General features: G+C 51.4%; 3 protein-coding genes across 4 annotated transcripts; all 3 read right to left on the bottom strand.

Annotated features, from left to right (window-relative positions):
* Nucleotides 1-3,646: 3,646 nt before the first annotated feature.
* LOC128827191 (cathepsin S-like) lies at nt 3,647-12,557 on the bottom strand. Of its 2 annotated transcripts, XM_054010982.1 has the most exons (8): nt 12,423-12,556; nt 11,280-11,420; nt 10,997-11,119; nt 9,213-9,362; nt 8,909-9,133; nt 7,311-7,476; nt 5,258-5,360; nt 3,647-5,016 (listed from the first exon to the last, which is right to left on the bottom strand). In XM_054010982.1, exons 2-8 carry the CDS (start codon nt 11,409-11,411, stop codon nt 4,917-4,919), a joined length of 999 nt encoding a protein of 332 aa, XP_053866957.1. In that variant the 5' UTR covers nt 11,412-11,420; nt 12,423-12,556; the 3' UTR covers nt 3,647-4,916. The 2 variants fall into 2 exon arrangements, with proteins under 2 accessions (XP_053866957.1, XP_053866958.1); XM_054010983.1 differs by lacking the exon at nt 8,909-9,133 and having other exon boundaries at nt 12,423-12,557.
* A 4,903-nt stretch (nt 12,558-17,460) lies between these two features.
* On the bottom strand, nt 17,461-30,567 carry LOC128827192 (cathepsin S-like). Its single transcript, XM_054010984.1, has 8 exons — nt 30,440-30,567; nt 29,580-29,720; nt 27,391-27,513; nt 25,641-25,790; nt 25,337-25,561; nt 22,911-23,076; nt 19,051-19,153; nt 17,461-18,809 (listed from the first exon to the last, which is right to left on the bottom strand). The coding sequence occupies exons 2-8, from the start codon at nt 29,709-29,711 to the stop codon at nt 18,710-18,712; spliced, it is 999 nt and encodes a 332-aa protein (XP_053866959.1). The 5' UTR covers nt 29,712-29,720; nt 30,440-30,567; the 3' UTR covers nt 17,461-18,709.
* A 28,764-nt stretch (nt 30,568-59,331) lies between these two features.
* CTSK (cathepsin K) lies at nt 59,332-69,608 on the bottom strand. The gene is made up of 8 exons (XM_054011202.1): nt 69,449-69,608; nt 67,315-67,441; nt 65,444-65,566; nt 64,361-64,516; nt 63,811-64,029; nt 62,031-62,196; nt 60,441-60,546; nt 59,332-60,261 (listed from the first exon to the last, which is right to left on the bottom strand). The coding sequence occupies exons 1-8, from the start codon at nt 69,457-69,459 to the stop codon at nt 60,162-60,164; spliced, it is 1,008 nt and encodes a 335-aa protein (XP_053867177.1). The 5' UTR covers nt 69,460-69,608; the 3' UTR covers nt 59,332-60,161.
* Between the last annotated feature and the right edge of the window lie 158 nt (nt 69,609-69,766).

Here is a 69,766-nt window from a genome sequence, read left to right on the forward strand (position 1 = left end):
GACAGGGGCAAACAGTCGCTGGGACCTCCCTTTGGGGGTTTAAGTGATCATCAGTATAATGGTAAAACCTAGAGATCCCAGCTGAGATCAGGGCCCCGTTGTGCAGGGTTCTGCATGAACACAGAGGGAAAGACAGAGCGTGCCTCCCTGAGTCACAAGCTAAATAGACAAGACGGACAAAGGGAAGGGGGAAACTGAGGCACAGACCAAGGAAGCAGTTTGCCCAAGGTCACACAGCAGGGCAGTGCTAGTGCAGGGACTAGAACCTACATCTCCTGAGTCCCAGTCCAGTGCCTACTTCATTGGCATTTGGGCACCCAGCATGCTCTCTGAGCCAGTGTCTGGTTTAACCTCAACTGCCTGAGCACCCGACATGGAGTGGGATTGTCAGAGCACCCATGCACTTTCCTAGGGGCGCAGGGCTGAGCTGAAATGTCCTATAGGTGCATATTAGCATATGGATATTGGCACTTTCAATATGCTAATACGGCCTAGAATCCCAACCACAGCCACTGACTTTTGTCTTTGCCGGCGGGTGCTCCTCTCCGCCCCCTCACCTCCTTCAAACGGCAGGCGGGGCCTTGGGAGGGAAGAGGCCAAGTGCGAGTGGGATCTGGTGTGCAGCGTAGACAGGGCCTCTGGAGGAAGAGGCCGAGTGGGGCGTGGCGTCAATATGGAGCAGTGGACAGAGCTGGGAGTGGGGCCACGGTTCTGGCGCCGTGGCCCACAAAAGATTAATCTGGTCCTGCGGATGCTGAGATGGACCCTGAGATCCACAGATGAAAGGTTCTATACAGTGCAAAGGCTAGTCGGGCCAGATCTTCAGTTGCTATAAATCAGCATCGCTCCTATTGTGAATAACCCTCAGAACACAGACTGCACAGCAATGACATGCTTGTGAGGATGAATATTTGCCTACTGCAGCCTCTAAAGGGTTACAGATGTAAGCAGGGTCTGAATGAACTGAATGAATGCAGGGGGGAGACTTCAGGAGCAAACTGTATTTACATGAACACACCTACGCTGCTTAGATATCCAGCACATAGAACAGTGTTGCTCAAAATAATCAACTTTGGCTGGTGTTGGGTTACAAATCACTTTAGTACTGAATGCAGAGTGGGGAAATGCTGTTATCCATGTGTTGTCATTATGATATGAATGAAGGGGAGCAGAACTGTGCTTAACCCTGCCCCAAACGAGAGGGTCTGGGGGTCAGGACTGGTTTAACCTGTTCCTCCCCACTGCTGTAACGGCAACGTGCTGGTGACTGCTGTACGCACCTTGGGGGCACCTGTTCCCAGGCAGTGGCATCCCTCCCCAGGGGACCCCTGCTCTCAGCAGGGGGGCACAGCAATGCCCCACCCCACCGTTCAATGGTTGACAGAAATGAAGATTAAAATCTATGAGCACAATCCCCACTCACCCAGACCTCCCGCTTCCTGCTCTACACCTCCCCCATTCCATCTACCCCATCCTCCATTTATTTCCTCTGCTTCCTTTCTGCCTTCCAGCCCCCCCTTCCACCACTCCCTTTCACCATAAGAACGGCCGTACTGGGTCAGACCAAAGGTCCATCTAGCCCAGTATCCTGTCTTCCGACAGTAGCCAATGCCAGGTGCCCCAGAGGGAATGAACCTAACAGATAATGATCAAGTGATCTCTCTCCTGCCATCCATCTCCATCCTCTGACAAACAGAGGCTAGGGACACCATTCCTTACCCATCGTGGCTAATAGCCATTAATGGACTTCACCACCATGAATTTATCCAGTTCTCTTTTAAACGCTGTTATAGTCCTAGCCTTCACAACCTCCTCAGGTAAGGAGTTCCACAAGTTGACTGTGCGCTGTGTGAAGAAGAACTTCCTTTTATTTCTTTTAAACCTGCTGCCTATTAATTTCATTTGGTGACCCCTATTTCTAACTTTTCCTTATCTACTTTCTCCACATCACTCATAATTTTATATACTTCTATCATATCCCCCCCTTAGTCTCCTCTTTTCCAAGCTGAAAAGTCCTAGCCTCTTTAATCTGTCCTCATATGGGACCCGTTCCAAACCCCTAATCATTTTAGTTGCCCTTCTCTGAACCTTTTCTAGTGCCAGTATGGTGCCCCTTCACTCTGGAAGGCAAAGGAGAGAGGGAACTGGTGAGATGGAGCAGTGGAGGAGATCCCATGCTGGGGTAGTGGGAGCTAGGGCACCCCATCTTTTTGAGGGCTTAGGTGGGATGTGACTAGGGTTGCCAACTTGATAATATTTAAAAACCAGACACTCCGGCAGGAGTGCCAGAACCTCCCCTGCCCCGTCCATTCCCCTGAGGCCCCACCCCATCCACTCCTCTTCCCCCCACCCCTGTCGCTCGCTGCTTTTCCCCTTACACCCCTCGCCACCCGGGTCAGGAGGGACTCACCTATACACTGCTCTACCCAGTGCAAAGAGGCCATAGTGCAAATGGGAACCAGGCCCATAATGTGGCTGGGTCCATCCTACAGAGGGGTGTGTGTATGTGTGCGCCGCAACCTCCCCTGCCCTGCCTATTTCCCCCAAAACCCCACCTTTGCCCTGACTCTTCCCGAGGCCCTGCCCCATCCACTCCTATTCCCCCTCCCCCCCGTTGCTCGCTGCTTTTCCCCTTCCATCCCCTGCCGCTCGGGTCAGGAGGGAGTCACCTGTGGAGCTGGGACTGGGCTGGGAGCTGCAGCCACCCAACGAAGGTAGGAGGCAGCCACGGCTGAGTAGAGGCTGGTGCGGGTGATCACCTGGCGCCTCCCCGCCTCCCTCGCCCGCAGTAACCGGACTTTGTAACTCTTTGTAAACTAGACTCAGTAAATCTGACCGGACACTCTCTGGTCCCCTTTCAACCAGACTTTCCAATCAAAAACTGGGCTCCTGATCATCCTAGAGTGGCGTCTAGACCTTGTGCTGGCCCTCTGCACAGGGTGATTTCACCCTAAAAGTTCAGGTAACAAACAGTACATAGTCAGACATTGCCTAGCAACTGGGGCTGCCCAATATCCATCAGTCACTCACCTGGCGCGCCCCCCAAACGAGGGGAAGCAGTGACACAAGACAGCCACATGGAACCGCCCAAGTACAACTGCAAATTTAGCCCAGGGCAAGAAATGCTTTGGTGGTTGTTGCAAATCTCGTGAAATTTCACCATGAGGCAATGGTGCTCAGTTGTTCACATTCATCCACTAGTGGGTTCTTTTGGGTTTGTCGGGGATTTTTTTTTGCAACTGACGGATTATATTTTGCCAAAACCAGCCACAAAGATAAAGACATAACTGGGGACAAGCTCCCTAAATGGTTACATTTTCACAAAGATGTGATTTCTCACTCCTGTCCCACCAGTGATCGTTTTTCTACCTGGCCCTGCAACACACTGATGGATCCCACATTTTTGCCAGCTTCCCTCGGATTAACTAAAGCCCTGACCTCGTAACCTGATTAATTCAAGTGGACCCCTGTGCCCATATGGATCCCTCTTGGGGCTTTGCAGAGATTCAGGGCTCCACCCTCATGAGTCAGATTTTGAAGCATCAGGGCCCGAGAGTTTGTTTCGTCTGTAATCAGGGTGGCTTTGCATTTGTGTCGCTCGCTAAGTATCCCACACCAGGTCCAGCTGAACAGACTGAGCCTAGACTTCGCAGACAATTGAATATATTTTTTTCCTTTTGGAGGAGGATGTGTAATTTCTATTACATGCATTGTTTACAGATGAGATTAGATCTGGATCATCATAGCAACCTCACTGCTGAATTGGAGAGAAGAGAATGCATTTCATGTGCTGTAGAGATGTGTGACCTCACTCTGAAACTGTATCCCGCAAGGATTCGGTCAATAGGTGTCTGCAAATCATATTCCGAAATAGGGCAAAGCAGGTCAGATCCGGAAGCAGGGCTCCCCCGCGGCCTGTGGAGTAGAGCAGGGCAGCAGATGTGATTCCCAGTGCCGTGCTGGCACTTGCAGCTGGGATGTGGATTCCAGGTTCACCCTTTCCCTGCATTCTTGCTCATTCAATCGCTCGTCCCATACCTGCAGTTACATTTACAGCCTTTGGGCCTGACTCCCTGCTACTGTGCATCATGTGCAGTCATGGATACCTCGGCTGAAAACTGCTGCTCTTCTGATTCAGCAACATTATACACCTACTTTGCACAGGGGTAAACGGCTGTGCAGTGGAAGAGAGAATCAGGCCTTTCATCTCTGCATCGTGTCCTTGGTCCAAGCGCTGCAAGTGCAAAGCCTGACCTCACTCTGTAGGTCACAATTTATAACAGCAGCAGCAGCATTTGTTCCATGGCTGGCCTTCTCCATGGCTTCTGACTGCTGGCGTGCTAAGGTCTTCGCATAAGATACCAACCCAGTTTTGTGTAGCCTTGGAAAACACGTTATTCCCTGCAACAAATGTCCATAGTTTAAGTGATCTCCCAGGTTGCTAATGATTGCTTTGTGACCTGTATTGTGGAAAATTGATACGTGTGTCTAGGATGTATTGCTCCATCTTCTTTGCCTCTCCACCTCTGACGTGGCTTCGGCAACTCTACCACATGGACTAGCTTTATCCGTGTGACACGGCCTTCACTCCAACACATTTTGAGACAGCGGCAGTGACAATACTTGGCACTGAAATAGCACTTCAAATGCACAAAGCAATGCATAGACATTAATCAATTACAGTCACCCCTGCAGGATAGGGAGAGTGAGCTAAAAGTGCCCAAATTCTGGACCAGACCAATCATGATCATTCATCATTTCAGCTGCTTATCTCAGATCCGTCAGATGGATCTGATGGGAGGATTTTGCCATTAGAACCCGTACATTGTTCTCAAACAGAGCAGATTTCAGCAAGGCTAAGATTAGTAGTTTAACAGACCACATCTCCAGAGTGCAGTCTGAAGCACAGCGTCCCTCTATATTTGTGGATAAGAACCGTAGCTGGCAATCCCGCAGTGGTTTCCTTTGTTCCTGGACATTCGAATGTACCCTTTGTCACCGAAATATTCACCCCAGCTGTTGGAAGGAGAAATAACACAGAATTAAACATTAAGAGAATAAAACACCTTTCTTTATATGCAGGGTTCCCCTTCCCCATTTTCTCATGTGTTTCAAGCTGTTTAACAAAGTGCATCCAATTCATACTAGTACAGACACATACATGCACAGCTCTACACAGCTCACTCATGCCACACGCATATCCCAGGAGCATGTTAGTCTATAGATATATACGGCTCAGTATTGGATTTTCTTTTACCTGTTTTTCACAAGCCAAAAGTCCTTCCCGTCCAGGGTGCCATAGCCAATAACTAGAACCCCATGATTCACGTCATCAGTGCATCGTGGATCATCGTAGACTCCTGGAAGGAAAGAATGCGCAATCACATGGGAGAAAAAAACCCAGCAGGGACTTCTCTGCTCAATAAAGTTGTTGTGAGCAACAGCACCCACATGGTACCAACATGCCTCTAACCTGGTCCCCTGTAAGAGGGTAAGAATAACAATCCCTCACTCTTTTCATCAGTAGATCCCAAAGCAGGTCAGTCTCATTATCTCCCATTGGGGAAACTGAGGCACAGAGCAGACAGTGACTTGCCCTCAGAATAGAACCCAGCTCTCCTAAGCCCCAGTCCAGTGCACTGTCCACTGGGAAGTTTAATTTCCATGGCCTGTAAAATCATTGAAAGACTCCATTACCCCACCCATCCCGTGAGTTATTTCAGTATCCCAACTCCCATAAACACCGGGAAGGAATCTTCCTCCCGCTACGGTCCCCCCACAATGTTCCCTTAAAAGCCCCAAATCCAGAATTCCCCCAGCACAGGAACCGAGTAAGACAGTCACAAGCTGTCTTAGGAGGCCCCCTCCCAAAAGCTCTGGCCTAGGGGACATGCCAGCCAGCCAGCGTTATGGTCTACAGCAATTCTGTCTGGTGCTTGGGAGCTTGCCATAACTTATGCACCATCCAAGGCTGCCTAAATTACGCTAGAACTGGGCTGAACGGCCATTTTAGAGCCGCCCTGGGCTGAGTTTGGTGCCGCACAAAATTGCAGCCACAATATCTGACAGTGCCTGGAATACAACCCAGTCAATATTCATTTAAAAAAGCCCAGGTTAATGTAAGCCACGCCGACTTGGTGGGGCGTTCTGTCCCCCTCTAGTGGTGCCTGGGCCACAGAAAGGTTGATGAGCCTGCCACAGCCTTGGTTAGAAGAGGTTGGGTCTTTCAGAGCATGCAGGAAAGGCTCATGCGTTAAGATTCAGAAGTCCCACGTTCGCTCCCCGCTGCTCACCCCGGCACACTGACATTACATTAACATGAGTGAGGGGTCCAAACTGGGGTGCTATTTTAATGACACACATTAAGACATCAGCAGGAATTGAACCTGGGGCCTTTAGCCATTGAACCACCTTTAATCTGTGTTACAGGAGCACCTGCCAGACCCAGACATAGTCCAGGGCCCCATTGCGCTAGGTGCTGTACAAAACGCGGAACAAAAAGATCATCCCTGCCCCAAAGAGCTTCCAATCTAAGGGTATGTCCACACTGCACAGTCCTTATGGCAGCGTATAGACTATACACACTACACACACACACCACACAGGTATAAACAGCAGTGTAGACGGCTTAGGGGAGTAAAGACACACCTGAAGTCTTAGGGTATATGCCCTACACGGCTCTCTACAGGGCCTCCCGCATCTACACTGCTATTTTTAGCAGTGTCATATGTCACTATTGCCCCACTGTTGTGGCTTTTTTCTGCCACAGGGAAAGACTCCAGCAGCAGGAGGTCGTGGGGAAAATCTCTGACAGCTCCCACTGCCTCCAGCGCTAGAACCTTCCCACTGCTGTGCATTGCTACACAGCGCAGTGCGGACACAGGCTGCTTTTCACTACCATGTGTAGCTACACCTACCCTGCACGCCACCACCACCAGTATGCAGTATAGACATATCCTACGTATAAGACAAGAGACATTAGCTTCTAGCAGTAGTAGGCTTATATCCTGTGGCCAGATGCTAGGGGGGCTGGAGCACCCTTTGAAAAAAATAGTGGGTGCTCAGCACCCACCAGCCACACATGATGGGTGGCACTGCCGAAGGCATCACTTATCAGCTGTTCGGCAGCTGGGGGAGGCACTTGGGGAGGGCAGAGAGCAGTGAGCAGCACGGGGTCTCGGGGGAGAGGTTGGAGCAGGGAGTGGGAATAGGTGGAGCGAGGGCGAGGAGAGTCCACAGAAAGCAAAGGCATCACTGCTTCAAACTATGTACAGCACCGGGCGCGAGGTGTTGTAGCTTAGAGAATGTACCTGATCTGTACAGGAAAAACGAAGGCTGTTTCGCATCTATGGCGACGGACACAGGTCCGATATTGGCTACGGCATCCTTCAGGGCTGCTTCATTGGCATACGGGAGCTCAACGAACTTGGAGCAGGTGGCGGCTCGCGTGGCAGGGTTATAGTGACACGTTCCGTTCTGGCAGGGGCAAAGAGCAGATGAAACAGGGACATTTCAGCTTCTGCCATAAACATCTGTTTTTATCTCCCTTCTATTCCCCTCCGTTGTCTGAATCCCTCTCATTTCTTAGATCACTGCTGCTCCCTCTGGAGCATTCCTTCTGCCTCTGGGCATCGAGATCAGCGCTGAGGGACTAATGGATTTTTCAGTTCAGTGACTTACCCAGAAAAACAAACAAATGGAAGAAAACAAAAACCTAAAAACACCCACTGGTTTCTTTCAAACCAAAATTGCATTTTTTTTCAGGTTTTTTTGCTGAAACGAAAAATCGAAAAAATTTCATTTGGTTCAAATGAAACATTTCGAAGGTCATTTCAAATTGACATTTCATTTCCGAATGAGCTCTCAAAATGGTTCTTTTTGACATTTCCTGGGGGGAGGAGGGGGAAATCAGGAGGGTTTGGGGCCGAAAATTTGCCAAATTTAGGTCAAATTCACAAATAGTTTTGGTGCCCTGAAAAGAGCATTTTCAGCCCATTTTAATTCACCCAGTGTTAATCTCTTTCCTCTCCCATCACTCAGGTAAGAAGAAATATGAGGCTTCAGCCACCAATGACAGCAACGAAAATTTGCAGTACATATTTCATCTGTGGATTTATGAGCCTCCATGTCTCTATGATAGAGGGAAGTGTCATTAGCTGGGTTTCACAGAGAAGATCGAGGAACAGACAGAGTTAAGATTACAACCCAAGTGACCTGAGTACAAGTCTCTCTGCTCTAGACACTATGCACCACTCCCCACCCAACATTGGGATTAGATGCCAGGAATCCTGACTCCAAGTTCTACTGCTCTAACCACAAAAGAGAACTGCCTGCAGACCTCTTCTCTTGTTCTTTTTGCTGACACAAACAGTGCACGAAGACCCAGCAAAACAGGCCACAAAGAACAGATTGCTACATACTCGCAAGACGAGATGCCAGCAACAGTCTAAGAAAAGGACGATGGAGTCTCTGTGTTTTTGGGGTTGTCCACACTGCATTTTAAACCTGGGTCTGGGGGACTGGGGCTTGTAGACTCAGTGTTTCTAAGCCCACCTTGAGCATCCACACTGCACTGTAAACCTGGGTTTACAATTGCTGGGCCCAGGTCTCACAGCTGTGCTAATGTGTCCATACTGCCCTGCACGGACCTTCTGACTCGGGTCTGCAGCTTTTGTTGCGCCCGCTCTGCAAAATGACAAGGCTTGGACCCAAGTCAGCAGGACTCGGACTCTGACCCACCCCTCTAGCAGTGTCGTAGGACCTGGGCCCTGAGCGCTTGCTGACCTGAGTCAGGCTGATTTGTGTGTAGATGTAAGGGGAGCCTGGGCTCAAACCAGAGTCAGAACCCAGGCTTAGTGTGCAGTGTAGACAGACCCTCTCTGTGTCTGTCTGAAACTTGGATACCAACCTGAGCTGCGTATGGATAGGAGGAGTCCGAATCAATGCCGTCATTATCAATGATATACTGGAAGGCTCTGGTTATATATCCGCCGTTGCAGCCGTAGTTCCCGTACATAGTGGAACAGTCGACTAGGTTCTGTGCACTGAGAGACACCAGGTTTCCAGTTTTCAGTTTCACCTGGGCTTCTAGGGCACCGACAGCACTGAAAGCCCAGCAGGCCCCACAGGCCCCCTGAAAAGCCAGAGAGATGCGCTCAGCCACTGCTGTGGTGGGCACCCATGTCAGGAGGGGAACAGATTGAGCCTCCCACCTGATTTTTCACATCCGTAACACATCCTTTGTCCCTCCAGTCCATGGAGTCAGGCACTTTGCTGCCAGGCCGTGGCCTGTAGGTGGAATTCCGGTCAGGTCGGTGGGGAAGTTTCAGTCCAGTTAACAAAGCAGCCACTTCCTTGCTGGTCTAGTTAAAAGAACACACACACCCCTTCAGACTGACGTCCCCTTCGATGTACAGACTGGCCCCGAACACTGGGGACATTCGGGTACAAACTCTGCGGCTCAGGTTCAACTCTTGGTCATTGATACAGTGTTTTCCTTTATGCAGTGAAAACTATGAGCACGTTTGAATGCTGGGAATCAACCCGGCTGTAGCTTTGTTTGCCGGGAACTCTGGATTCTGTGATTCTCCACGTGCTAATCCTCCTCCCCCAGGACATTGCTGGGGACAGAACACAGGACTAGCGCTGCCGGAAAGTTTTCAGACAAAAACAAATGTTTTTTATCTGAAAAATGCATATTTGGGTCGACTGAAACATTGCGTGAACTCACCTTGAATTTGCAAAATTGTTTCAATCGGAAAAAAAATTCAAAACTGGTCCAAATGTTTGGATTCAAAATGACTTTTAAGATCAAATTTTACTTCCATTTCATTTATTTAATTGTTTAAAAAAGGTAAAATAATCTAGAAAACTAAACAAAATGTGTTGTCCGACCCTAAATGAATGGTTTTCATCTTTTTTTCATTTCACCTTTGTCATTTCAGGTCCATCTGAAACTAACTTTTTTATTGATTGATTGATTGATTGATTTTTCAGCCACCAAACCACAAAAAATCTCTTCTTCACATAGCTCTACCCAGGAGCACCAGCATTGCCAAGTCTCTTGATTTTATTGAGAGTGTCACAATATCTGTTGTTTTCCTTAAAGCACCAATGTGCGGGGGGAGGGGATCAGATTGCACAAGAATTTCAGCTTGTTTTTTTTTCCATCTCTCATATAGCTGTGGAGAACTGCAGGAAAACATAACCCTTAAAAGTGTTAAACCCAGAGGCAAATAAAAAGAGCCCCCAGACTTAGACTTTGTTTTTAATCCCAGAATTTTTAAGCCACCCCATGATTTTAGGCGCCTGACTCCTGAGTTCTGAATGCTTGGCGTTGGCAGTAACGGGATCTGAAGCACAAGCCCCATTGAATTTCAGTTAAAGGAACAACTTCTTTAACCAGCAATGGCCTAGGGTGACCAGACAGCAAATGTGAAAAATCAGGACAGGGGGTGGTGGGTAATAGGAGCCTATATAAGAAAAAGACCCACAAATCGGAATGGTCCCTATTAAATAGGAACATCTGGTCATCCTACAATGGCCTAGCAGACAGGTTGTGTGTTATTCCACACGTGACATTTCTCATAGGGGTAAGGGAGGGTGGCAGACATAGTAGGGTAGAGAAGCAGGGTGCAAGTTCACGCTGCTTGGAGGATGCCATTTGATACAGAAACATGCTGGGGGGGTGGGGTCACACCAGCAGTGGGCTAGCAGGGGGAGGAGCACCTGCACTTAAAAAATCAGGACATGGCAGCTTTCCCACACATACTCCTGACCCAAGCAAGTAGAACAAAGATTTGCACAACTCTCCGAAGTGGTGGGCAGGTTACTGCTGGAGGACGCAGAGGGGTGCTGTGGTTTGTGGACCTACCTCTGCAGGGCTCATAGAGAACCTGGATTGGCTGGAGCTTATTCTGCCCCTGATTCATGGCACCCCCAGGGAAACACAGATAATTCCCAGATGCCCTGTCACTTGGTCTATTTTTTTACTTACCATGTCTGCCAGGTGGTTCATGCCCAGCTCATAGGAATGCAGCCCCAGTGAGTGCTCGAGGTTATGCAGCATAACGACCTTGAGGTTCTTTTCCCAGGTCACGCGCCGTTCCCCTTCCTCTTTCTGGAACCAAAGCACAGCCCCCACGTTACTATGCAGTAGCACTGCACATCTGCAGTATAAATGGGTTATAGTTCTACAGCTGGATACCTGCTGACCTGAGGGGAGATGGTGATGGAAATCCCCCTCCCAAACTTTAACCCCACAGCTGCACAGAGCCCACCTTGTGGCTGTATTGTTTGCCATAGGTTTTCTTCCAGAGCTCCCAGTGGTTATCCAGCGTCGGGTCTGTGTCTAGATGTGCAGTAGCAGCCGCAGCAAGAGAGGCCAAGACGATACAAGCCAACAGCTTCATTCTGCTCAGCTAGGGGGAGAAAAGAGCACGCTGGTGAGAGATAATATCTGTGTGGTGAAGTCAAGTGTCTCAATTTCCTCCACTCAGTGATGGTGCAAGAGATCTGACACTGACTTACTGAGATTTCTCCACTCTCTCTGCCATGAGCAAAGTGTCAAGAAGCAAACCTTGACCCTGCAGCAGTTCTCACACTGAGCCATCCGGCAGCTTGTACCTCTTGGGGGCGATGGGGCAGGGGAAGGGGCTTCCTTGAACCCCATATGACAACAACAGACTTGAAAGGAAAACAGAGCTGGGTCAATGGATAATCTCACCCGGCTACTTCTACAGCTCCTGAACTGGATCTTGGACCTGGCCATGGGCATCAGAGCCTGGGATAAGGTGATCCGGGGCGGGAGGGAGGGATAGAGCTAGCGAAAGTCAGAGACGTTCCCAGCTGGGGTGGGAATTGATGTAGCTTCACTGAGGTCAATGAGTTTGATCCCTAGCTGGTGTAAACTGGTGTCACTCCATTGTGGTCACTGGAGCGAAGCTGATTTACATCAGCTGAGGATCTGGCCCAGAGGGATTTCGGTGAAGAGGACTTGGATTTTCAAAGGAGCTCAAGCAATTTTCAAGGGAGTTCGGCACCCAAATCCCATTGACTATCACCTAACTCCCCTAGGTTCCTCTGAACACTCCAGCCTAGAAAGGAAGATGGAGGAGTGTATGGGGCTAGAAAGAAAGAGAGAGAGACAGAGAGAGAGTATGAGAATAGATATATAGAGAGGGTGTATGGCGAGTGAGAGAGAGGGTGTTGAATAGATAGATAGAGGGGGTTATTGGAAGAGAGAGAGGTTTATATGGGGATAGAAAGACAAGACTGATACATGCGGGTGTCTGCAGATGCAAACTCTTTACAAGCAAAATACAAAACGCCATTTCTTGATTTTACTTCCTCAAACACATTGTTCCAAACAAAACATAGAGGAGATTTAAAGTACAAGGGGAAAAAGAAAAAGCCAAACATACCTGATGGGAGTTCACCCAGTGGAGATTTCTAGGCAGGAATCCTGAACTGATCAGCAGGGAGCAAGAATTCCCCTAAATTCTCCTCCCAAGGTTGGTTCCTGAGTGAACCCAACACCCTTCCTGCTCTGACTGAATGCCAAGAAGAAGGAGTTCGATTTGTCTTGCCAGGCTCGTCACATGGGACTGTGAATGGGGAAATGGCAGGACCTCTGGTTTCACGTTTACTGTGACTGTATCAAACTAGGGATATTCACTACGGCTACAGGCTGATTTTCAGTGCCCAGCCCCGGAGCACTAAAATCAGATGTTTTTCCTTCCCTTCCCAGACCCTACAGCACATGATTTGGAGAGTTAAAAAATAAACTAGTTGGGTCAACATTTTCAAAAGCTCAGACAGGGGCAAACAGTCGCTGGGACCTCCCTTTTGGGGTTTAAGTGATCATCAGTATAATGGTAAAACCTAGAGATCCCAGCTGAGATCAGGGCCCTGTTGTGCAGGGTTCTGCATGAACACAGAGGGAAAAATAGAGCCTGCCTCCCTGAGCTCACAAGCTAAATAGACAAGACAGACAAAGAGCAGGGGGAAACTGAGGCACAGATCAGGGAAGCAATTTGCCCAAGCTCACACAGCTGGGCAGTGAACATGAACACACCTACTCTGCTTAGATATCCAGCACATAGAACAGTGTTGCTCAAAATAATCAACTTTGGCTGGTGTTGGGTTACAAATCACTTTAGTACTGAATGCAGAGTGGGGAAATGCTGTTATCCATGTGTTGTCATTATGGTATGAATGAAGGGGAGCAGAACTGTGCTTAGCCCTGCCCCAAATGAGAGGGTCTGGAGGTCAGGACTGGTTTAACCTGTTCCTCCCCACTGCTGTAATGGCAACGTGCTGGTGACTGCTGTACGCACCTTGGGGGCACCTGTTCCCAGGGGGTGGCATCCCTCCCCAGGGGACCCCTGCTCTCAGCGGGGGGGCATAGCAATTCCCCACCCCACCATTCAATGGTTGACGGAAATGAAGATTAAAATCTATGAGCACAGTCCCCACTCACCAAGACCTCCCACTTCCTGCTCTACACCTCCCCCATTCCATCTACCCCATCCTCCATTTATTTCCTCTGCTTCCTTCCTGCCTTCCAGCCCCCCCTCCTCTCCACCACTCCCTTCACCCCTTCACTCTGGAAGGCAAAGGAGAGAGGGAACTGGTGAGATGGAGCAGTCGAGGGGATCCCATGCTGGGGTAGTGGGAGCTGGGGCACCCCATTTTTTGAGGGCTTAGGTGGGATGTGGGTAGGGTTACCAACTTGGTAATACGGTAACTCCTCACTTAAAGTCATCCCGGTTATCGTTGTTACGTTCCTGATCAATTAGGGAACATGTTTGGTTAAAGTTGTGCAATAAGGTTGTTTGGCAGCCGCCTGCTTTGTCCACTGCTTGCAGGAAGAGCAGCCCATTTCAGCTAGCTTCTGGGAGCTTGGAACCAGGGTGGACCAGCAGCCCCCCATCAGCTCCCCCATCAGCTCCCCGCTCTCCTAAGTTGCCGGCAGTTCAGCTGTCCCTCCCGCCACTGCCATGTGCTGCTCCTGCCCTCTGACTTGGAGCTGCTCCCCGGAGCCTCCTGCTTGCTGTTGCGGGGGGGGGCAGAGGGGGGCTAATGTCGGGGTGTCCCCCTCCCCCCGCTCCTGCACCCCACTTACCCCATCTCCATGGTGGGCGGGGGGGAGCAGGATCGGCTCTAGGCACCAACTTGGCAAGCAGGTGCTTGGGGCGGCCACTCCGGAGAGGGGCGGCAGGTCCAGCTATTCGGCGGCAATTCGGCGGACGGTCCCTCACTCCCGCTCGGCGCGAAGGACCTCCCGCCAAATTGCCGCCGCAGATCGCGATTGCAATCGTGGCTCTTTTTTTTTTTTTGGCTGCTTGGGGTGGCCAAAACCCTGGAGCCGGCCCTGGGGGGAGACAGGACAGGGCTCAGGGCAGAGGGAGCTTCTTGGGGGCAGCTGCTGTCTCAACTTGCTGATCTACTTTAAAAGGCAGTGTACTTAGAGTGGGGCCAGCGTTCTTAAAGGGGCAATGCGCATCTCTCTCTCTCTCTCTCTCTCACACAGGGTGTGTGTCTCTGTCTCTGTCTGCCGTGCTGTCTCCTCTCCCTCCATTCGTGCTGCCTTGTCGAGTGTGAGGCTACATTAACAACAATGTGTTAACCTTTGAGGGCTCAGCCAAGTGCTAGTTCATCATTTAGCAGTAAGGCTCCCTGGGAAATATCCCACCCTCTGACTCCACCACCTCAACCAAGCTTCACAATCATCATCGCTGTGTACAGTATTAAATTGTTTAAACCGTATACTGTGTGTGTGTAGATCTGTATAACAGGGGTCGGCAACCTACAGCACGGGAGCCAAACACGGCACACAAGCCGATTCTGAGTGGCACGCTGCCTGCCCTGTGAGAGGAGGAGGAGGAGGGGCCGGAGGGGCCGGAAAGTGCCACGCTGGGGGAAGAAGCGGGGGAGGGGGAAGCTTGGCTGCCACAGAACCAAGCTTCTGCCTCCTGCCCCTGCAGGGGAGAGCGGTGGGGGGGTCCTGGCCCCCCGCCCCACTCAGCCCCCCTGCCCACCGCTCTCCCCTGCGGGGGCAGGAGGCAGAAGCTTGGTCCTGCAGCATCCAAGCTTCCCCCCTCCCCCGCTTCTTCCCACAGCTTGGTGTGTTCCGGCTCCTCCTCCCCCTCCCCCTCCCTCTCCCTCTCCCTGCACCGATGGCCCTTGCAAGGGAGAGCAGAGCAGAGCCAAGTGGCAGCGTGCTCCCTGCTCCGTAGAGGAGGCAGAGAGAGGTAGGGACGGAGCCTGGGGGAAGGAGGTGGAACAGGGCATATCCCTCCCAGTCCCCCGCCATGAGCCGCTCAGGGCAGGGGGCTGGGAGCACCCCAGCCCTGAACTCCCCCACACCCAGCCTTCTGCCCTGCACCTCCACACACACCCCAGCCCTCTGCCCTGACCCCACACACACACCCAGCCTTCTGTCCTGAACCCTGAACTCCCCCACACATACCCAGCCTTCTGCCCTGTACCCCCACACACCCCCAGCCCTCTGCCTTGATCCCTGAACCCCCCCACACACTCCCAGCCTTCTGCCTTGACCCCCCCCCAGGTCTGGGGTCCTGGCTGCCAGCCCCTTGCCTGTCGGCGTCCCGGCCGCAGGCCCCGCTCAGCCCGCTGCCGGCCTAGGTGAACAGAACCCCAGGCTGGAAGCGGGCTGAGCAGGCTGGCGGCGTAAGATCAGCCTTTTAATTTAATTTTAAATGAAGCTTCTTAAACATTTTGAAAACCTTGTTTACTTTACATACAACAATAGTTTAGTTATATAATATATAGACTTATAGAGAGAGAGACCACCTAAAAAACGTTAAAATGTATTACCGGCACGCGAAACTTTAAATTAAAGTGAATAAATGAAGACTCGGCACACCACTTCTGAAGGGTTGCCTATGCCTGCTATATAATATAGTCTTTTGTCTGATGAAAAAAATTTCCCTGGAACCTAACCCATTAATTCTTATGGGGAAATTGGATTTGCTTAAGATCGTTTCGCTTAAAGTTGCATTTTTCAGGAACATGACTACAATGTTAAGCGATGAGTTACTGTATTTAAAAACCGGACACTCCAGCAGGAGTGCCAGAACCGCCCCTGCCCCGCCCATTCCCCTGAGGCCCTGCCCCATCCACTCCTCTTCCCCTTTTCCGTGTTGCTCGCTGCTTTTCCCCTTACACCCCCCGCCACCCGGGTCAGAAGGGACTCACCTGTACATTGCTCTACCCAGTGCAAAGAGGCCATAGTGCAAATGGGATCCAGGCCCATAATGTGGCTGGGTCCATCCTGCCGAGGGCTCTGTGTGTGTGTGTGTGTGTGTGTGTGTGCCAGAACCTCCCCTGCCCTGCCTATTTCCCCCAAAAGCCCCATCTCTACTTTGACTCCTCCCCTGAGGCCCCACCCCATCCACTCCTGATGCCCCCCTGTTGCTCGCTGCTTTTCCCCTTCCATCCCCTGACACCCGGGTCAGGAGGGACTCGCCTGTGGAGCCGGGGCTGGGAGCTGCAGCCACCCAATGAAGGTAGGAGGTGGCTCTGGATGAGTAAAGGCTGGGGCGGGTGATGACCCGGCGCCTCCCCGCCTCCCTCGCCCGCAGTAACCAGACTTTCAGTGATCGTTTTTCTACCTGGCCCTGCAACACCCTGATGGATCCCACATTTTTATCAGCTTCCCTTTGATTAACTAAAGCCCTGACCTCGTAACCTGATTAATTCAAGTGGACCCCTGTGCCCATATGGAGCCCTCTTGGGGTTTTGCAGAGATTCAGAGCTCCACCCTCAATCAGATTTTGCAGCATCAGGGCCCAAGAGTTAGTTTCGTCTGTAATCAGGGTGGCTTTGCATTTCTGTCACTCACTAAGTATCCCACACAGGGCCGGTGCCCTAGGCGAAACTTCCACCTTGCACCACCCCCAGCACCTAGCTAACCCTGCCCCCATGGCAGCTAACCACGCCTACCCGCCTCCCCCCACCAGAGGAGGCCCCCCTGCGGCAGCTAACCCCGCCTGCCACCCCCACACACACCCAGGGAGCCCCCAACCCAGGGAGCCCCCTCTGCAGCTAACCCCACCCAGGGAGCCCGCCCCAGCTCACCTCCGCTCCGCCTCCTCCGCTGAGCACGCCGGCGCCGCTCTAATTCTCCTCCCCTCCCAGGCTTGCGGGGCCGATTGGAGGAGAATTAGAGAGGGGGCTCTGTGCTCAGCGGAGGAGGCAGAGTGGAAGTGATCTGGGGCGGGGAGCGATTCCTCTGTGTGCTCCCCCTCCGTTACTGCAGGCGGCCCTCCCCGCACCCTCCCGCCCCAGCTCACCTCCACTCCACCTCCTTGCTGGAGCGGGCTTTTAGGCGCCATCAACCACTAGGCGCCCTTGGCGGTCGCCTAGTTCGCCTAGTGGTTGCACCGGCCCTTATCCCACACCTGGCTCTGCTGAACAGACTGAGTCTAAACTTCGCAGACAATTGAATATATTTTTTTCCTTTTGGAGGAGGATGTGTAATTTCTATTACATGCATTGTTTACAGATGAGATTAGATCTGGATCGTCACAGCAACCTCACTGCTGAATTGGAGAGACGAGAATGCATTTCATGTGTGACCTCACTCTGAAACTGTATCCCGCAAGGATTCGGTCTATAGGTGTCTGCAAATCATATTCCGAAGTAGGGCAAAGTAGGTCAGATCCGGAAGCAGGGCTCCTTGGAGTAGAGCAGGGGAGCAGATGTGATTCCCAGTGCCGTGCTGGCACTTGCAGCTGGGGTGTGGATTCCAGATTCACCCTTTCCCTGCATTCTTGCTCATTCAATCGCTCATCCCATACCTGCAGCTACATTTACAGCCTTTGGGCCTGACTCCCTGCTACTGTGCATCATGTGCAGCCATGGATACCTCGGCTGAAAACTGCTGCTCTTCTGATTCAGCAACATTATACACCTACTTTGCACAGGGGTAAACGGCTGTGCAGTGGAAGAGAGAAACAGGCCTTTCATCTCTGCACCGTGTCCTTGGTCCAAGCGCTGCGAGTGCAAAGGCTGACCTCACTCTGTAGGTTACAATTTATAACAGCAGCAGCACTTGGTTCTGTGGCTGGACTTCTCCGTAGCACAAGGCGATATCAGGTCATTTCTGACTGCTGGCATGCTAATGACTTTGCATAAGGCTTATGGGAGCAGCATTGCAAGATACTAACCCAATTTTGTGTAGCCCTGGAAAACACGTTCCCTCCTCCAAGGACTGTCCATAGTTTGCTTGATCTTCCGGGTTGCTAATGATTGCTTTGTGACCTGTATTGTGGAAAATCGATACCTGTAGCTGCCTCTCCATCTCTGATGTGGCTTTGGCAACTCTACCGCATGGACTAGCTTTATCAAGGCAACACGGCCTTCACTCCAACACATTTTGAGACAGCGGCAGTGACAATACTTGGCACTGAAATAAGCTTCACATGCGCAAAGCAATGCATAGACATTAATCAATTACAAACACCCCTGCGGGATAGGGAGAGTGAGCTAAATGTGCCCAAATTCTGGACCAGATCAATCATGATCATTCATCTTTCAGCTGCTTGTCTCAGATCCGTCAGATGGATCTGATGGGAGGATTTCGCCATTAGAACCCGTACAGAGCAGCTAGATTACAGCAAGGCTAAGATTAGCAGTTTAACAGACCACATCTCCAGAGTGCAGTCTGAAGCAGACAATCTCGCTATATTTGTGGATAAGAACCGTAGCTGGCAATCCCACAGTGGTTTCCTTTGTTCCTGGACATTCGAATGTACCCTTTGTCACCAAACTTTACGCCCCAGCTGTTGGAAGGAGAAATAACACACAATTAAATATTAAGAGAATAAAACACCTTTCTTTATAGGCAGGGTTCCCCTCCCCCATTTTCTCATGTGTTTCAAGCTGTTTAACAAAGTGCATCCAATTCACAGTAGTACAGACACATACATGCACAGCTCTACACAGCTCACTCATGCCACACACCTATCCCAGGAGCACGTTAGTCTATAGATATATACGGCTCAGTGATGGATTTTCTTTTACCTGTTTTTCACAAGCCAAAAGTCCTTCCCATCCAGGGTGCCATAGCCGATAACTAGAACTGCATGATTCGGCTCTTGAGTGCAACGTGGATCATCGTAGACTCCTGGAAGGAAAGAATGCACAATCACGTGGGAGGAAAAAAACCCAGCAGGGACTTCTCTGCTCGGTAAAGCTGTTGTGAGCAACAGCACCCACATGGTACCAACATGCCTCTAACCTGGTCCCCTGTAAGGGGGTAATAATAACAATCCCTCACTCTTTTCGTCAGTAGATCACAAAGCAGGTCAGTCTCATTTTCTCCATTGGGCAGATGGGGCAACTGAGGCACAGAGCAGGCAGTGACTTGCCCTGGGAATAGAACCCAGCTCTCCTAAGCCCCAGTCCAGCACGCTGTCCACTGGGAAGTTTAGTTTCCATGGCCTTGTACAATCATTGGCTCTCCTACTGAGGCGGCCAACATGGCTAGTGTGAGGTGGGCACCTGCCCCCAAGAACTGGACTCAGACTCTCTACAGGCCACCAAAGAGATGTCAGCTAGAGAAGGCCGTCTGACTGGTACAGCTGAACTATGCCCCGGTAATGAAAGGCTCCATTTACCCATCCATCCCTTCAGCTATTTCAGTATCGCAACTCCCATAAACACCGGGAAGGAATCTTCCTCCCACTATGGTCTCCTCACAATGTTCCCTTAAAGGCCCCAAATCGAGCCAGGGGAGAATTCCCCCAGCACAGGAACCGAGTCAGACAGCCACAAACTGTCTTAGGAGGCCTCGTTCGGGAAGCTCTGGCGTAGGGGACATTCCAGCCGGGGTTAGGGTCTATAGCAAGTCTGTGGGGTGTTGCTCCCATTAGGTAGCTTGACTTGGGCTGCCATATCTTATGCAACACCCAAGACTGCCTAAATTATCCCACGAGCCGTCTCAACCCCAGAACTGGGCTGAAGGCCATTTTAGAGCTGACCTGAGCTGAGTCTGGTGCAGCATAAAATTGGCCCCACAATGTCTGACGGTGCCAGAGGTGCTGGAACTAGGGGTGCTGGGGACCCTGCCGCACCCCCTGGCTTGAAGTGGTTCCCATCATATACAGGGTTTACAGTTTGGTTCAATGGCTCTCAGCACCCCCACTGTACAAATTATTCCAGCACCTGTGGACGGTGCTCGCTAGGGTGAAGGTAAATACAACCCACAAAACGAATAAAAAAAACACAGAATAATGTAAGCCACGCCGACTCGGTGGGGCGTTCTGTCTCCCTCTAGTGGTGCCTGGGCCACAGAACGGTTGATGAGCCTGTCACAGCCTTGGCTAAAAGAGGTTGGGTCTTTTAGCTCCAGCAAGAAAGGCTCATGCATTAAGATCCAGAAGTTCCAGTCCCTGCTGCTCACCCCAGCACACTGGCATTACATCAACATGAGTGAAGGATCCACACTGGGGTGCTGTAGTAGGTCCTAGCCGGGGCTCGACCCTTCCGGGCAGGAGGGGAGCCACACCGACTCACTACTCTGGGAATAAGCAGTCAGTTAGTCCTGAAACTCCGGCTCTTTGGTGCAGAGTCGGAGCAACCACAGTTAAAGCTCAGGAGCCCAGGCCCTGGATCAGGGCGGGGCAAACACAGTTAGCTCAGACCCTTGCTTGCTGGGCTGAGCGGGCAAATAGTTCAGAGCCCAGGCCCTGGATCAGGGCGGGGCAAACACAGGCTCAGGTCCTTATGGCAGGGGCTGAGCGGGTAAATAGTTCAGCGCCCGGGCCCTGGATCAGGGCGGGGCAAACACAGTTAGCTCAGGCCCTTGTTGCAGGGGCTGAGCGAGCAAATAGTTCAGCGCCCAGGCCCTGGATCAGGGCGGGGCAAACAGTTAGCTCAGGCCCTTGTTGCAGGGGCTGAGCGAGCAAATAGTTCAAAGCCCAGGCCCTGGATCAGGGCGGGGCAAACACAGTTAACTCAGGCCCTTGTTGCAGGGGCTGAGCGAGCAAGCAGTTCAAAGCCCAGGCCCTGGATCAGGGCGGGGCAAACACAGTTAAGCTCAGGCCCTTGTTGCAGGGGCTGAGCAGGCAAATAGTTCAAGGCCCAGGCTTCTGTAGCCGAGCGTTGGGTGAGGGGGAAGCCTGCCACCCGTACGGAGGGTGGCAGGGGGGAACGCAGGCCCACCCACTCCACTGCGTTCCAGCCCGGGGCCCTAACAGCGGTTGCTGCCGCTGCTGGTCAGTGGGGTATCCAGACCGCAACACACTGACATAGGCTCACACTCAGTTGCAGCCGGACCGGGGTCGGCTATCCCCGGGCTACTTCCGTGATCCCCCTCCCAGCCTACCTCGGTCGTTGCGCCGGGATCGGGCCAGTCCACCTGCATGGGCTCCTCTCTGCCCGGGCTCGGCGGCAAGTCTGGTAGCTCTGCCGGGAAGTCCAGCCAATGGTCCTCAGGCGGCTCCTCTGGATAGCAGCAGGGGCTGAGGGGTTCGGGTCCAGTCTCACCCTCAGGGTTCGCGGGGTTCGGTTCCCAGGGGTTCTCCCAGTGGCGGGCGTGAACGGGCTCCGGCGGCTCCTCCTCGTAGCGGGCCCGGGGTAGCTCAGGCCAGCTAGGGTCTTCGACGGTCTCCTGGCCGGGAGCTCCCGGCCGCACGTCTGCTCCCTGTGGTGGCTGGCCGCCAACTGAGCTCTGGCGGCCGGCCTTTATACTTCCTGTCCCGCCCCTTGACTTCCGGGGGGCGGGGACAGGCGGTGGTGGTCCCACCCACTCTGGTGCCGGCACGTGGGCTCCCTCTTCTGGGCAGGAGGGGAGCCACACCGACTCACTACAGGTGCTATTTTAATGACACACACTAAGACACCAGCAGGAATTGAACCTGGGGTCATTAGCCCTTGAAGCACCTTTTGAGCTAAAGGAGCATCTCCGGTCATTTGTTGTTATCATTAATCTGTGTTACAGTAGCACCTACCAGCCCCAGACATAGACCAGGGCCCCATGGCGCTAGGCGCTGTACAAACGCAGAACAAAAAGATCATCCCTGCCCCAAAGAGCTTCCAATCTAAGGGTATGTCCACACTGCACAGTCCTTATGGCAGCGTATAGACTATATACGCTCCACACACACTCCAAACAGGTATAAACAAAGGTGTAAACGGCTTAGGGGAGTAAAGACACACCTGAACCCTTAGGGTATATGCCCTACACGGCTCTCTACATGCCCAAGCAGGGCCTCCCCTGTCTATACTGCTATTTTCAGCAGTGTCATATGCTGCTACCTCCCTGCTGCTGTGGCCTTTTTCTGCCGTAGGGAAAGTCTCCAGCAGCGGGAGGTAGTGGGGAAAAACTCCGACAGCTCCCACTGCCTTCAGCATCAGAACCTTCCACTGCTGTGCGTAGCTACACAGGGCAGTGCGGACACAGGCTGCTTTTCACAGCTGTGTGTAGCTACACCTATCCTGCATGCCACCAGCAGTGGTGTGCAGTATAGACTTACCATATGTATAGAACAAAAGAGATTAGCTTCCAGCAGTACTAGGCTTTTATCCTCTAGCCAGCTGCTAGAGGGGGACATGTAACACACATTGAACCAAGCAGTCACATGATGGAGCCACTCACAAACAGCAAAACGTGCTTTCACCCGCCTGGGGCTTTTGTTTTATAATTACTGCAATTTACTGAGGGTCCAAAAGATTCCAGGAAAAAACAAGGAAACGAAAGCCAGGTCTCCATGGGAAGAGCACGATGTGCGCGTCTCCTCAGTAACAGGCTGCAGATCAAATAGCAACTTCCTCCACATTCCTCTTCCAATTTAAAGAGACAGTCCACAGAAAGCAAAGGCATCACTGCTTCAAACTACGTACAGCACCGGGCGCAAGGTGGTCTAGCTTAGAGAACGTACCTGACTTATACAGGAAAAACGAAGGCTGTGCCGCATCTATGATGACTGACACCGGTCCGATATTGGCTACGGCATCCTTCAGGGCTGTTTCATTGGCATGCGGGAGTGTAACGAAGTTGGAGCAGGTGGCAGCTCGCGTAGCAGGGTTATAGTGACACGTTCCGCTCTGGCAGAAGCAAAGAGCAGATGAAACAGGGACATTTCAGCCTCTGGCATGAACATCCAACCCACTCGCAATATTTGTTTTTATCTCCCTTCTATTCCCTTCCATTGTCTGAATCTTTCATTTCTTAGACCACTGCTGCTCCCTCTGGGGCATTCCTTCTGCCTCTGGGCATCGAGATCAGAGCTGAGGGACTAATCGATTTTTCAGTTCAGTGAGTTACCCGGAAAAATAAAATTTAAAAAATCTGTTTGTTTCAAATCGAAGCAGAATTTTTTCATTATTATTTTTTCACTGAAAATAAATAAATAAATAGATAAAATTCATTCGGGTCAAATAAACCTTTTGAATGTCATTTCAGAATGAGGGGTCAAAATGGTTCATGTTGGAAATGCCAAAACAGTGCATTTCGACATTTCCGGGTGGGGGGGAATGAGGGGTTTTTCCCCCCCAAAAAAATTTGCTGAATGTGGGTCGAATTTATAATTTCAGTGCCCAGAAAAATGAATTTTTTGGAAAACTATTTGCCAAAATTTTTTTACCCAGCTCTAATTGCGATGCCCCAATGCTGGTATCTCTCCTTTCCCATCACTCCGGTAAGAAGAAATGTGAGGACTCAATCTATGACAGCAATAAAAATTTGCAGCACTTGTGTAGCATCTTTCATCTGCGGATCTACGAGACTTATACAAACATTAATTAATTAAAAGCCTCCACCACCCCCGCTGAGATGGAGTGAAGTGTCATTATCTAGGTTTCACAGAGTAGCAGAGTGAGGAACACACAGAACTCAGATTACAACCCAGGAGTCCTGACTCCAAGTTCCACTGTGCTAACTGCTAGACACCATTCTTCGCCAGAGCTGGGATTAGAACCCAGGGGACCTGACTCCCAGGCCCCCTGCTCTAACCACTAGAGAACACTGCCTTGAAGATCCCTTCTCCTGGTCTTTGTGTTGATACAAACATCAAAGAAAGACCCATTAAAACAGGCCACAAAAAGATATGTCTACACTGCAATAAAATACCCGCAGCTGGCCTGTGACGCCTAACTCAGGCCCTTGGGGCTCAGGTACAGGGCTATACAATTGCAGTATAGACCTTTGGGCTCAGGCTGGAGCCTGGGCACTGGGACCTAGCAGGGGCAGGGTCTCAAACCCTCTGCAATGCAAGCCCAGAGTTAGTAGAACTAGAGTTAGCAGATCCTGGGTTCGGTAACCTACTGCTTGAGCGTCTACACTCATTTGTAACCCCAGGTTAGGAATGTCGAACCCTGGGTCCCAACCTGGGTCTCCAGCATCTACACTGCGTTATGCAGGGTAGAGTCCAAGCACCGTATCCCACACTTCCTAGCACCCTCACAAAATGTGGCCGCTCCAGCCCTTTGTTCACAGTGCACCACGGGAAATCTTGACTGTCCACCCAAACTTGACTGTCCAAAGGACAAAAAATGTGGGCCTGTGGGATTGTGAGATACTTTGGGTGGACACCCAGAGCAAGAATCCAGTGGGGCTGCATCTATGCTGCATAGGGGGGAGGGATAGCTCAGTGGTTTGAGCATTGGCCTGCTAAACCCAGGGTTGTGAGTTCAATCCTTGAGGGGGCCACTTAGGGATCTGGGGCAAAATCAGTACTTGGTCCTGCTAGTGAAGGCAGGGGGCTGGACTCAATGACCTTTCAAGGTCCCTTCCAGTTCTAGGAGATAGGATATCTCCATTAATTTTTTTTTTTTTTTTTTTTTTTAAAGCAACAGGGCTTGAACCCTGAGTCCCAGCTTGACTCAGGCTTGGAACTTCCTGGGTCCGAGCCCTCGATTATCTCCATTCCTGTGTAGATGGAAGGGGGGTAAGGCTTGAGGCTGAGTTCAAACCCTGCGCTTACATTGCAGTGTAGACATACCCAGTGTTTCCAAGCCCAGGCTTGAGCATCCACACTGCATTGTAAACCTGGGTTTACAGTTGCTGGATCCAGGTCTCACAGCCATGCTAACTGCACCATGCAGACTTTCTGACTGCGGTCTGTGGCTTGAGCTGCGTCCACACTGCAAAAGGACATGGTTTGGACCCAAGTCAGCAGGACTCGGACTCTGACCCACCCCTCTAGCGGTGTCGTAGGACCTGGGCCCTGAGCACTTGCTGACCTGAGTCAGGCTGATTTGTGTGTGGATGGAAGGGAAGCCTCGGCTCAAACCTGAGTCAGAACCCGGGCTTAGTGTGCAGTATAGACAGACCCTCCATGTGTCTGTCTGAAACTTGGATACCCACCTGAGCTGTGTACGGATAGGAAGCATCTGAATCAATGCCTTTATTTTTGATGATGTACCAGAAGGCGTTGGTCATATATCCGTCCAGGCAGCCCTGGTTCCCATACATAGTGGAACAATCGATTAGGTTCTGTGCGCTGAGAGACACCAGGTTTCCAGTTTTCAGTTTCACCTGGGCTTCTAGGGCACCGACAGCACTGAAAGCCCAGCAGGAGCTACAGAACCCCTGAAAAGCCAGAGAGATGCGCTCAGTCACTGCTGCGATGGGCACCCATGTCAGGAGGGGAACAGATTGAGCCTCCCACCTGATATTTCACATCCGTAACACATCCTTTGTCCCTCCAGTCCATGGAGTCAGGCACTTTGCTGCCAGGGCGTGGCCTGTAGGTGGAATTCCGGTCAGGTTGGTGGGGAATTTTCACTCCCATTAACAAAGCAGCCACTTCCTCGCTGGTCTAGTTAAAAGAACACACACACCCCTTCAGACTGACGTCCCCTTCGATGTACAGACTGGCCCCGAACACTGGGGACATTCGGATACAAACTCTGCAGCTCAGGTTCAACTCTTGGTCATTGATACAGTGTTTTCCTTTATGCAGTGAAACTATGAGCACGCCTGAATGCCGGAGATCAGCCTGGCTGACACAATAGCCCATGCTGTAGCTTTGTTTGCCGGGAACTCTGGATTCTGTGATTCTCCACGTGCTAATCCTCCTCCCCCAGGACATTGCTGGGATAGAACACAGGAGTAGTGCTGCCGGAAAGTTTTCAGACAAAAACAAATATTTTTTATCTGAAAAATGCATATTTGGATTGACTGAAACATTGTGTGAACTCACCTTGAATTTCCAAAATTGTTTCAGCCGGGAAAAAAAAATTCAAAACTAGTCCAAATGTTTGGATTCAAAATGACTTTTCAGTTCAAATTTTACTTCCATTTTATTCATTTATTTTTTTTAAAAAGGTAAAACAATCTAGAAAACTAAACTAAACATGTTGTCCGACCCTAAATGAATTATTTTTATCTTTTTTTCATTTCACCATTGCCATTTCAGGTCCATCTGAAACTAACTTTTGATTGATTGATTGATTGATTTTTCAGCCCCCAAACCAAAAAAATCTCTTCTTCACATAGGAGCACCAGCATTGCCAAGTCTCTTGATTTTATTGAGAGTGTCACAATATCTGGTGTTTTCCTTAAAGCACCAATGTGGAGGGGGGAGGTTGTGAGATTGCACAAGAATTTCAAGAATTTCAGCTTTTTTTTTTTAAAGTTTCCATCTCTCGTATAGCTGTGGAGAACTGCAGGAAAACATAACCCTTAAAAGCACAAAACCCAGAGGCAAATAAAAAGAGCCCCCAGACTTAGACAATTTTTAAATCCCAAGATTTTTAACCCCACCATGATTTTAGGCGCCTGACGCCTAAATTCTGAATGCTTGGCGTTGGCAGTAACGGGATCTGACACACAAGCCCCTGCAATTTCAGTTAAAGGAGCAACTTCTTTAACCAGGAACGGCCTACCAGACAGGTCGTGTGTTATTCCACACGTGACATTTCTCATGGGGATAAGGGAGGGTGGCAGACACAGTAAAGTATAGAAGCAGGAACCTACGGGAATGAGAGTCCCACACTTTTGACCTCACATGCACTGTATGTGCAAGATCACGCTGCTTGGAGGATGCCATTTGATACAGAAATATGCTGGGGAGGGGAGGGGGTCAGCCCAGCAGCGGGCTATCAGGGGGTGGAGCACCTGCACTTAAAAAATCAGGACTACCCCCCGATGGCAGATTTCCCACACACAGCCCTGACCCAAGCAAGTAGAACAAAGATTTGCATAGCTCTCGGAATGGTGACGGGGGCAGGTTGCTGCTGGAGGACGCAGAGGGGTGCTGTGGATTGTGGGCCTACCTCTGCAGGGCTCATACTGACCCTGGATTGGCTGGCGCTTATTCTGCCCCTGATTCAGTTACATTCTCTGGCCACAGCACCCCCAGGGAAATACAGATAATTCCCAGATGCCCTGTCACTTGGTCTATTTTTTTAACTTACCATGTCTGCCAGGTGGTTCATGCCCAGCTCATAGGAATGCAGCCCCAGTGAGTGCTCGAGGTTATGCAGCATAACGAGCTTGAGGTTCTTTTCCCAGGTCACGCGCCGTTCCCCTTCCTCTTTCTGGAACCAAAGCACAGCCCCCACGTTACTATGCAGTAGCCCAGAGGAAACCATCTGCAGTATAAATGAGTTATAGTTTTCTACAGCACTTTTTTATCCCCCAGGAACCCACAGTCTTCTTGCCAGCAAGTTAAAGAAGTATGGGCTGGATGAATGGATTATAAGGTGGATAGAAAGCTGGCTAAATTGTTGGGCTCAACAGGTAGTGATCAATGGCTCCATGTCTAGTTGGCAGCCGCTATCAAGCGGAGTGCCCCCAGGGTCGGTCTTGGGGCCGGTTTTGTTCAATATCTTCATTAATGATCTGGAGGATGGCATGGACTGCTCCCTCAGCAAGTTTGCAGATGACACTAAACTGGGAGGAGTGGCAGATACGCTGGAAGGCAGGGATAGGATACAGAGGGACCTAGACAAATTAGAGGATTGCCCAAAAGAAATCTGATGAGGTTCAACAAGAACAAGTGCAGAGTCCTGCACTTAGGATGGAAGAATCCCATGCACTGCTACAGACTAGGGACCGAATGGCTAGGCAGCAGTTCTGCAGAAAAGGACCTAGGGGTTATAGTGAATGAGAAGCTGGATATGAGTCAACAGTGTGCCCTTGTTGCCAAGAAGGCTAACGGCATTTTGGGCTGTATAAGTAGGGGCATTGCCAGCAGATCGAGGGACATGATCATTCCCCTCTATTCGACATTGGTGAGGTCTCATCTGGAGTACTGTGTCCAGTTTTGGGCCCCTCACTACAAGAAGGATGTGGAAAAATTGGAAAGAGTCCAGCGGAGGGCAACAAAAATGATTGATGAGGAGAGGCTGAGGGATCTGGGATTGTTTAGTCTCCAGAAGAGAAGAGTGAGGGGAGATTGGATAGCTGCTTTCAACTACCTGAAGGGGGGTTCCAAAGAGGATGGAGCTCGGCTGTTCTCAGTGGTGGCAGATGACAGAACAAGGAGTAATGGTCTCAAGTTGCAGTGGGGGAGGTTTAGGTTGGATATTAGGAAAAACTTTTTCACTAAGGGGGTGATGAAGCACTGGAATGGGTTACCGAGGGAGGTGGTGAAATCTCCTTCCTTAGAGGTTTTTAAGGTCAGGCTTGACAAAGCCCTGCCTGGGATGATTTAGTTGGGGATTAGTCCTGCTTTGAGCAGGGGGTTGGACTAGATACCTCCTGAGGTCCCTACCAACCCTGATATTCTATGACTCTATGATTCTAAGAGCTTTGCAAAAATGTTGCCCAGATCCTGCAACACTCACTCAAGCAAAACTTCCTGGGAAATCAAGAGGAGTCTTAACAAGTTAAGCGTGGCAAGATTGAGTCTTTCCCCAACCTCAAAATGCAGCCAGTTCTGGAGTGGTGTGCAGAAACTTTTTAACAGCACACAGCAACACTACACAACAGGGTAGGACAAAAAGAGAAGAATCACACTATATCCAATTAAATCATATGGGTGAATTATAGGCTGGCAGAATGTAATTGCCAGCAGGACAGTGATGACACCTTGTAGCCAAACGAAACAATGTTTTGAAAATCAGTTGAAGATTTTTGGATTTGGGTCAAACGTTTTGTTTCAATTGGGGTTTTTAAAACCTTTTTATTTAGTTATTGTTAATAGAATGGAGGGGAATTCCTACACAAAATGGCGTTCCAAAAGGACAAGTCAAAACGGTTCATTTATTAAACGCTGAAATGAACCATTTTTTCCCACCTTTCCATCTTATTTTTTTTTAATTTGAGCGAAAAAAATTGCCAAAACCGAAGAAGAAGAGTTTCGTGAACAATGTCACCTGGCTCTAATATATCCCAAACACAACACGCTTGAAGAAATGAGCTAACCCCCGGGATGGTTTAGGCAAGGTGGAGGGTACATACAGGGCCCAATTAAAACTGAATACACTTCTGAAAGCAGAGAGAGCTTTGCAATCTCCAGGAGAAGAGCAGGAGGCAGCGTTTTCAGTGAGAGCTGGCATAGGACTGGCATGCCAAGATCCCGGATACCTGCTGACCTGAGGGGAGATGGTGACGGAAATCCCCCTCCCCCACTTTAACCCCACAGCTGCACAGAGCCCACCTTGTGGCTGTATTGTTTGCCATAGGTTTTCTTCCAGAGCTCCCAGTGGTTATCCAGCGTCGGGTCTGAGTGTAGATGTGCAGTTGCAGCAGCAGCAAGAGAGGCCAAGAAGATACAAACCAACAGCTTCATTCTGCTCAGCTAGGGGGAGAAAAGAGCACGCTGGTGAGAGATAATATCTGTGTGGTGAAGTCAAGTGTCTCAATTTCCTCCACTCAGTGATGGTGCAAGAGATCTGACACTGACTTGCTGAGATTTCTCCTCTCTCTGCCATGAGCAAAGTGTCAAGAAGCAAACCCTGACCCTGCAGCCGCTCTCACACTGAGCCATCCGGCCGCTTGTCCCTCTTGGGGGCGATGGGGCAGGGGCTTCCTGGAACCCCATACGACAACAACAGACTTGAAAGGAAAACAGAGCTGGGTCAATGGATAATATCACCCGGCTACTTCTACAGCTCCTGAACTGGATCTTGGACCTCGCCATGGGCATCAGAGCCTGGGATAAGGTGATCCGGGGCGGGAGGGAGGGATAGAGCTAGCGAAAGTCAGAGACGTTCCCAGCTGGGGTGGGAATTGATGTAGCTTCACTGAGGTCAATGAGTTTGATCCCTAGGTGGTGTAAACTGGTGTCGCTCCATTGTGGTCACTGGAGCGAAGCAGATTTACACCAGCTGAGGATCTGGCCCAGAGAGATTTAGGTGAAGAGGACTTGGATTTTCAAAGTAGCACAATCAAGACTAATGCACGCGGGTGTCCACTGATGCAAACTCTCTACAAGCAAAATTCCTCAAACACATTGTTCCAAACACGACAAAGGGGAGATTTAAAGTACAAGGGGGAAAAAGAAAAAGCCAAACACACCTGACGGGAGTTCGCCCAGTGGAGATTTCTAGGCAGGAATCCTGAACTGATCAGCAGGCAGCAAGAATTCCCCCAAATTCTCCTCCCAAGGTTGGCTCCTGAGTGAACCCAACACCCTTCCTGCTCTGACTGCATGCCGAGAAATAGGAGTTCGGTTTGTCCTGCCAGGCTCGTCACATGGGACTGTGAATGGGGAAATGGCAGGACCTCTGGTTTCACGTTTACTGTGACTGTATCAAACTAGGGATATTCACTACGGCTGCAGGCTGATTTTCAGTGTCCAGCCCCGGAACACTAAAATCAGGTGTTTTTCCTTCCCCTCCCAGACCCTACAGCACATGATTTGGAGAGTTAAAAAATAAACTAGTAGGGTCAACATTTTCAAAAGCTCAGACAGGTTTAAGTTATCATCAGTATTATAGTAACACTTAGAGATCCCAGCTGAGATCAGGGCCCTGTTGTGCAGGGTTCTGCATGAACACAGAGGGAAAGACAGAGCCTGCCTCCCTGAGCTCACAAGCTAAATAGACGAGACAAAGGGGAAACTGAGGCACTGATCAGGGAAGCAATTTGCCCAAGGTCACAGAGCAGGGCAGTGCTAGTGCAGGGACTAGAACCTACATCTCCTGAGTCCCAGTCCCGCTTGATTGTCAATTGGGCACCCAGCATGTTCACTAAGCCAGTTTCCGATTGATCTTTGACTGCCTGAGCACCCAGTATTGAGTGGGATGTTCAGAGGCACCCAGGCAATTTCCTGGGTGCACGGGGCTGAGCAGAAATGCCCTCCAGGTGCCCATGAGCATACGGATATTGACACTTTGAATATGCTATTGAGACCCCAAACCTGACTTTTGTTTTTGCCAGTGGGGTCCTCTCTGCCCCCTTTCCCCCCGCCCATGAGAGCAGCGGGAGGGCTTCAAGGGAAAGATGCCCTGTGGGGTCTCGGTAGGGTGACCAGATGTCCTGTTTTTAAAGGGACAGTTCCGTTTTTTGGGACTTTTTCTTATATGGGCGCCTATTACCCCCCACCCCCTGTCCCGTTTTTCACAGTTGCTCTCTGGTCACCCTAGGTCTTGGGAGGGAATAGGCCGAGCGGGGGTGGGGCCTCAGGGCAGTGCACAGGTGGAGCAGAGGGTGGGGCCATGGCCCGGGCGCCGGGGCCCACAAAAGATTAATCTGGCTAAGCACCCCGTTTTTTTCGGTGGGTGTTTGAGCCCTGGAGCACCCACAGAGTCAGCGCCAATGACCCCAGCGGCCAGCTGCATCAGAGCAGGGTGTCACCTTCCCACTCCGCTCCTCCACTGTTTGCTGCATTAGGTTGGTGTAGTGGTAGCAGCCATGTGGTTAGAGCCGGTTGGAAAATGCTCTGTGGAACAATTTTCCATTGGAAAAGTTTGTTTGGTTGAAATCGAAACATTTTGCGGGACTCGTGACAATTTCTATGAAATTTTCAATGGAAGAGTTTCAAAACATTTTGGTTTGACTTTCTCATGTCTAAATATAAATATAATAGAATATCAAACCTCAACATTGCGTATCCTGGGCCGACACAGCTAGAACAACTTTGCAACACAGTCGTTTTGAGTTTACCAAAGCAGAATATTTCTTACCACACCAAATTTAGCTATTTTTGTCCCAATTTGGGATAACAACATTTCAAAATGTTGGAATTTCCCATTGGACCGAAAATCCCTTTTTTGGCCTGCTTCACCCAGAGTCAGGGTTGTATGGTTACATTCAGCTTAACAGGAGTTTGAAACTTTTCTTGTCTAAAATATCCCATTGAGACGGCAAAAACCAAAGCGTAGAATGGGCATGATTTGAAGTTTTTTCATAGCATCATAGTTTTTGATGGAAAACGAATTGCTAGAGAGAAAAGAAAATAAGAGTTCAAAAAAAAAATCACCCCTTGCAGCAATTTTTCACCAGATTGTCTTTTTGCACAAAATCGCAAACAGCTGGGACCTCTCCTCTGGCCACATTCTTGCGCCTCATGTGTCCATCCCAGAATGTTGGTTATAGATCAGGAGGGTTTGTCTATGGGGCATTTTATAACATTTTAGTCATAACAAAAATAAACCTTTGTGCACCATGCCAAAGCTGCTGAATTTGAAGACAAATCTGCTACTGTTGACCATTTGTGTTACTAAATACCCTCTTCAGCCTACAGTTCCCTGAACTGCAAAAGAGACCAGAAGGTCAAATCTCACCTCTAAGTGCTGTTTAAATTCCTATACAATTTCATAGAATCATAGAATATCAGGGTTGGCAGGGACCTTGGGAGGTCATCTAGTCCAACCCCCTGCTCAAAGCAGGACCAATTCCCAACTAAATCATCCCAGCCAGGGCTTTGTCAAGCCAGGCCTTAAAAACCTCTAAGGAAGGAGATTCCACCACCTCCCTAGGTAACCCATCCCATCCCAATTTGCAACTGACTAAGGCCTGAACCCCAAACCAGAAGACAGAGGAGAACTGCTCAACAATTTTCCTTTCGTTTTGCAAATAACTTGGCAAACGGTTTATGCGAGGTCACTGCCGCAGGCCTAGATATTTAACCAGGCTTATCCGCTACCCCACACTGCTTTGCAAGAGAAAATGCTGATTCATCAAAATTGAAATGGTTCGCCTGGCTCCCCAGCTCCGCCCCAGGAGAGGCCGATAGCCTGGAAGGCCAACTCTGCATTCCCACAGAGCTTGGGGAGGTGGGGCTGGAAATTTTCAAAACATTCCGTTTCGGGTCTTCCGACGTTGAACGGTTTGAACATGTCTCCCTCCCCCCGGGACAGTTTCATGTCTCTGATGTTCTATTCCAACTTGGACTGATTTTATTTCCTTCTGCCAGAAATGCAACATTTTCACAGGAGGGAAATTGCAGTTCCCACCCAACTCCACTTTTTCGGTAGCTGCTGGAGATGGAGGTGAAAGCTTTAGGGAGAATTGGCATGTATTCCGGACAGCGTCGGCAGCAATGGGATGGAGGAAAGGAACACGCTGGGGTTTTGCGGTTAAGCTTTATAAACTTCCAGGGGGCGGGAGTGTGTCCTGACACTAGCCATAGGCTTTGCGAATGTAGGGCTTGCTTTTGCAGACCCCTACGACAAAGCGTAGTGCCGTACTGCTCACCCAAGGGTTACATTTTCAAACAAGCCCCTTCCTGCTTTCCTGGGACCAATCAGTAAAGCTCCCTCAAGTCATTACCCACCTTCAAATCCCTCCTCAAAACTCTCCTTTGTCGTGTGAAGCCAACAAAAACTTGCTGGTTAGTCCCCTGGTGTGTGGGGACCACTGCTGATCATGCTAACCAGTGTTATCTCATTGCGTCCCTGTCCCCCCCCCGTTCCCCAGTCTGTATCATAGAATCGTAGAATATCAGGGTTGGAAGGGACCTCAGGAGGTCATCTAGTCCAACCCCCTGCTCAAAGCAGGACCAATTCCCAACTAAATCATCCCAGCCAGGACTTTGTCAAGCCTGACCTTAAAAACCTCTAAGGAAGGAGATTCCACCACCTCCCTCGGTAACCCATTCCAGTGCTTCACCACCTTCCTAGGGAAAAAGTTTTTCCTAATATCCAACTTAAACCTCCCCCACTGCAACTTGAGACCATTACTCCTTGTTCTGTCATCTGCTGCCACTGAGAACAGTCTAGATCCATCCTCTTTGGAACTCCCTTTCAGGTAGTTGAAAGCAGCTATCAAATCCTCCCTCATTCTTCTCTTCTGCAGACTAAACAATCCCAGTTCCCTCAGCCTCTCCTCATAAGTCATGTGCTCCAACCCCTTAATCATTTTTGTTGCCCTCTGCTGGACTCTTTCCAATTTTTCCACATCCTTCTTGTAGTGAGGGGCCCAAAACTGGACACAGTACTCCAGATGAGGCCTCACCAATGTCGAATAGAGGGGAATGATCATGTCCCTCGATCTGCTGGCAATGCCCCTACTTATACAGCCCAAAATGCCGTTAGCCTTCTTGGCAACAAGGGCACACTGTTGACTCATATCCAGCTTAGAATCATAGAATCATAGAATATCAGAGTTGGAAGGGACCTCAAGAGGTCATCTAGTCCAACCCCCTGCTCAAAAACAGGACCAATTCCCAGCTAAATCATCCCAGCCAGGGCTTTGTCAAGCCGGGCCTTAAAAACCTCCAAGGAAGGAGACTCCACCACTTCCCTAGGTAACGCATTCCAGTGTTTCACCACCCTCCTCGTGAAATAGTTTTTCCTGATATCCAACCTGGACCTCCCCCACTGCAACTTGAGACCATTACTCCTTGTTCTGTCATCTGCCACCACTGAGAACAGCCGAGCTCCATCCTCTTTGGAACCCCCCTTCAGGTAGTTGAAGGCTGCTATCAAATCCCCCCTCATTCTTCTCTTCTGGAGACTAAACAATCCCAGTTCCCTCAGCCTCTCCTCATAAGTCATGTGCCCCAGATCCCTAATCATTTTTGTTGCCCTCCGCTGGACTCTTTCCAATTTTTCCACATCCTTCTTGTAGTGTGGGGCCCAAAACTGGACACAGTATTCCAGATGAGGCCTCACCAATGTCGAATAAAGGGGAACGATCACGTTCCTCGATCTGCTGGCAATGCCCCTACTTATACAGCCCAAAATGCCGTTAGCCTTCTTGGCAACAAGAGCACACTGTTGACTCATATCCAGCTTCTCGTCCACTGTGACCCCTAGGTCCTTTTCTGCAGAACTGCTACCTAGCCATTCGGTCCCTAGTCTGTAGCAGTGCATGGGATTCTTCCGTCCTAAGTGCAGGACTCTGCACTTGTCCTTGTTGAACCTCATCAGGTTTTTTTCGGCCCAATCCTCTAATTTGTCTAGGTCCCTCTGTATCCGATCCCTACCCTCTAGTGTATCTACCACGCCTCCTAGTTTAGTGTCATCTGCAAACTTGCTGAGAGTGCAGTCCACACCATCCTCCAGATCATTAATGAAGATATTGAACAAAACCATACCCGTGGGGTATGTAGCCATCTGTTCCCTCTTGTCTTATGTTTAGGTCGGGGCAGGGCCCAGCATTGTGTCTGTATAAGGCCTAGCACAATGCAGTCCTGGGGGCGCCCAGGTGCTACCATAATACACCTAATGAATAAGGTACTGCACCTAGCACAATGGGGTTTTGGTCTACAGCTGGGACACCTGGGCACTATCGTAATCCACTTAATGTAGAGTGCCTAGCACAATGGAGTCTTGGTCTGAGGTCGGCGCTCCTAGGCGCTACTGTAATACACCCTATAGCAATAAACAAACACAATGAGGTCCTAGGTCAGCGATACTCAGCCCTCAGTGGTTCAGGAGCCAAATTCTCCATCACCATTACCCAGTAGAGCAGACCCGTGTGAATTCATTGCTTCATTGACTATAGTACTATATAGTCATATTTAAACAGCATGATGGGAACTATTTAGTATATCTATTACGCGCACAGCAAATGACTGACCAGGTGTTATTATTTTATCAACTACAATTGGTTAATAACATGGTAAAAGCCTCCTGATTGGTTACTAATTAAATCACCCAGTGTTTTAATATCATGTACTGCAAAGAGCCGCAGGAGACGCAGCGAAGAGCCACGTGCAACTCGCGAGCCCCCGTCTGAGCATCACTGTCCTAGGGGCTGCTAGGCAGATAAATAAACAGCAGCTGGGAACTGCACGGCCGGCCATGGTGGGAGGCACAAGGGGAAACATTTTCAAGAGGGTCAAAATGGCTTGGCAGCCTAAGTCCCATTTTCAAAAGTGATGTAATTACAAAGGAACTTAAGTCCCATTTTCATAAGTGAGTGAGGGGCAAACTAAAAGGCATCCGGGATGACTTTCAATGGGAATCAAGCGTCCCACCTGCTCAGGCGTCTTTCTAAAGCCCACTAAATACTGATCTGCATCCGTAGGTGCCTAAATACCTTGGAAAATCTGGTCCTTCGGTTCTTCTGTAAATCCTACCCTCACCTGGTCAGATGCACGCTCAGGCTTTGTCTACACTGGGAATTTCAGCCACTGGTGGCCGGTTACTGCATTGGTTGTGTAACCCACACACCTCCTGGGTGTGGTGTTCTGTCCCATCTTGTGGCACCGAGACAGAAAGCTATTAATGAATTTGCTCTACAACCTTAGCTAACAGCCAGTTGGCTTTTGGCTCATGAACTAAGCTCGAGAGGTCCCAGGTTCGATCCTGCCCGCCGACGACCAGGGTCTGTCGATGTTACAGTTGCACCAGAGCAAATGACAGCTCGGCCTAGCTACAATACGGGTTTGCAGCTGTCTAGCTACCTTGGCCCTGAGGGCTATAACAGCGTCCAATCCCTAATCTAGACAAGATTGTCTGAATGCTCCTCAGTAGGGAGGTCCTGTTAATTTTGTCTGGTAAGCACCAGGCACCCTTGAGGTGCTTTCTAAACACCAAAGTCAGCAGTTGCTAGCCACTTCCCCAAATTGCACAAGACCAGCTGGGAAACAGAGTAGAAATGAGCTCGAATTCTGAGAACTCTCGGTTTGAAAACGTCAAAGACGAGCAGCTGGAACCGAAACCGGCTCATCTGCAAAACAAAGAGCGCTGAGTCATGCCCCAAGTAACCAGACTTGACCCAAATTGCTCGACAAAACACCTAGTTCTCTCTCCTTGGAGCTCCAGCATCCGTCCCCTTTGGAGAGCACAGCCAGCTGGGAGGTGAAGGCGGGGGCAGCGGGAAACTTTTTGGCTAAGAGAACCGGTCGGAACTTTTTGTCTGAAACTTTCTTTTTTTAAAAACATAAAATGGCTTTTTTTTAAATCAAAAATGTTGAGAGAGAATCCAAGCTGAGCTCCACTGTGGAGAATTTTGCCCTGTCTGATGGGGTAATAACCCCATGAGCCCTCCAGGACAGCATAGGAGCAAAGACTGAACCTTAATCTTCCTGCTTTGAAAGCACCAGCCCCGGCAAATCAGGACACCTGGCTTCTATTCCTGGCTGTACCAACGACCTGCTGGACAAGTCCCATCCCTTCTTTGTGCCTCAGTTTCCCCTTCCATCCTTTGTGGGGCCGGAGCTGTTTCTCACCATGTGGTGGAATTTTCTTTTTGTTTTGTTTTTTGCCTCACCAGAAAGAACAGAAACCCAACTCTTTTCAGTTTGGGATGTTTTTCACCTCCCCCATCCACCTTAGTCAGCTGCAATAGGCAAAAAGGACAGCTGGTAGGGAAGGGAAATACTTTTTTTTTTTTAATACGTTTTTTCATTCAGAAAAATCAAAACATTTCTAAGGGTACGTCTATACTACCCGCTGGTTCGGCAGCAAGCAATCGATCTTCTGGGATCGATTTATCGCGTCTAGACAAGACGTGATAAATCAATCCCAGAAGTGCTCGCCGTCGACGCCGGTAATCCTACTCTGTGAGAGGAGTAGGCGGAGTTGACGGGGGAGCCTGCCTGCCGCGTGTGGACCCGCGCTAAGTACCTTTAAGTTCGAACTAAGATACTTAGACTTCAGCTACGTTATTCACGTAGCTGAAGTTGCGTATCTTAGTTCGAAGTCGGGGCTTAGTGTGGACCAGCCCTAAGTGTTCTGAAAAAAAAAAATCAGAGAAAACAATTCTTTTTCATTAACTACACTAACCATTTTTTCTAACCTGCTCTAGCAGGTTGTCAGCTCATAACAGTGGGCTCCCCTCTTCTCTGCTCTAGGGGAACAAGAACCAGAAAATACACCTTGAGACTTAAGAAGCTCTATCTAGTCAGTTTATCCCAGAGAAAGTTAAGAGGTCACGGCTTGATCACGACCTACAAGTACTTACATGGGGGAAAGAATTCTGGTAGTAGATCGCTCGTTAATCGGGTAGCGAAAAGTACAGCCAGATCCAATGGCTGCACGCTGAAGATAGACAAATTAGGCCTGGAAAAAAGAAGGCATGTCCTGCCTTGAGTGCAGGGACAGGACTAGAATCAGTGTTTCTCAACCTCTTTGATATCAGGGACCGGCTTGCTCCCCTCCTAAACTGTGTCAGGGAAATCTCAAGGACCAGCCCGGTTGTTGAGAAACATTGGATTCTGGAGGTCCCTTCCAGTCCTACACGTCTACGATTCTATGATTAGATGTTTATTGGTAAATGCTGGTGAACGCCAATCTCACCGTGCACACACAAACAGTTTTAAAAAAATATTGCCAGCCATAATATTTACAGACAGGCAAAGTAAGGAAAAATGCTGCTTGCGAACCACAGTTTGATTGAAGATTTACTTTATATATTTTGACATGGGATGTTGGCAATTTGTGTTTTAACCATTATAAACCGTCAACTTCCTGAATCTCAACGTCAACTGTCATTAAATAATTTCTGTCTGAGCCTCCCATCATGTCTTGCCACTGGGAAAATGTAAATCCATAAAAAAAAAATGCTTACACCCCTTAATTTTGCACAGCTGTGAGAAATGAACATTGATAAAAATAGAAAAAAAATATTAAAAATAAACATTGATAGCATCCATCCAAATTAAAATCAAAATCAAGTTCTGCTAAGCCTAGAAATAAGGCACAATTTTTTAGCCGGCAGAGGAATTAACTGTTCGAACAACTCAATTCGGGATGTGGCAGATTCTCTAGCACCTGCGGTCTTTAAATCCAGACTGGATGTAAGAGGTGCAACCAGAGGTTATGGGCTTGATGCAGAAATTCATTGTTGCCAACTCTCACAATTTCCATCACCAGTCACGGGATTTTGGCTGGAGCCAGTCTCAGGATGACACGAGAAACTCCAACGCTCTCATGAGACCTCCTGCTTCTGATTGGCTGCCTTTCCCCGCTGCTCCACCTCCAGCAGAAGGGCAGCCAATCAACGCTGCTGCAAGAGCCGGGCAGAGTTCTCACCCCACCTCTCCAGAGTTTTTGGAGAGGGGACGAGGAGATGGAGCAGATGAACCCAGCAATGCAGACATCTCCGCTCCCTCCACCCTACTCCCCTCCCATGAATCAGTCTGATCCCCGCTGTCCTGGGAAGAGGGAATGGGGGGATGATGAGCCCTGGAGCTCCCCCCCCCCCACCCTTAGGCTGGGAGACCCCCGCAATGCAGTTTCCCATCCAGGCCTGAGAAGGAGGGGGCGGCAAAGAATCTTGGAGCTGCGGGAGGTGCAGTGATAGGCAAAGGGAAAATGCAGGGGGATGAGAGGGCAAAACGGATAAGGGGGTAGGGGGTGGATGTGGAGACTGCAAGGGAGGGACAGAACTACAGTAACTCCTCGCTTAACACTGTAGTTCTGTTCCTGAAAAATGCAACTTTAAGCGAAACGATGTTAAGCGAATCCAATTTCCCCATAAGAATTAATGTAAATAGGGGGAATTAGGTTCCAGGGAAATTTTTTTCACCAGACAAAAAACTATATATTATATAGATATACACACAGTATACGTTTTAAACAAACAATTTAATGCTGTTCACAGCTATGATGATTGTGAAGCTTGGTTGAGGTGGTGGAGTCAGAGGGTGGAAGAGGGAGGGATATTTCTCAGGGAGCCTTGCTGCTAAATGATGAACTAGCACTCGGCTGAGCCCTCACGGGTTAACACATTGTTGTTAATGTAGCCTCTCACACAAGGCAGCATGAACACGAGGGAGGGGAGACAGCACAGCAGACAGAGACAGACACACATCTTGTGTGTGGGAGAGAGAGAGAGATGCACACTGCCCCTTTAAGTAAGCTGATCCACTCTTAAGTGCATGGTCTTTTTAAGTGGATCAGGAAGTTGAGACAGCAGCTGCTGCCCCAAGCTCTCTGTCTCTCTCCCTCCATGTCCCCTCCCTGTTCTATATGGAGAAGGGGTAAGCGGGGTGCAGGAGCAGGGGGAAGGGGGGCACCCTGACATTAGCCCCCCCACCTTCCCTCCTGCACAGCAAGCAGGAGTCTCTGGGACAGCTCCAAGGCAGAGGGCAGGAGCAGCACATGGCAGTGGGGGGAGGGACAGCTGAACTGCCGGCGGCTGCAGCACAGGGAACTTAGGGGAGCAGGGACAGGGCCGGCTCCAGGCATCAACCCTCCAAGCATGTGCTTGGGGCGGCACCTGGAGGGGGGTGGCACTCACCCAGGGAGAGCGGGGCCGCAGCCGGGCTCGCCACCCTCCCCCTGCGCTCCGGCCAGTTGGGGAAAGCAGGGCCGCGGCCGGGCTCGCCGCCCTCCCCCTGGCACTCCGGCCGGTAGGGGAAAGCGGGGCTGCGGCCTGGCTCTCCGCCCTCCCCGCAGCGCTCCGGCCAGCCGGGGAGAGCGGGGCCCCGGCCGGGCTCGCCACCTTCCCCGCGGCGCTCTGGCTGGCCGGGGAGAGCGGGGCCGCGGCCGCACTCCGCGCTGGGGGGGCGGTGGGAGGCTTTTTTGCCTGGGGGGGCCCTGAGCAGGGAACTGATGGGGGGCTGCCGGTCCACCCTGGTCACAAGCCCCCACAAGCTAGCGGCAACGGGCTGCTCTTCCTGCAAGCAGTGGACAAAGCAGGCAGCTGCCAAACGACGTGAGAAGGGAGCATTGCGCAACTTTAAACGAGCATGTTCCCTAAGTGATCAGCAACGTAACGACGAAACAATGTTAACTGGGACGACTTTAAGTGAGGAGTTACTGTAATTAGAACACTGGGGTTTGGGGAGAAGCGGGAAGCTCTGCACAGTGAAAACTCGTCCAGTGAGGCCAGAATTCACCTGCTCGGTGCATTAGGGAAAGCTGGTGACATTAATTCTCTCTCACACACACGGGATGGGGTGAGGTGGGGTTAAAAAAAAATAATCAAAAGACAGACCAAAAATCACAACCTTTTTAGGTCAATCTCATGATTTTTTTTGGAGGGGGGGTGCATCTGGGTCTGGTTTTGTTTTGTTTTTTAAACTTCTGGGGTTGGCAAACCTGGAAATTACTGGTTGAGGTTCTGTGGCCTCTGTTTTGCAGGGAGGCCAGACCAGACGATCAGAATGGGTCCCTTGGGGCCTTGAAACCCAGCAGTCTGTAGTGTAAAGCGTGATCAGTTTGGAACTGCTCTGTAATACTTCATGAATACGGTACATGACCTGGTTCCTGGAACGTTTACCATGGGCACAGGCAGGTACTGAATTGATGCATTAACTGTATGATCAGGAAAGACAGGCAGACGGTAGCCCGGCTAACAGCCGCTCAGCAAACACCCAGGACAACTGACACTAGTGTTGCTGCCCTGACTCAGTGTAACCAGGCTCAGAAAACACTGAACAAACGAACTTTGACTCAATTTAAAAGGCGTCTCAAGGACAGGGGGAGTGGAACCCCAGAGAGGTCGGGGTGACTGGGAAGTTGGAGCAGTAGAGAGCCTTGTATAGGTGTCCATTTGCCCAGGCGCCCCCTTATGGCCACATCCGTTTCTGCAGGGCCCTCCCTCCACTCCCTCTCTTGGAGGGGTCTTAGGATCAGGGATGGACTAAGGCAGGGGCTGCAGCCCAGGGCCCCGGCTCAATGGGGTCCCCACAAAAATAAATCACAGGCAGCGATCTCCAACTCCGAGCTGCTAAAAGTCCCACAGCACAGCGGGTCACTCAGGCAGGATGCCTGCATGCCGTGGCCCCACGCCGCTCCCAGAAGCAGCCGGCTGCTAGCACGTCTCTGTGGCCCCTGGCATGCATGGAGGCCTTTTGCTGGATTTAAATCCTGTTCTCTTACGCTCTGCCTTGTTCCTCTTGTGAACATTAACCAACACTTCGTTTCTGGAAGGCTGTCTGGTTATTTACATGACAGCTCCCGCCGGGAAGAACCACGCGGACCCGACCCCAGTTGGACTTGCTGAGGTGAGCACAATCGATATACAGAATACTGCAGCACAGGACCTGGTCTAAGAGTGGGAAAACTGCAGGATTCCACCCCCCAAAAAGTCAGGGTGTGGGTAAGACGCACTCAGAGAGGCCAGAGGAGGGGGGCAGAGGTGCAGCTGGCCCTCAACCGCGACATAAAGCTTCCCCTGTTCTAATACAGCTGGAAATGAGGTCAGAAGATCTCCCGGGAAAGTTCTGCTGAAGTTTCAGGCGCTGAAAAAATGGGCTCTGGATTTGCAAGTATATCGTGTGATGTAGCACCCTCTGCTGGGCCCCGCAAGTCCCTAAGGGATTGTTTTCACTGCTGCATCAATGCAGCCGCACTAGTGTAGCACGTCTGGTAACGGTTGACGTAATTACTGCCCCTCAACGAGAGGCGGAAGTTATGTCGGCCGCAGAGCCTCTCCCATGGTGTAGACACCACTTTAAGGGGGGAGGGGGGTTTCCAGACCCCTGAGCAACGTAACTTATGCAGTAGCATAGACAAGCCCTAAGAGAAAGTAGGACCTGGAGACAGATGTGGCGGCTGGGGTTTTGCAGACATGGAATTCCAGTTTCATCCATGATGTTGTTGATGTAGCTATGAAATTAAAGTGTTTCACTAGGACCTGTGGCTTCCATACTGCACTCGGGAAGAGATCAAACTGCCTTTCCTGGAGTTTGCCCTAAAAGATGAGTCTTTGCATCAAGACATGGCAGCAGCCTGTGACCTCGTTACAGCCTCATGCCGCGGGAACGTGTGCCAGCGCAGTGGCACCAACTCTCATGGTTTTTAATCAAGGTCTCCCGATATTTGGTGCTTTTAAGCCCCAGCTTCTGGAGTCATGGGATTCCCATGAGTCTCTCAGCTTTCATTTAACAAGCCAAAAAGAACCAGTTTCCAGCCCTTTGTGGTTGCAGCAAAAAGCTTGAAGGCATGGCCCCTTAACGATACAAAAACAGGAAAGGAAGTTTTAAAAGAACCCAAAATGTGTGGTGTTTAAAAAAAAACAAAAAAACAACTCTTGACTTTTTTAAGGCAACCATTATCTGGGGGTGGGGGCCTAGTCCTGGTGTTTAAATGCTTGGAGCTGGCAATCCTGGCAACGTGAGTGTGCAAGGCACAAATTAAGCAGCGGGGGCTGAGCCATACATTGCTCAGCAGGAAATGCTGGTCAGAGTAAAACCAGCAAACAGCGACAACAGACCACTGGCCAACCAGTGCCTGAGCTGTGTTCGGAGCCGGTGTACCGGGCATCTAGTTCTGCTTCTGCCAAAACTTCTCTCCCTCCCCACCCCCAGCTACGCTCAACCTCGTTTCACACAAAGTGCAAAAATACACACAGCTGTCCCACGCCCAACCAGAAAGAGGAACCGAAAACAACGCACATGCCAGGCTCCGCTTACCAGGCCTGATTATCGCTTCCCCCTGCCAGCTGGCCTCATGCAGCCTGTGATGTACGTCCCGTATTCTTCCTAGAAATATTGTTATAATATTCTAGCATAACTGTTGTACATTATATGTTGTACAAGATAAAGCATGTGAGATATCATTGGAAAGGTTATGATTTGCTGAATAGGATGACCCTATTTGCTGGCATGTATCGTTTCTGTATCTGAAGTTAGGAATATGGACTATGTATCAATTACAAGTGGGTTTACACCTGGGGAATGCGCACCAGACAGAATGCAATCAGTCTGGATGGGTCATGAGGAAAGACAATAGGGCTTTGAAGATGCTGCTCTCCCACCTTCATGGAAAGCCTTCCTGTAGATGCTGCAAATAGACTTTGAGTCATGGCTGCAGGGTCATGTGATCACATCCTCCATGATAGAATACCCGTATTTTTCCACTGAATGTGTGTGGTGAAGGTGGGGGGGGGAGGTGTGGAATCAAACTGGAAAACAGAATTACCACCCTATGTAAAACCTATTTAATGCAGGGAAGTGACTTCATCGGTGTTCATTCTTCACTGAATCCCGCCCAGAATGACTGCTGAAAACATCTAAGAAACAAAGACAAAGTGGGGGAAATGGACTGACCCCAGGCGAGAGGGTATCCGGCCTGTGAAAGAAATACCTGGAGTTTCAAGCTGCAAGCAAGAGCAGCTGGCCTTCAAGAAACTCTGCAATCTGCCTAACACAAGTTGAGAAATTGCTCGTTATAACCAGTTTCTTTAGTATATTAAGCTTAGCTTGTGTGTTTGTTTCATTTGCTAGGTAATCTGCTTTGATCTGTTTGCTACCCCCTTAAAATCTAGCTTTTGTAGTTAATAAACTTGTTTGTTTTCTCTAAAACCAATTTGTGGAAGTCTATAACTGGGGAGCAAAAACCTGTGCATATCTTCCTTCACATTGAGGGAGGGAGTGAATTTCAATGAGCTTACGCTGTATAATTCTGCATAGCCTCTAGGCACAGCGCAAGCCAGTACCATTTTGGGTTTGCACTCCAGCGGGGGAGTGCACTTGAGTGCTGGGCATTTCCCTAGTTGAGTCGTTCCACGCAGAGCTGATTTCAGTCTTTCTGCAGCTGGGTGCGCTCCTATCTGTGTGTGTGCTGAAGGAGGGTTGAGAGCCTGGCTCAGCATGACAGGGTAAGGGAGTCCAGGCTGGTGGAACAGGCAGGCTCAGTGGTACACCAGTACATCAGGTGGCACCAGGGCCGTCCTTAGGATTTATGGTGCCCTAGGCGGGATTATTCAACTGGTGCCCCTGTGCCTGACTTGCTCTTAACAACACAGACATAAGCTTACAGTATTGGAAAACTTGCCACATGCATGTTATTAAACCCAGTTTAACTTAATTAAGCACACTGTAATGCTGATGGACTAGCACTAAAGAAGTCGCGCTATAGAAAAAATTCTGATTTGACAAAATGATGCAAATAATATAATTTTTTTAATTTGTCAACATTTGATTGGAAATGTATATGAAGAGGTATTGAAACAAGGATTTGTTTTTAATTCAAAGCAATCTTTCTGGCTTTTTTTGGCTGCAAAAGCAGTAATAATGTCATTGTATGACAAAGACAAAGTGATGTCTTGTTCGATTGCAGGACTAGCAAGACCAGGCAAGCGTTCCTGACTCATTGTAGAACGGAGATAGTTTGTAATGAGCTTTAGTTTTGAGAAACTCCGTTCTCCTGATGCTGCTGTTACCGGAATTGTCGGTAGAATACGAGTGGCAATGTGCACATTAGGATATGTGTCAACAAGTTTTGCTGGTATGAATAAACTGTACAATGTCCATCACCGATTTTGCATGTGGCAACATTGGTGACAGTGTCCTCAATTCTTCATCCAGTTCAAGTCCATTTAAATCAGAACTATAACCGTGCTTCAGGAGGCTCTCTAGGTTCTTGCGCTGTGACCTTGAGCTAGTGTGAAGACACCTCACAAGGCGCTCCGCCCGGACTGAGACACAATAGAGTTGGAAACCCAGGTCATTTTTACCAAGCCACTTTTTAGTTTTAAATGTATAGTGGGCATCAGTCTCAATGTTAGTTACAACTCAACCTTCTACTGTAAATAGATCAATGGCATTAACCAGTTTAATAAGCTGGGTTTCCAAGCAGTGGGGAAATATAACCCCTAGTTTTACCCCTAGGTAAAACACAAAGTGACCAAAATGAAGTCAGCACAGAATCATCTCACCTAGATGAAGGTAGCACAGAAATGTTACAGAAGTCCTATTGTGCCTCATTTTTGTTTGGAAAGACATTAGCAATAGCAGCACATTTGGGGCACTGCCAGAAATACAGGATAAATCACTGCCTCTAAAGTCCCATCAAAAACTGACATTTTCACAGCTCTCGCATGATCTGCTACACAGATTCTTCACAAGGAAGTGTCTCTGGCCTTTTTAACTCCTATTAACCATGTATTTACTTTATGAAAGTTGGACAAAACATTGTGAAAACGTAAGACATTGGCTGCCCAACCTCTGGGCTGGCAAAAGCTATACTGACTCACTGGGAAAAAAAGCAAGAGAATCTTAGTACAACAGATGGTCACTCTATACCAGGGGTCAGCAACCTTTCAGAAGTGGTGTGCCAAGTTCACTGTCATTGAAGGCTTCCCATGCCAGTAATACATTTTAACATTTGTAGAAGGTCTCTCTCTATGTCTATATTATATAAATAAACTATTGTTGTATTTGAAGTAAATAAGGTTTTTAAAATATTTAAGAAGCTTCATTTAAAATCAAATTAAAATGCAGATCTTATCAATTTAGTGTGATCCTTGCCTGGGATCCTTGTCTGGGGTTCCAGCCACCAGCGTCGCTCAGCCCACTGCCGGTCTGGGGTCCAGCTACTGGCCCTACTCAACCCACTGCTGGTCTGGGATTCCATTCACTCAGCCGGCAGCAGGCTGAGCGGGCCGCTGGTGGGCTGAGCGGGACCGGCTGGGGGGCTGAGTGGCTCAGTCCGTTGCCAGTCTGGGGTGCCGGCAGCACTCAGCCTGCTGCTGCTCTGGGGTTCCGGCTGCCAGCCCCTTGCCAGTCGGGGTCCCAGCCGCCGGCCCCGCTCAGCCTGCCGCAGGCCCCACTCAGCCCCCCACCGGCCCCGCTCAGTCCTCTGCCGGCTGAGTGAATGGAACCCCAGGCCGGCAGCGGGTCGAGTGGCTCAGACGGGGTCTCAGCCACCGGCCTGCTCAGCCCGTTGCCAGCCTGGGGTTCCTTGGGGGTCCCCAGGCCAGCAGCAGGCACTGAGTGGGACCGGCGGCTGGGACCCCAGCTGGCAATGGGACAGCAGTCGGAACCCCAGAGCGGCGGTGGGCTGAGCCGCTCAGCCCGCCGCGGCGTGCCATCAAAAATCAGCTTGTGTGCCACCTTTGGCACGTGTGCCGTAGGTTGCCGATCCCTGCTCTGTACACTAGTAAGGGGATGAGCATATTACAGTGGTTGGAGGCTCTATTTAGCAGTAACAGGGCTATAGGAAAGTCAGTCAACATTTTTTGTTTCTCTGATGAAAACTGGCCCACTCCCTTCCCCAAACCAAACTTGTCACAAATAAGCAACAGAGGGTCCTGTGGCACCTTTGAGACTCAGGCCTGGTCTACACTACGACTTTAATTCGGATTTATCAGCTTTAATTCGAATTAACCCTGTAACCGTCCACACAACGACGCCATTTAATTCGATGTAAAGGGCCCTTTAAATCGATTTCTGTACTCCACCCCAACGAGCGGAGTAGCGCCAAAATCGATTTTAGCAATTCGAATTAGGGTTAGTGTGGCCGCAATTCGATGGTATTGGCCTCCGGGAGCTATCCCACAGTGCATCATTGTGACCGCTCTGGACAGCAATCCGAACTCGGATGCACTGGCCAGGTAGACAGGAAAAGCCCCGCGAACATTTGAACTTCATTTCCTGTTTGCCCAGCATGGAGAGCACAGGTGACCACAGATACCTCATCAGCACAGGTAACCATGCAGGCTGATAATCGAAAAAGAGCACCAGCATGGACCGTGAGGGAGGTACTGGATCTGATCGCTGTATGGGGAGAGGATTCAGTGCTTGCAGAACTTCGTTCTAAAAGACGAAATGCAAAAACTTTTGAAAAAATTTCCAAGGGCATGATGGAGAGAGGCCACAATAGGGACTCTGAGCAGTGCCGCGTGAAGGTCAAGGAGCTCAGACAAGCCTATCAAAAAACAAAGGAGGCAAACGGTCGCTCCGGGTCAGAGCCGCGGACATGCCGCTACTACGCCGAGCTGCATGCAATTCTAGGGGGGGCTGCCACCACTACCCCACCTTTGTTCGTGGATTCTGGGTCGGGGATAGTCTCGACGCCTGAGGATTCTGCCGATGGGGTAGAGGAGGAGGAGGAGGAGGATGAGCTTGCAGAGAGCACACAGCACTCCATTCTCCCCAACAGCCAGGATCTTTTTCTCACCCTGACTGAAGTACCCTCCCAAGCCTCCCAAGCCAGTACCCAAGACTCTGACCCCATGGAAGGGACCTCAGGTGAGTTTACCTTTTAAAATATAAAACTTGTTTTAAAAGCAAACGGTTTTTAATGATTACTTTGCCTGACTTTGCATTCGCGGTCAGTTCAGCTACTGGAAAAGTCTGTAGCTACTGGAAAAGTCTGTTAACGTGTCTGGGGATGGAGCGGAAATCCTCCAGGGACATCTCCATGAATCTCTCCTGGAGGTACTCCGAAAGCCTTGCCAGAAGGTTTCTGGGCAGTGCATCCTTATTCCCTCCTCCATGGTAGGACACTTGACCACGCCATGCTTGCAGCAAGTAATCTGGTATCATTGCCTGACAAAGCCTAGCAGCGTATGGTCCCGGTGTTTGCTGGCATTCAAGCAACATCCGTTCTTTATCTTGTTGTGTAATCCTCAGGAGAGTGATATCACTCCTGGTAACCTGGTTGAAATACGGGAACTTAATTAAGGGGACAGAGGTGGCCGTTCCTACTGGGCTGTTTGCCTGTGGCGGAAAATAAATCCTTCCCTGCAGTTAGCCAAGCGCAGATGGGAAATTGGCCCTGAAGTTTTCCGCGTTTGGCTAGCAGGGTTCTTCCCTGTTACCAGCCACGCGGTGGGGGGAGGGTACCGTGATCATCCCAGAGAATTCATGGCGAGGGGGGGGGTCGGCGGCGGGGGGGGGGGGGTAGTTTGGTGCCTGCAGGGATCTTCCCTGATACCAGCCATGCGGTGGGGGGAGGGGTACCGTGATCATCCCAGAGAATTCATGGCGGGGGGGGGGTTAGTTTGTTTTCTGGTGCTGCTGAATGTTAACAGAAAAACCGCAGCACTCTACTTGCCTGAAGGGGCCCAGACAAGCCCCCCCACACTGCCCCCCCCCAACTGGCTGAGATTGGCCAGGCTTCTGCAGCACTCTACAGGCTATGCTTGGTATGTGGGAAAGGAGGGTGCAGAAGCTGTAAAACAATGGCTTACCATGGCCGCATGCAAGCCGAATTCTGTTGCCCAGACCTGTGATCTCTAGCAGCAAAGCCACAAGCACTCAGCATTAAGAGGCAAAATGCGACCTTGCACAGAAATCACATGTGCTATGTAATGTGAACAGTGTTGGTCACCGTGAAAGAGTATAAGCATTGTTCTGCAAAATGTAGCTTTTAAAACAATTCTCTCTTTTTTCCCCTCCCTACAGCAGCTGCAAATTCCTCAAGCCTCCCTCCTCCATCCCGAAGGTTATCACAGATAAGGCGTCGTAAGAAGACGACGCGGGAGGACATGTTTTCTGAAATTATGCAATCCAGCAGGAGTGACAGAGCTCATCTGAATGAGTGGAAGGAAACAGTTTCAAAGTATAGGAAAGAAGTCAGTGAACGTGAGGAGAGGAGGGACCAACGTGAGGAGAGGAGGGACCAACGTGAGGAGAGGAGAGACGATCGAGATGAGAGATGGCGGCAGGAAGACCAGAGGATGAAGGATGCAACGCTGGGGCTGCTCCGGCGTCTGGTGGAGGTTCAGGAACGGCTGCTGGAAAACAGACTGCCGCTTCAGCCCCTGTTCCACCCTCCCCCCTCCCCATGTTCCGTATCCTCCTCACCCAGACGTGTAAGAACGCGGGGGAGGAGGCTCCGTACACCTTCCCATTCCACCCCAGTAGACAGCCCAAGCAAAAGGCTGTCATTTTTTTAACCTTTTCTTTGTGGCTTTTTCCTTCCCAGCAATCCTCCTCCCAAATACCACCCGGGTTCCCTCCCTCTTTTTCTAATCTATTAATAAAGAATAAATGATTTTTAAATGATAGTGACTTTATTTGGTTTGAAAGAAAGCTGGGGGAAGGGGCAGGGTGGGTTCCTTACAGAAAATCAGTCAGTAAAGGGGGAGGGTTTTCATGAAGGAGAAACAAACAGATATTTCACACGGTAGCCTGGCCAGCCATGAAACTGGTTTTCAAAGCTTCTCTGATGCACAGCGCTTCATGGTGTGATCTTCTAATCGCCCTGGTGTCTGGCTGCGCGTAATCAGCAGCCAGGCGATTTGCCTCAGCCTCCCACCCCGCCATAAAGGTCTCCCCCTTACTTTCACAGAGATTGTGGAGCACACAGCAAGCAGAAATAACAATGGGGAGATTTCTTTGGCTGAGGTCAGAGTGAGTCAATAATGAACGCCAGCGACCTTTTAAACGGCCAAATGCACATTCTACCACCATTCTGCACTTGCTTAGCCTGTAGTTAAACAGCTCCTGACTCCTGTCCAGGCTGCCTGTGTATGGCTTCATAAGCCATGGCATTAAGGGGTAGGCTGGGTCCCCAAGAATAACTATGGGCATTTCAACATCCCCAACGGTTATTTTCTGGTCCGGAAAGTAAGTCCCTTGCTGCAGCCCTTTAAACAGAGTAGTGTTCCTGAAGACGCGAGCGTCATGAACCCTTCCCGCCCAGCCCGCGTTGATGTTGGTGAAACGTCCCTTGTGATCCACAAGTGCTTGCAGCACCATTGAAAAGTACCCCTTGCGGTTTATGTACTCGGTGGCTTGGTGCTCCGGTGCCAAGATAGGGATATGGGTTCCGTCTATTGCCCCACCACAGTTAGGGAATCCCATTGCAGCAAAACCATCCACTATAGCCTGCACATTTCCCAGAGTCACTAACTTTCGTAGCAGCACCTGAGTGATTGCTTTGGCTACTTGCATCACAGCAGCCCCCACCGTAGATTTGCCCACTCCAAATTGATTCCCGACTGACCGGTAGCTGTCTGGCGTTGCAAGCTTCCACAGGGCTATCGCCACGCGCTTCTCAACTGTGAGGGCTGCTCTCATCTTGGTATTCTGGCATTTCAGGGCAGGGGAAAGCAAGTCACAAAGTTCCATGAAAGTGCCCTTACGCATGCGAAAGTTCCGCAGCCACTGGGAATCGTCCCAGACCTGCAACACTATGCGGTCCCACCAGTCTGTGCTTGTTTCCCTTGCCCAGAATCGGCGTTCCATGGATAGAATCTGCCCCATTAACAACATGATCTCCAAAGCACTGGGGCCTGTGGTTTCACTGAATTCTGTGTCCGTGTCCGTGTCCATGTCCTCATCATGCTTGTCGCTGCGCTGCCGCCGCCGCTGCCTCCTCGCCTCGTTTTTCTGGTCCTGGCTGAGCATAAACTCCACAAGAACGCGCGAGGTGTTTGCAATATTCATGAGTGCTGTCTTGACCTCAGCGGGCTCCATGCTTGCCGTGGTATGGAGTCTGCAGTGTTCACCCACCCAGGAAAAAAGGCGCGAAAATGGTTGTCTGCCGTCCGTTGCTTTCATGCAGGGAGGGAGGGAGGGAGGGAGTGAGGCTGTACCCAGAACCACCTGCGACGATGTTTTTTGTCCCATCAGGCACTGGGATCTTAACCCACAATCCCAATGGGCGCAGGAGACTGCGGGAACTATGGGATAGCTATGGAATTGCTACCCACAGTGCAACGGTGCAGAAATCGACGCTAGCCCCGGTACTTGGACGCACACCACCGAATTACTGTGCTAGTGTGGCTGCACTCATTTCGACTTTATACAACCTGTTTCTCAAATCCGAATTATCTAAATTCGGATTAATCCCGTAGTGTAGACATACCCTAACAGAAGTATGCATCTGAAGAAGTGAGGTTCTTACCCACGAAAGCTTATGCTCCCAATACTTCTGTTAGTCTCAAAGGTGCCACAGGACCCTCTGTTGCTTTTTACAGATTCAGACTAACACGGCTACCCCTCTGATACTTGTCACAAATAATTGTCAACAACTTAATTTTCTGTTTTTGGCTAAGATATTGATTTAAAAAAAATATATTGAAATTGAATTCAGGGATTGTTAGCAAGCATTTTTGGCAAACAAAGTTGTGAAATGACAGTCTAAATGGCAACACAGTGCTGCTTTCATGCTTGGCTCACCCCCCAGCCTGCTGGTCCAACAGCTGCAGTAGAGGAGGAGATAGGTGGAAAACTGCAGGACCCCAAAATCCACCTCTTGGGGTGCAGAGTGGCAACAGCAGTAGCAAACCCTCAGGTCCGATCACACGCCAATGGGCACCACCGCCAGCCCAACGGACCATGGTGAAGTTAGCCCAGCATCTGATCTCAGGGACGGGGCACCCATGGAGCCACCGCAGCTCATCCTGCCCTGCGCAGCTCCCCCCGGATGGGATGGATCGCTGCCAGCCCGGGGGAGAGACGCGCTCCCCAGCTAGGGTGACCAGATCCAGATGTCCTGATTTTATAGGGCCTGTCCCGATATTTGGGGCTTTGTGTTATATAGGCACCAATTACCCACACCTAGGGTGACCAGACAGCAAGTGTGAAACATCAGGACAGGGGGTGGGGGTAATAGGAGCCTATATAAGAAAAAGACGCAAAAATTGGGACTGTCCCTATAAAAGTGGGACATCTGCTCACCCTATCCCAACCCCCGGTCCTGATTTTTCACACATGCTATCTGGCTATCCCCAGCCCAGCCACACGTGACCATTCCAATCCTGGCTGGCTGCCGAGGAAGTGAGTTACTTTCACTTTCATTCCTCAGCAGGCAGCCAGCCAGCCTCCCCCTGCCCCCCAACACCTCACCCAACCCAGCCCTGCCAGAGGGGAGGAGAGAGAGAGAGAGAAGGGTGCTCCTTGGGGGGGAGAAAAGGGGAGTGCTCCGTGGGGTGTGGGGGGGAGAAGAATGGACGTTATGGGGGACAACCAGGGGCGGCTCCAGGCACCAGCACAGCAAGCGCCTGTCTGGGGTGCTGTCTGCCAGTCGCCCTGAGGGCGGCAGTCAGGCTGCCTTTGGCAGCATGCCTGCAGGAGGTTCCCCCGGTCCTGAGAGGCACCCCTGCTCTTACACATCCCAAATACTCTGTCCAGCACCTCCCAAATACCATCTCCCAGTACACACACACCCCTCCAGCACCCCAAAATACCCCCTCGAGCTCACCCCCTCCCCCCGCAGCAGTGTCCTCTATTACGGAACTTGAAATACAGGTGGGGTCACCCTAGATACAGTTGAATTTTAAAGGCAGGTGTTTCTGTTCTACCTCATGGAGTGACCGCAATGGGGCCAGGCTCTGGAAGTCTCAATGAGCTACAATCCCAGCTGGGTCCCCAGAGGTAGTTCCAGAAGGGCGGGGTGATTCCCTGCACAGCCTGGGCAGAGGCAGCGTTGCCCTTTTCTCTCCCCTCATTCCGAAGGATTGGCCCGGACCCATGACACAAGGTTGGGTGAGCTGGGTACATGCTGGGAAAAGCCCTGAGGCCCCCCACTCAGGCTGGTGCAGAGAGGGGAGCAGAGCCCGGAGGCCTCCAGCCCGGCTCTCTCTCTCCTTCCCCTCTCCACCTAGTACCTTGTGTACCCCGCTGCGGCTGGGCTGAATCTCGCCCCAGGGGGCCCAGCCGAGGGACACCCCGTCTCTCTCTCGCTCTCCCGGGGGTCTCTCTCGGAGTCAGGGTCACCGTCCACTGACGGAAGAGGTGCCTGGAGGTTGCGGGGAGTCTCGCTTGCTCAAGTGGAGATGACTCCGTCCAAGGCAGAGTGGCGCCTGCTGACATTCCCGCTCCGGCGGGGTCTGTCCACCAGCTACCTCGTCCCTGGAGCGCAGGGTCTCACCTCTGCCCCACACGGCGGGAGCCCTCATTGCTCAGTGTATAACAGGGGGGTCGCTTAGCCTCCTGTACAACGCGAGCAAGAGCCTTGTGTCCAGCAAGTATAAATGGGAGTGGTTCCCCCCGGGCTTTGTCTGTGGGTCCGGAAGCCCGGGAGGGCGCCGCCCCTCACTCCCAGGCTGGGGTGGCCGCATGGCCGGAGTGAGACTGCTGTCTAGCCCTGTCCACATGGGGGCAGAGAGGGGGACACGGGGGCACACATCAGAGCTCCTCACCTATGATATAGGAGCACAAGCCCCATGGACTCTCGCCCTTGGTTTTACAATTGTACTTCTTTTTTCTTTCTTTTTGTGTGTGTGTTTTTTCTTAATAGTTATATTTTTACCTTTTTAATATATTTTACTTGTATTTCCTTTTTTATTTTATTGTTATATAAAAGTTTCTTTTAATTTTATTCCCCCTTTTATGGTTTTTATGTATTTTACAATTTTTATTTTTCAGTTTTTATTATTTTACTTTTTTTAAGTCTGTTAATATTTTTGTATTTTATTCATTATTACTATTTTAAATTTATTTTGCACTTTTTATAAATGTATTATTTTTTCTATTTTTTATTCTATTTTATGTGAATCGTATACTGTTGTCCAATCATTTGGGCTCCTATCTTCTCTCACTCCAGTGAGGATCTTCAGTCTCTCACCCCATCATGGTAGTCATGCGCCGCCCCAGCCAAGTCTCTTTGTCCCCTGACTCCAGCCAGACCCTCCATCACCACCATTCCAGCCCATGGAGCTGAAGTGCGCACCCCCTGGCTTGAAGTGGTTTCCATCCTCTATTTACAGATTGGTCACTGACTCTCAGCACCCCACTATAAAATTTGTTCCAGCACCTCTGATCCAGCCTGGTCCCTTGTCCCAGGAGTCAGCTGACTGGTGTGGGGGCCAAAGGGCTGAGCCGGGTTTTACAGTTCAGTCAACATAACCAAATAAAGCATGTTTGTAAGCCTCTGTGAAAAAGTGGTAGCCTAAGGGAAGTTAGGCACCAACTTCTTTTAGAGCATAAAGTGCTATAGAAAGTTAACAGTACTCCTATGTTTTACCCCACCCATAAAACTTTGGCTGTTTTATCAAAATGTAAATTAATGTGATCATTTAACATAACGTGCTTAAATCCAAGGAATGAGGTTAGTCCATATAAGGGACAAATTGTCAAGGCCCCAGGGCTCACATAACCAGGGATGGGCATTGTTTTAAGAACATGAATAGAATAGAATCTGACTCCTGGTTAGGAAGAAAACAATTCAGTGATAGAGGGGGGATACACAACTGGATACACAACTGCAGTTATTGCTCTACTCCATAAGCAGGCTGAACTGACTTTTTCCCTGCCCTCCATCTCTTCTCTTCCCCCGCTCTGGTAGATGCATAGGGAATCTCCTAGCATGGGCCACCTAATTCGTCTCTCCTTTCCTGGACTAATCCATGACCTCAAAGGAATAATTGTGATCTTATTACCTCTTACTAGCCACCAAGAAGGCACACTGGATGCACAAGCCTAAGCACAAATATTCCCTTTGAGTAAAGCAAGTGGGTTTAAATATCTTAAAAAACAGCTCTGACAAATGCTGCATTTAATAAATCCCTTTGCAGATCAATTCCATCAGCCAGGGAAAAGTGGTTTTACTGAACAGCCATTACGGATAAAAGCAAGGGGAACAAAGGAAATTGCACTGCAGAATTGTGAAGGAGTGGGGAAGCATGACAGATGTAGCTACAGAATAAGTGGGAAACAGGGCCGGCTCCCGGCACCAGCTAAAGAAGCAGGTTCTGGAGGCTGCCAATACCAAAGAGCGGCACTCCAGCCGCTATCGGGGCGGCACGTCTGGGTCTGCAGCGCAGTAATTCGGTGGCGGGTCCCTCAGTCCCTCTCGGAGCGAAGGACCTGCCACCCAATTGCCACCGAAGAGTGGACTGGCGCAATCGTGCTGCCACGGCTTTTTTTTTTTTTTTTTGCGCCGCTTGGGGCGGCAGAAAACCTGGAGCCGGCCCTGGGGACAACAAAGGATACCGGTGCCAGAGCTGCCGAGCCTGCCTCACCTCACGCCGGGGGAAAGAGTCACACTCACAGGTGAGTTCCTTCCCCCACCCCTCCCTCCCCTTCCCTTCCCAGAGACCCCAGCAGCCAATCCTCTCCCTCAGACTGTGCTGCATTTGGCTCTCTCTAGGACCCAGCAGCCCTGCTGTTAAATGCTCCACTGCTTCCCAGAGCGGTGCCCCCAGGTAGTGTGGTGCCCTAGGCGGTTGCCTGTTCTGCCTATGGCTAAGGACGGCCCTGGGTGGCACCCCCGGGTGTGGGGGCAACCCATCACACAGCCACTACATGATAGAATCATAGATGTGTAGGACTGGAAGGGACCTTGAGAGGTCATTAGTCCAGTCCCCTGCACTCATGGCACAACTAAGTATTATCTAGACCAGGGGTCGGCAACCTTTCGGAAGCGGTGTGCCGAGTCTTCATTTATTTACTTTAATTTAAGGTTTTGCGTGCCGGTAATACATTTTAACGTTTTTTAGGTGGTCTCTCTCTATAAGTCTATATATTATATAACTAAACTATTGTTGTATGTAAAGTAAACAAGGTTTTCAAAATATTTAAGAAGCTTCATTTAAAATTAAATTAAAAGGCTGATCTTACGCCACCAGCCTGCTCAGCCCGCTGCCAGCCTGGCGTTCTGTTCACCTAGGCCGGCAGCGGGCTGAGTGGGGCCTGACCTCTGAAGCCCCCCACATCCCCAGAAGGGTGGGTGTGGGGGGATTCAGAGGTCAGGGCAGAGGGCTGGGGGTGGGTGGAGGTGCAGGGCAGAAGGCTGGGGCGGTGTGGGGGGCTTCAGAGGTCAGGGCAGAGGGCTGGAGGGGTGTGGGGGGTGCAGGGCAGAAGGCTGAGGGTGTGGGGGGCTTCAGAGGTCAGGGCAGAGGGCTGGGGTGCTCGGCTCGTGGGGGTGCTCCCAGCCCCCTGCCCTGAGCGGCTCATGGCAGGGGGCTGGAAGGGATACGTCCTGTTCCACCCCCTTCCCCAAGCCCCCGTCCCTACCTCCTTTACCCAGGGCCGGCTTTAGCAAGGGGCCCCGGGGCTGCCGCACACCGCCTGGGGCTCCGGCTGGGAGAGCGGGGCCGTGGGGCTTTTGCTGCCACTCCTCCCCCTTCCCTTTGCAAGGGCCAGCGCAGGGAAGGAGAGGAGGAGGGGCAGGAAAGCACCACGGCTGGGGGAAGAAGTGTGGGGGGGGGGAGCTTGGCTGTTGCAGGACGAAGCTTCTGCCTCCTGCCCCAGCAGGGGAGAGCGGTGGGCGGGGGGGCTGAGTGCGGCTGGGGGTCAGAACCGCGGCAGGCAGCCGCGTGCCATTCAAAATCGGCACACGTGCCGTAGGTTACCGACCCCTGATCTAGACCATCCCTGACAGGTGTTTGTCTAACCTGCTCTTAATCTCCAGCGACGGAGATTCCGCAACCTCCCTAGGTAATTTGTTCCAGTGCCTAACTACCCTGACAGTGAGGAAGTTTTTCCTAATGGCCAACCTAAACCTCCCTTGCTGCAATTGAAGGCCGTTGCTTCTTGTCCTATCCTCAGAGGTTAACGAGAACAATTGTTCACCCTCCTCTTTGGAAAAACCTTTGATGTACTTGAAAACTGTTCTCATGTCCCCTCTGAGTTCTCTCTTCTCCAGACTAGACAAACCCAATTTTTTCAAGCTTTCCTCCTAGGGCAGGTGTTCTTGACCTTTCATAATTTTTGTTGCGCTCCTCTAGACTTTCTCCAGTTTGTCCACATCTTTCCCAAAGTGTGGTGCCCAGAACTGCGCCCACTTCTCCAGCTGAGGCCATAGCAGGGCGGCATAGAGAAGAATTACTTCTCATGTCTTGCTTACAATGGAGTTTTAAGTGTGAAGAATCAGGGAAGGGGTTGCATTTGGTGAAATGGTCTGATTCTCTCTCTGTTGCCCTGGGCTGTCTGGATCGCCCCTTCTCTCATGAGTGGGGCCCTGGTCTGCAGCTTCGTCAGTGAAACAACCCAATGCAAACCCGTTTGCTAGAGCTGTAGCCCTCTCGCCTTGTGATCAGCCCTCGGATGCTACCAAAGGGTCACCCCACATAGAATCATAGAATATCAGGGTTGGAAGAGACCTCAAGAGGTCATCTAGTCCAACCCGCTGCTCAAAGCAGGACCAATTCCCAACTAAATCATCCCAGCCAGGGCTTTGTCAAGCCTGATCTTAAAAACCTCTAAGGAAGGAGATTCCACCACCTCCCTCGGTAACCCATTCCAGTGCTTCACCACCCTCCTAGTGAAATAGTGTTTCCTAATATCCAACCTGGACCTCCCCCACTGCAACTTGAGACCATTGCTCCTTGTTCTGTCATCTGCCACCACTGAGAACAGCCGAGCTCCATCCTCTTTGGAACCCCCCTTCAGGTAGTTGAAGGCTGCTATCAAATCCCCCCCTCATTCTTCTCTTCTGGAGACTAAACAATCCCAGTTCCCTCAACCTCTCCTCATAAGTCATGTGCTCCAGACCCCTAATCATTTTTGTTGGCTGCATTGCACCAATGGGTGAAGCAAGCCCAGTAGAGGTCATGTCCCACACAGAAGAGACTGGCCTGTCACGAGCACGAAGGGACTCATTATGGAGGCTGCTGGCTGCAGACTGACCCTGTGGTTCTCATGCTAGGCTGCCCAGCGTTATCACAATCTGGCTCTTTTGTGTCTGTAACATTGCGATAATGTTTACCCACTAGAGCTGGTGAGAAAATGGTTTCTGCCCTCCCCATGGAAAATGTCAACAGTTTCATTGGAAAAAAAAATCAAAAGGCAAAATAGTTCAATTTGGAAATGCTTCCATGGAGCCTCATAGGGGCTGGAGCTCAGATGCCTCCTGCCTCCACTCTCCTCCATAGACCGATTCCCTGCTCAGACTACATATCCCATGATGCATCATAATCTCCCCTCTTGGAGTGGTGAGGCCAGGCATCGTAGGAGTCCCATGACCACAGTGCATCATGGGAGATGAAGTCCCGCTCAGGAGCCTGCCCCACAGAGGAGAGTTGGCACATGAGGCAGCTGGACTACAACTCCCATGAGGCATGGCAGCAGGGGTGAGACTCCATATTGTTCCATTTTCAGGCCTTTGTTTTTGTTTGCAGAAAAACATCAAAGCTTTCCGCGGGAAGCAGGCAGAGACTCTCTGCAAAATATTTCATTTTGTCAAACATCCAATTTTCCACCTACAGTTTGGATGCAAAGTTTTTGACCGGCTGTGTTAGCCGCCTCATCGGGCGGCAGGGACTACCATGTATTTGTAATGCTTTCAAAGAGCGTTGAGCTCCTCCAATGGAAGGCCCAAGGGAATCCTGGTCGAGGCTTAACAACAGGACAGGCAAGCAACGAACCGGGCCGGGGTGTCACCTCGCACTACCCAACCTGACACCAAACCGGGAGATCTGTATTTGTAGATGCTATTGGCAACATTGAATCAGTGCCCCAGTGACCATTCAGCCGGAATACAGAGCAAACCACCAAGCAAGGGACGGGTTATTCCCAACTGGGTTTATTTAAAAACAAAATCATGTCAGTCTCACCAGAACCTGTCACACCGGAGTAGGGCTGCAAGTGTGCATGGGATACGGGGTGGGCACAGCTGCTGCCATATGTGCTAGAACACAGCAAAGCATCCTCCCCTTCCAACCCCAGAGAGGCAACGTCTCCAGTGGAACAAGGACAGGGGGAAACATGAAGCCACCTGCAGAACCCCGCCAGAGGTGGAATCCAGCCCACCTCCCCCCTTTTGCTGCTGCATCCCAAGGGTTCAGAATCTGGGTTACGCGATCCCTCTCAGCTGTGTGCGTCTGTCTGTCCCTACAGTGGGGCAGGACAGAACTCAGCAGGAGGGCGTGCATCACACAGGCTGTAACGGACGGGTGCATATGAAAGAGGGACGCCGGGGCCACGGAGCAAATCCAGGATTTTGGAGACGCGGTGGCTAGAGTTCTACAGCTCATATGAGTAGAGACCTGCTCCTCCGGAGCTGCTGGGCGAGAGTTCTAATCCCCACAACGGCGTCTGTTGTCCGCAGAGACTGATTCTTTCACCCACGCATCCCAGGGGGAGGGAGATGGCTACGGTTTTTTTTTTTTGGGGGGGGGGGGGGGGAAGAGGCTCCTAGAACAGGGACGATCCTGCGTCTGACTTTGCAAATCAAGAGGAGAAGGGCAGAGTATAAAAAATGGCAAGCACGAAAGGCTAGTACAGAAGCCGAGGAGGAGACAGCCGCGGTCGCTGAGTCAGAGATGCGGATACTCCACGATGCCAGCTCAGGAATCCAGCCGCTTCTTTGGAACAGTGCTCGGGGCGGCGGGCTCACATCTTGGGGAAGCTGGCCAGGTTGGCGATGCCGCAGGCGTTGTTCATGTTCCGGGCCATCAGGATATAACCCTTGTTGCCCCATCCCTCTCCCCAGCTGCGGAGAGGAAGGAGAGGGAGTGAAAAGCTCTGCCTGGATTCATTGGCCCTTCCCCCAGCTCTTGTAAGATCACCCTGGCCCAGTGCCACCTTTCCTCACCACGGGGCTCCTGGCAGAGGCTGCGGCTGCACTCGGAGGCAGGCGCCCGTAGAAGGCACTGGCTGGCATTGTATTACCTGTTCTTGATGATCCAGTGTTTGCTGCCCTTCTGGGTGCCGTATCCCACAGCCAGCACCGCGTGGTTGATGTTCTCAGCATTGCAGCTTTCATCGTAGTACACACCTGGGGGACGGAAGGCGGGAGTCACTCACGGGTATAACAGCACTTTGGGACATAGGAATCACCAGACTGGACCAGCCCCTCAGCCCAGAATCTTGTCTCTGATAGCGCAAGAACCCCACAGTTGGCGGATGTGGGATAATCTGCCTGCCATGTTAGAGCTCATCCTGGTCTCTAATAGCTAGAGCTAGGCTTAAACCCATCCCCCTCTCCGTGCCTCAGTTTCCCCATCTGTACAATAGGGATAATTATACTGACCTCCTTGGCAAAGCGCTTTGAGATCTACCGATAACCCCTAGCTCTTATCTAGTGCCTGTTGTTATTAAATCCTGAAGCACAAGGTTTAATATCCCTTCCAAAAACGGTGCGAGTTCATGGCAACAACTCTGGCTGTGCGTGTTATCTACATAAAGGTCTCAGCTCTTTTGGGATCTTGTTAAGTTCTTGGTCTCAACACCTTCCTGTGGCGATGAGTTCCGCAGCCCAATTACACTCGGTGTGGAAAAGACTGGAAATGAAATGTAAGTTGTTAACAGTGAGGGTAATTAACCACTGAAACAATTTACCGAGGTGCATGGTGGATTCCCCCTCACAAGCAATTTTACAGTCAAGACTGAACTAGATGGCCTATCTTAGTAAAACAGTCCAACGGGAGTTAATTCAGGGGAGTCCTATGGCTTGTGTTAAACAGGAGGTCAGACTATCAGAGGCAATCAAAGTCCAAATGTCTTGATCAAGGTGTAGTCAAAGGTCCAGACTTCATAGAAAACAGTAATAAGTAAATAAAAAGATTTGGGGATCCATTCAAAAATGTCCAGCAGTCTATCGACTACCCCTGTTGGATGATCACCCTGGTCCCTTCTGGCCTTGGAAGCTAGGAATCTATTTCCTTTTAATCCGTTTCAAATTTGGCCACCTTTTAAATGTCATCAGCTGTCCATGCAAAGCATTACCATCAATGCTAGGTGCCGTTAGTTGTTACGCTGATTGTTACGAGGCAGCCCATTGGAAAGCAGGATCCTCACCCTACAGGCAGCTTGGCCACGCAAGCCTTCAAACACACACGTCCTGTCCAGGGCGTCATCATTAGCATACAAGGGGGCACACTACACACAACTCACTGTGTGGGAGAAGCTATCCCAGAACCCAGCTCCTGTCTGGCTCTACCTGTGCGTTAAAGATCTGCTGGCACTTTGCGTTAGATCAAGGGAAGCCCTTGGTCAAAATTTCTCCTCTTCATCTGTCTGCCCAGCGGCTGCCTTCCACCCCAGAGGTGGCTGCATTTCCGTGGCGTTGCACAGCACAGGGTGGAAGGTGTGATGATGATGGAGTGGGATGAAATGCGAAGAGTGGGGTCTGACCCTCCCCTCGACGCCCAACGTACCTGACACCCCCTTCCACCAGCAAAAGCCAAGGCGGAGTAGACCTCACCCTACGGGCAATGCCCAGGCCATCACCTGGGACTCATAAGGTTCCACTCTTCCTACCTCTGCTGTAGAACTGGAAGGACGACAGGCTGGCATCAATGCCCACAGATACAGGACCCACCCTGGCCACAGCTCTCTTCAAGGCCTTCTCATTCCCTTCTGGGATTTCCTTGTACCCGCGACACTTGGCGGCTTTTCCGGTAGGGCTGTACATGCAGCTTTCATCCTGCAGGGGGCAGAGAGAGCAGGTTGTAATTTCACTGTCAAAGGAGGTTTTGTGGGGATGGAAACTGGCTGTTTTGTCGACTTGGAAATTTCCAGGGGATTCTGATGATTTTTTTCTAAGTTTTATAGAAAATCCTTTCTCCTGCCCCCCCTCCAGTTTTCGGCAACCAAAACTGAAAAGGTCTGGCTGGTTTGAGAGAACCGACCGGCTGACATTTTTCCTGTTTCCGGTTGCAAAAAAAAACCCCACATGTAAAAATTTTGGTTTCCAATAAAAACTCGGAAAAAACTTTGTGGAAAACAAAAACGTTTTCAATTTCATCCAAATTTTGCGCTGGGGAGAAAATAAATCAATAGAATTTCCCAGCGTGCTCTTGTGATTACAGCCAGGCAAGAGCACAATACCTGGTAACCCTCCATCATCCTGGTCAGGAGTTTGGAACAACTGTCCCAGGGAGACCAGGACACCTGCAGAACCCATCCCGGGTTTTACCTGAGAACTGCCCTGCTGGGGCACGGGGACAGGGTCAGTACACAGCAGCCTGGGTGCACCGGGGAACGCTGCTCGCTCTGTAACGAAGCTGCTGCTGCACTGGGTGAACTGTAAGTGCAACATCCGTCCAGCACAGATCTCACAATCTCTCCAGCACAGAAAAGGGTAGTGTGACCAGAGGGGGCCTGCTCTGGAGGAAGTACCAGCAGCAGCCTGGGAGCTGGCTGCAGAGGAACGTGGGAGTTAGGAGTGACAGGTTGAGAGCCAGGGCGGGGAACAGCTGGGCCGCGGAGGGGGATGAGTAGCCAGGGCTGGTGGATAGCCAGGAGGCTCAGTTGAGAGTTGAGCTGGGCAAATAACTGCTTTTTCAAGTCAGGTTGAACCAAATCGGAAATATTTCTGGTGTTTTTGATGCATCAAAGCAATCGGGGCTGGGGCTGTTCAGGGGAGCCGGGCCTGGAAATGGGGGCTCCCGCCTGCCAAGGGAGTGCCCTGGCAGGGCTAGAAGTTATAAAGGGGGGCACAGCACCACCATCGCCACCGCCGCCTCTTCTTGGTGACTGGCCAAAGCGATTCATGTCAAAATCGGGGCTCGTTTTGCCTCGACCAAAACTGCATTTGTCCTGGAGTAAACTAGGTGTCCTGGACGTTCTGGTGAGAAGCCCTGCCCCGTCCCAGGGGCTCTTAGATCATGGCACAGCTCCCTGCATCAGGCATCTGCAGGAGACGCACAGCAGCTGCCAACGGGCAGCAACACAAGCGGGCAGGTAGTGGGAGGCATCTCGACAGGGCAGGGCCGGCCCAGGTTACTTCCCCAGCGGCAGCAAGGGGACAGCAGGAAATCAATGGTCACTAGAGTCGTCATCTAGTGACTACCCCTTATCTGGGCTGGATCAAGCCAGCTCCACTCATTGCCATCCTCTGGGCAAGAAGGTGGGAGACCCTCTCACCCAGCCTTGCAAAATTCTACCCCAAGGTGTTAGCGGCTGCATTGCCCTTGGCGTCGGGGGAAGACGACCTCACGCCTGGGCTGGTGCATAGCCATAATCCCCCCCCTCCGCCCCTAACTGCTCTCATCTCCGTCGCCACGTCGATAGGCAGAGCCAAAGCCAGGGCACTGACCTGGCCGATGTAGGGGTAAGAGTCCTCCGAGTCGATGCCCCTGTTCTCCTTCACGTACTCGAAGGCGTTGGTCATGTAGCCGCCCCCGCAGCCGTCGTTGTTGGTCACGCAGTCGACCAGGTTCTGCGGGCTGAGACCCAGGACCTTCCCCGTCTGCCGCTTGAGCTGCCCCTCCAGGGCCCCAACGGAGCTGAAAGCCCAGCAGGAGCCGCACTGACCCTGGTGCACAGGAGGGGAGATGGTCAGAAGTGAGAGGCTGTTCCTAGCCCGAGGGGCAGGAGGAGCAGAGAGGGAGAGCAGAAAGCAGTTGGTGGCTGTTTCCCCCACTGAAACGTAAGGATCTCACAGCAGTCAGAGTCAGATCTTGGTCACCCTGGCGTAAATCTGGAGCCACTCCACCTCCATGGAAAGGAGCCCGGACTCCGGCCACTGGCTCTCTGAGCTGGTCCTGAAAAGTCCCAGCCAACAAGCGAAGTGCGGCGTAGGGCAGCCATACGGTTCAACCGGAGTGGACAAGGAAACGCCGAGCTCGGAGAACAGCACCGCTTACCTGGTTCTTCACGGGCGTCACATAGCCCTTCTTCCTCCAGTCCACCGAGTCCGGCACCTTCTCCTCCCAGTCGGGAACGTAGACCGTGTCATTGCTGGGCCCACGCGACGGAGGGACCTTCAGCCCCGTCATCTTCTGCACCACCTCCTCGCTGGTCTAGGGAAGGAGAGGCAGACATTTGGCAAAACCGGGCACTGGCGGACAGTTTTGTAGTCGCCAGTGGGCCAGAGCTGCGTTGGCCCAGGGCGGCAGGGGCAGTGACCCAAAGGCACTGCCTGGGGAATTGCACAGTAGAGGAGAACTTTAGCATGGCTAAACCTGCCGGGCTGGCACCCGCCCTGGGTGGAGAGAAAAACGAGCTTCTGCCAAGAGAGAATTCCCCTCTCTTGCCCGGCTGTGAACAGTGTTTAAGCTGGTGCGACATGGACCCAGGTGTCAAAGCATTCAGATGGGAAAGCAGGTTGTGCCACTAGGGTCCGGCGGCCAGACTCGGTGAACGGACAGACGGGGATAGGAACAAAGACCTGCGCTCAGACGCTTGGTGAGATCTTCCCCACCTTGTTAGCATATGCATCACAGCAGCACCTTCACTGGGCTGGAGCAGGGGATCGGTGTGCGGGAAGGGGTGAGGGCTCTAAGTGGGGGTGCGGGCTCCAGGTGGGGCCAGAAAGGAGGGGTTCAGCGTGCAGGAGGGGGGCTGCGGGCTGGGGCAGGGAGTTGGGGGCTGGGAGGGGGTGCGGGCTCTGGGGTGAGGGCAGCGTGCGGAGCCCCGTGTACCCCAGCCAGGAGATGGACCTGCTGGCTGCTTCTGGGACGCAGCACAGTGCCAGGACAGGTAGGGACGAGTCTGCCTGAGATCCCGCGGCACCACCGACCGGACTTTTAACGGCCCATTGGCGCTGACCGGAGCCGCCAGGGTCCCTTTTCAACCAGGCGTTCCGGTCGAAAACCAGACACCTGGTCACCCTAAGCCGAACACCCCGGCGATGACCATGGGATAGACGGACAGAGAGTAACATTGCTGCAGCACCTGGCGATAATTCACAGAGGATTCGGAAATACCCTGGCATGTCATCCACCTACCATGTCCCCCAGGTGGTTCATGGCCAGTTCGTAGGTGTGGGTGCCCAGAGAGAACTCCAGGTTGTGGGTGGTGATGTACTGGAGGTTCTTCTCCCAGATCAGCCGCCGTGAGAGCTCGTCCATCTGCGAGGCAAGGAGGATTCAGGAATGGAAACACACCGGGCCATTGGACACCAAGGGCCGGACCCTGCTCAGACTCCTGCCGGTGCTAGCTTGGGAGCTACAGCAGGGTCTGGAGCCCACGTGGTGGGGGTGAGAGTTATCGCTGTCCCAGTGCACCGCAGAGATCAAGACATCATATTGCCCTGGATTGGCAAGGTGATGTCCCGGGTCTTGAACCCAGGCCTGGGAGTCCCCAGACACCTGCCACCCAATGGCTACTGAAGCCCACTGGGCTGAGAAGCTACCAGGGCTATAGCCCCACCCCCAGGAGCTCTGATTGGAGGATCGCCCAGCTCCACCGATTGGTCCAGCTATGCTATTTAAGGAGGAGGAATAGGAAGTTCGTCTGAGGAACCAGGTGGTTTCCTGTTGTGGCTGCGTCGGACCCTGCTTGTGCCTGGCCCCCGCACCCAGTCCTGCTCCTGGTTCCTGTTCTGCTCCTGCCTCACCCCTGCTTTCGCTGCTCCTGTTCCCACCGTGCTGGCCTCCAGGCCTCAGTGACCAGTCCCGCCTCCGACCCTGGCCTCAGATTTCTGCCCTTGACTCCGGTGTGACCCTCTGCTCCAGCCTTTGGTGCCTGACGTCGGCTCTGACCCTCAGCTTCCATTGCTGGTTCTCCCTCTGGCTTGATCCCTGGCTCTGGGAACTGGCAGTTGGCTCTGGTGCTGACCCTTGGCTTTGTTCCCCAACCTGTACCCCTGCTCCACCCACTAAACCTGACCGCCTCTATCCCAGTCCATAAGAGCTAGTCAACATCCAGGCGGCACATGATTGCTTTCAAGCTTCATTAGAATTCCTCGGGCTGATCAAAGCAGTAACAGGGTCCCTTGTCCCTGGTGGGAGGGATAGCTCAGTGGTTTGAGCATTGGCCTGCTAAACCCAGGGTTGAGAATTCAATCTTTGAGGAGGCCATTTAGGGATCTGGGGCAAAAATCTGTCAAGGAATTGGGTCCTGCTTTGAGCAGGGGGTTGGACTGGATGACCTCCTGAGGTCCCTTCCAACCATGATATTCTAGGATTCTAACAAGTGGTAGGGAGGTGCTGCGGATGGCCCTCACCTTGTGTGCCAGTGGGCCAAGGTTCAAATCCTGGACGTGCCTCGTGCAGGGGATAACTTGGGACCTCTTATGCAGGAGGGTCAGGCTTAGTGGCTCATAAGGGTCTAGTCTAGCCTTAAGTGCTAATCCTACGTTCCCCCAGGGTCATACAGCCACTCAGCCTTTCCCCATTGTTACATCTTACCCTCTTTCGGGGGTCTCCCATAACCCTTCTGCCACTGAACTTCTAGCCCCACAAGACCCGCTCTGCCCATAACACTAATCCCTCCACTCCACACCTTTCCAGCCCCAAAGCACTCGATCGGCCACTCGAAAACCAGCTGCCGCGTTCTCAATAAACCTCAGTGCTCCGGCCGCAGGGGGCCTCACTCTCCGCACCCATTGACGCTGGGGCAGAGTGGGTGTGAAGTGCTACTGGTCCCCCTGACGTGGCAGAGCTCTGCAGCGGTGCAAGCGGCGACCACAGGAGGGCGAACCAGCCCCACCGTCTTTAGCAGAGGAGACGGATCTGGATCGCTCTGCGCGCTAGCAGTGCGGCTACTGCTTTTGGGGCCCGGCCTGCCGAGCGTTCAGCCCCACAGCTATGCTGAAGCCCAGTCCCCGAAGCGTCCTGACCCGTATGGAGCTGCCAGACTGCCCCGCCCCGGGTACCTTGCCGTTGTACTGTTTGTGGTAGGTTTTCTTCCATAGCTCCCACTGGGAATCCAGCGCCTCCTCTGGGTACACGCTGGCCTTCACTGCCGGGAGCAGCAGGGCTAGGAGGCTGATCCACCACATCCTGCGAGGGCGGAGGGGAAAGCCATGAGCAGGGCAATGTAGGAGGGCAGCATTGGACAGGATAAAGCGACACGAGACACCCCCACCACCCCGGACAACCTCCAACCGCACTGGGTCAGTACAGATCCCCCTGGCACTGTATAGGTTGCACTCTCTGCATGCACAACACGTGGCAAAATGTGGGCCAGGTCCCCCTCTAGTGGCCAGTCCGCATAGAGGACAACAGCCTACTACAGCTGCCAGAGCTGCCCTTTTAGCTCCAGTGGTGGAAGTCTGGGCTGCGGAGCTGAAAGTTCAAACCCGGCTGATGACCCACAGGGGAGGGGGTGTCATGCCACCGGCAGGCGTTAGCACCCTGGTCTAACCCAGCTGCAGCTCGAGCGATTGCCTCCTGTGCGTTACCCCTGCGGCTGCGGGTAGCTGGGGCCTAGCGTTGCTGCGGGGCCGGGGGGAGGGGCTCCGGCCCTGCCCCATCCCGCACCGCGCCAGCCCCGTGACTAGAATGAGGACTTTGCTCCTGAATTCTGGCGACACGGAGCCCTCAGAAGCACTCCACTCCCCAAAGCCTGGCCAGGGGGAGGCGTTTACACAGGGCCGGTCAGTGAAAACCTGAACCAGACTCTTCTTTCACCAGCCGGATCCCAGCCCCTGGACCCCCCCGTCGGATGCGCAAGCAGGCGTCACATGAGCCCCAGCAGCTGTTTCCCATTAGGGCCTTTTGGCGGAGGCCTGGGAGATTCTGGAGGAATGCAGGGCAAGCCGGCGGGGCTCGTTAACTCCTTCACAGCAGCACAGCCTGGCAAAGGCCGGCCCGGGATAAAACCCACCACGGCTCATTGCTGCCTCAGCTCCCCCCAGTTCAAGGCATTTCCCACAGGCGGGTAACGTTCTCGCCACCTTACAGATGGGGAAACTGAGGCACAGAAAGAGGCCCGGACTGGCCTGAGGTCTTGCAGCAAGTCAGCGGCCTTGCTGGGAACAGAACCCAGGTGTCCTGGCTGCCGGTCCAGTTGCTCTAATCACTGGGCAGCCCTGCCTCCCCTTAAGCCTGCTTTCCCCATTTCCCAGCCTAGGAAATGCAGGGCAGCGTGGGGAAGGGACGTGTCCCAGGGGCAAGGAGCTGGGTGTAGAATGCAGGTCCCCGGACGGTCGCTCCTGCCCTCGGCAGCTCCTGGGATCAAGCCCCGAGCTCCCACGTCACAGCCAGCGTTATCACCACTGTCACGCTCACCTCAGCTCCCTCTGCCCGCATCCACCCTCCAGCCCTGCCCGGCACCCAGCGTGCAAGGGACCCAGGATGAACGGACGGCTCCTCCCGCTCTGCCACCACCCGCCTTCCCCGGGCTGAGCTCAGCTTGCTAAATCCTTCAGAAATCAGGGACCACCAGAGCGGTCTAATGGCTGGAGCACTGGACTGGGCGCGGAGCATCTGGGTTCTGTCTCTGGTGTGACCATAGGGGAAGTCACGTCTCCCCCTCCATACCTCAGTTTCTCCTCTCTCACCTTTTGTCTGCCTGGTCAATTCTGAGTGGAGGCCCTTGAGGGCAGGGGCTGTTTCTCACTCCAAGTATGCACCGGACCTAGCCCAATGGAAGCCCAGGAAAGCCTCCAAGCGATCCCATAAAACTAACAACAAGCCAGACTCCCCGTTCGGTTTACAAGCCGGGCTATCAACCCAGGCTCCCAAACTGCTTCCGTTCCCCTGGGCCTGGGGGAATTTCAGCCCCAGCAGCAAACTTCTGAAACTGCCCCAGGCCTCTGCAGACTGGTCCTGCTGCTTGGGGGGAAGAAGGAAATGAAAGCGAACAAAGAACCTATTCCGAGAGCAGCGAAAGCTACTGCCTGGGGTTATGAAACCTCTTCTGCCCCCCAAGGAAAACTCTGTAATCTGTACCACAGGGCACAGGTAGGAGAAGCTTTCTGCATCGTGCCCCACAGGTACCTTGGCAGCTATGTCTGGAGAGCTATCAGATCCCCCTCTGCTGCTAAGAAGGAAAGCGGGGCTCACCTGTAAGTCATGGCTGCTTTCGGATACCAAAGTTAGCAACCCCTTCTCTGTGCCCCGAAGAGACGCCAAGCAGAGATGAGAGCCGCGATGTTGCACCTCCGCTCGCCTGCTAGTTCTTTTTATGCTGGCTGGATTGAGGAAGTCGAGCAGGCGGCTGGAAAATATGGGCTGTCAGTTTCATGCAGGGTTTACTCAGATTTGCATATGGGCCTGGCCGGGGAGTGGGGTGGGCTGCAGGGAGCGGTGCTGGCTGGGTGTTCGGTTTCACATGACCTACAGCTGCCTGCAGAACTTAGTCACCTCGTAGGCCCAGGTCTC

Source organism: Malaclemys terrapin, chromosome 21 (genome assembly GCF_027887155.1).
Source record: "Malaclemys terrapin pileata isolate rMalTer1 chromosome 21, rMalTer1.hap1, whole genome shotgun sequence".
In the NCBI taxonomy this organism is placed as follows: Eukaryota; Metazoa; Chordata; order Testudines; family Emydidae; genus Malaclemys; species Malaclemys terrapin.

Excerpts from the sequence above, each read along its gene's own strand:
- LOC128827191 (XM_054010982.1), bottom strand. The coding sequence starts at position 11,411 with ATGAAGCTGTTGGCTTGTATCGTCTTGGCCTCTCTTGCTGCGGCTGCT. Across the intron at positions 11,120-11,279 it reads GCAAACAATACAGCCACAAG|AAAGAGGAAGGGGAACGGCG; the intron begins GTGGGCTCTGTG and ends CTTTGGTTCCAG. Across the intron at positions 5,361-7,310 it reads GTTTTTCCTGTACAGATCAG|GAGTCTACGATGATCCACGA; the intron begins GTACATTCTCTA and ends CTTTCCTTCCAG.
- LOC128827192 (XM_054010984.1), bottom strand. The coding sequence starts at position 29,711 with ATGAAGCTGTTGGTTTGTATCTTCTTGGCCTCTCTTGCTGCTGCTGCA. Across the intron at positions 27,514-29,579 it reads GCAAACAATACAGCCACAAG|AAAGAGGAAGGGGAACGGCG; the intron begins GTGGGCTCTGTG and ends CTTTGGTTCCAG. Across the intron at positions 19,154-22,910 it reads GTTTTTCCTGTATAAGTCAG|GAGTCTACGATGATCCACGT; the intron begins GTACGTTCTCTA and ends CTTTCCTTCCAG.
- CTSK (XM_054011202.1), bottom strand. Across the intron at positions 64,030-64,360 it reads TGACGCCCGTGAAGAACCAG|GGTCAGTGCGGCTCCTGCTG; the intron begins GTAAGCGGTGCT and ends CCTGTGCACCAG. Across the intron at positions 60,262-60,440 it reads CACTGGATCATCAAGAACAG|CTGGGGAGAGGGATGGGGCA; the intron begins GTAATACAATGC and ends TCCTCTCCGCAG.